Raw genomic sequence first — 71900 nt, 5'->3', positions numbered from 1 at the left:
ATAATATTCCCAGCACTTTCTCTTATCTCTTTCGCTCTCCTACCAACACCCCCTCCGTCCCTATCAGTCCATTTCCCAGATTCATGACTTTTGGGTTAGCTTTACCAACTCCTTTAGCTTAAACAGGGTCGTTTAGTACATACTGGATTAGAACTGTCTATTGGGCCTGATGAAATCACCAATATTTACACAACCAAAAGCATTTGCTGAATCCATTGGTACAGTGGCATTTTTGCTCAACTACGTCATGAATTTCAACCATCCTCACTTCCCATTTCTCTCTCCTGTTCTCCCACCCTGCCTCTTACTCCCTTCCCTTCCTCTTCTCCAATAATCTTCCTTCTCTTTTCATGTCATTCTGTGGGCACATGTGTGTAGATAGATGATAGATGGATAAATAGGTAAGTAGGTAGATGATACATAGATATAGTTGGATTATAAATAGATAATAATTGGATATATTGATAGATTGTGTTAGATGAATGACAGAAAGGTAGGCACACTGGCTTTGAGGCCTTTCTCTGTGCTTACTAGCTTTAAGTTTCACGGGAACTAGTTAATCCAACTCCTTCTTAATGTGCTCATATGATGGAGGTGGGTCATTTGTCTATCTGTTGCTTTCATTGGTTAATAAAGAGACTGCCTTGGCCCTTTGATAGGACAGAAAATTAGGTGGGTGGAGTAGACAGAACAGAATGCTGGGAAGAAGGGAAGTGAGGCAGAGTCGCCATAGCTCTCCTCTCCAAGATGGATGCAGGTTAAGATCTTACCGGTAAGCTACCACCTCGTGGTGGTACAGAGATTATTAGAAATTGGTTAATCAAGATGTGAGAGTTGGCCAGTGAGAGGCTAGAGATAATGGGCCAAGCAATGTTTAAAAGAATACGGTTTCCATGTAATTATTTCGGGGCATAAGCTAGCCATGCGGGAGCCGGGGTGGCCAGAATGCAGCCTGCCGCTCCTCACTACACTCATATATAAATAAGAACACCCTGCTCACAGAATGAGTTGAGATTAAAGCAGATAATGCATGTGTGCTGACTTCCGCAAGGGTGCTGGCCTGCACTGGAAGTGGGTACAGTTCCCTTCCCTGGACTACTCAGCGCTTAAGACTTCCAGAACAAGCACAGCTGTCCCTTCCATCTGCAGTGTGTGTGTGTGGGGGGGGGGTTATAATCTGTGCATCATTTAAATCATATCTAGATGAATTCAAATATATAACTCAGTTGTCATAGGGAATGGCAAAGAGAAATGTCTAAATGTTCAGTTCAGACACAGAAGTTTTCACCTTGAATATTTCCTAACTGCATTTGGCAGAAGTCAAGGATACAGACACACAAACACAGGTTCTGCCTTCATTAAGCTACACACTTGTGTGTGTATGTGTGTCTTTTCAGTTTATTTTTAGAAATTAGGCACTCCTGCAGCCTTCCTTCAGCAACTCAGCACTAGCCAGCTACATCATCACCAAGGCAAAAGTCCTTTAAACGGTCCCCTCCATCACCCACTACTCTCTTGTTGTTTCTCTGTCGAATTCCTACAAGGATACAATACTCAGTGCTAGCAGGAAACAGGCCATCATCCTTACTTGCACCAGAAAATGTTGGGAGCACAAACATCCTTGCATTCACAGATAAGCACTAGGGAAACCAGGAATGCTAGACATGCAGGGTTGTCTCTTCAGTGCAAGAGATGTGTAACCTATTTTCTGCCCAGAAGGTTGGGAATTGGAGGTGGCTAATAGCGTAGGTGATCTCTATGTTATCTATAGGACCAGACCACACTTGACTCCCCTGCAAAGCTCCCATAAATAGGACTTGAGATAGATAATAGTCTAGGTGAGCTCTATGCTATATGACCTGCATGTACGACCAAGACCACACTAGATCCTCCCGTAGGCCCTTAAGATGACACATGTAGTCATTCTGCAGAGCCCATCTTTACGGAAGAAGTGCTGTGTGCTTTGAGAAGAGTTTCATTGTAATCACGCCTTAAGCTTTATTGTGCACACGGGATTGTGCCACACAAGGAAATTGTACTGCACTTAAATATGCCTAAGATAAACTGTCCAGGGTCAGACTCTAGAAGTTTGAACCAACAACAAGGTACTGAGTCCCGTTGAACCAGATTTCCTTCTTTCTTCATGCAAATTGTCACTCTGCTGGCCGTGGCATTTGCAGAGAGCCTCCACAAGCGAAGTGGTCCAAAGAGCGGACATGCTGGTGTGGCGTCACACACCTTTAATTCCAGCACTTGGGAGGCAGAGAAAGGTGGATCTCTGTGAATCAGAGTCCAGCATAGTCTACAGAGTATGGTTCAGGCCAGTCAGAGCTATTCTGTCTCAAAACAAAACAAAACAAACAAAAAACAACAACAACAACAAAAAAAAAAACAAAAAAAGAGGGCAGTGTTGTGGGATATTTATACACATTGTGAAGGTGTATTGCCATAATAAAAAGCTGAACAGCCAGTAGCTAGACAGGATGTACAGACAGGATTTCTAGGGAGAAAAAGAAAGAGGAAGAGGGATCTAGGTGTGCAGGGAAAGCCAGGAGAAAACAGGAGGTGCAGATGAAAGAACATGATAGAACATAATTAATTTAAATGGGTCAATTTAAGTTACAAGAACTAGTTAAGAACAAACCTAAGCTATGGGTCCAGTTTTCATAATTAATAAGAAGTCTCTAGGTTGTTTTGTTTTTGTGTGTGTGTGTGTGTGTGTATGTGTGAGCTAGTGGCCCAAAGAAAAGTCTGACTACATATGGTACCCAATGTGGGGCACATATTTCCACATAGGGCCTGAGAAAGTGGTCTCTTGGGTAGGCTCAGGGTACAGATGTGCAGCTCTTTTAAGAGGTCCTGCTACCAAGCACTTAGATGGGTTTATGAATGGTGGGCACCATGGTACTCAGAGCTGGGGCGGATAGACTGGCCCCAGGCCAGGCCACAGCTATGAGTCTCAGCTCTCACCTATTTAAAGGGGGTGTAACCAGCCCCCAGGCCATATTCTAGTGGTAGAGGGCCCAGCTACCACTTGGCAGCTTAAGGTTTGGCTCATGTGTCAATGCTGTAAGTGAATAGCTGCAGGCACTTAGTAAAGCAGTCCAGACCAAGAAAACCTTTAAACAGATACAGTAAAAAAAAAAGGGGGGGGTATAGATAGTCATAAAAATAGTTTAAAAATAAAGTCTTTAAGGAGAAAATAAAGTAATATAAAAAATAAACTGTGTAAACATGGAAAATACACAGGGAATCTGGAGCCTATATAATACTTTGTTGACTTTGAATTTTTAAGTATTATTGTGAAAAAAACAAGAGCTGCTGAGATACATTGAATTATGGAAACTGCTAAATTAAACCAACCCTTATTTAAAAAAAAGTCTTTACTTTAAAATAGAAGTCAGAGCATACGTTGCATTGGGGGAGAGATTATGCCTTTGTTTTCACAGGAAACAAAAAGTTATGGTTCTCTTCGAAGTTAATGAAGATCAGATGATGGAGACCTCCTAAAAATCTTGACTACAGACATAGAAAAACAAGAAAGACTACAAGACAGGTGGTGCATATGTTGATCCCTCTACATGGGAATAGCTCTGAGATTGGACGAGACATGATAAATCTTGTTGGCTATAGAGTCCTCATGACTTATTATTACATGCCATTTTCATATGGCATGGATAAAGTTTTGTTTTATAGTCCAAATGGACTTATAAAGTTGACAAATGCCTTTTACCTGCTCAAATACAGAACAAAAAAAATCATCTCTATCTGACTTGTGTACACCACACATTAACTTGTGTTAATACAGATGTATATGTTACCTTTAAAAGTTTATGTGTTTTCAGAAGAAAGAACCAGACACCAATAAAGACATGTAGCCCAGGTGATCCAGGCTCGCAGAATGCCTCAGTTACAGTTTCCTCAAAATTCTGCATTCAGAACAACTTCAAAGCTGCTAGCTGAGATGGCCCAGCCTCACAGACTATTTCAGCTAGACTTCAGATAATCTCTACAGTTTCCCTCAAACAGAGACTAAACAACAAAAAATAATAATAATACAGCTAGTTCTCCCAGGACTTGACCATTATCCCAATTTTCTCGGGTTCCTTGAAAGACACCATTGCACCTAGACAACAGAAAGCAGTCTAGAAAACAAGATGTTCACATTCCTAAGAGATGGGGAGGTGGTTTTTGGTCATTTGGTGGGTTATGAATGTTTGTCACCATTTAGGGAGATTGATTATAGGTTGTTACTGGTCATGGTAAGGGAGAAAACTAAGCAATGGAGGCTAGATTCGAGGATCTTTTTCTGAAAATAAAAAGGGGACTATAGGAATGAAAGGATAAAAGGGTAGATTATTGAATCTACTTTTAACTAAAAAAGCAACTATTAATTTTAAATATTTTACATTGGTATGGATTTTTGTATATTGACACAATTTAAGGTTATTTTTGCTAGAACATACTCTAAATATGTTTCTCCTCTTGTTTAGGATATTTCTGTATATTGACACAAATTTAAGGTTATTTTTGTTATAATGTACATATGTTTCTATTCTTGTTTAAGGTATTGTACCTATGTAGCCCACTTAAAAGTGTAACGTAAAGTTCTAGTCCTTGAATATTATTATTATTATTTATTAATATGAATATTATAAACTATTTCAGATAATTAAGAAGCACAGGTTAGTAGTTAGTCATCTGTAACAAACTTGTAGTCAAGTTAGGTATGTTTTCAAGGTCATACTGAGATATATTTTAGATAGATAGGTTTCTTCCAATACTTCAGAGACCGACAGAATATGACATTTAAGATGTTTTCATAACAGAAGACTTTTCATGACAGTGAGACATGTCTGTTCCTGGCAGCACCAATCAACTCAAATTTGGAGTTTGCTTTGGTTGTGGCAAAGTTAACCATTGGGCAAGAAACTGCCCTTGCCTGGTGCCTGGCAGGTGTGATGGATGGGAACTCTTCTTCCTTGACTACCTTTCTAGTAGATTGTCTGGGGGCGGGGCTGAAGGTAGGTATTTTTAGAAGCCTCCAGGTAACTCTTATGCAGGGCCAGATGGCCCTGCTTCCTATCACTCAGGGTACCTGACATCTGGGATTGTACCCAGAGAGTGCCCTCATTCACTGGGAAGGGTTGACTAGGGTTGTCAGGTAAGACTCTACAGTGAGAAAGGGAGGGACTCTGCTGATGGCTGGAGGGAGTTGGGGTCCAAGCCTTAGGAACTGATGGGAGACAGAATCCCATGCTAGAAGCCAACTGTGCCTTCTCCACTGAAGCTTGGCTATTGGTTCTTAGGAAGGGAAGCCTCTGAGGGCGGAGTCAGTTTCAGATCAGCAGTTTGAGGTGCTCGTCTAGGAAAGTAAATACTGGAGATAGCGGGGAGTGAAGGCAATTTTAAGAAAGGATATTGTGAGCCAGTGCTCTGGGATCACTAGTGTTTAATTCAGCAAGGGACATTTCTAAGGGTTGAATTTTTATTTGGGGGTACTTTTGTTTGCTTGTTTGTTTTAGTTGGGTTTTGATACTGTATAAAAACATGCAACATATAGAAAATGCAAAACTAAACATGTATGACTAGCCAAATACAAAACGTGCCGCTTCCTCAGTTCAGCCACCACCAAAGACTCAGCTGCCCTGCCCCATGAGCTTCCTAACTTCCAGAAGCTCTGACCTCCCCCCTTGCCTTCTGCAGACAGCAGGCCATTACTACTAGGAAGAGGAGTCCAATCATGAGTCCACTGTCCAGAACCTCCATGTAGCCGAACTTTTGCTGGATCGCCAGCTCACAAATAATGACACGGAGACTTCTTATTAATTATGACAGCTCAGCCTATAGCTTAGGTTTGTTCCTAACTAGCTCTTATAACTTAAATTAACCTATTTATATTAAGTTATGTTCCATCATGTGGTGTTACCTCTCTTTCATCTTGCACCTCCTGTTTTCTCTCTGTGTTCCTGGCATTTCCTGTGTGCCTACATTCTTCCGTCCCCCTTTTGGTGTCCCTGAGATTTTGGGGGGACTTTTAGGAGCTGAGGCTTATGGGAGAAAGTCAGGTCCCTAGGGGTGTGTCTTTGAAGGGGATGTGAGGACTCTGGAGGTTGCTTCCTAGACACTGTGATGTGAGCATCCTTTCTCGACCACTTATCTCCTGTGCCTGACTCATTACAGTCCTCAGAGCAATGGAGCCAAGCAACTGTGGACCAAAGCCTCTGAAACCATAAGACAAGTAGTCTCCACCCCTTTCAGTTTGGTTATCTCTAGTGTTTTGTCACAGTGGTGGAAAACTGACTGACGTCATCACCACATAAAATCAGCCTGCAAAAGTGCTGTTCACCCTGTCTTTTGTTCACCTCGGCAGAGGAGCCCATCACAGCCCGGGATAGTCATCCAAGGCTCCCGCCCACCCAGGAGCCGACTCTGCATTCTTGCACAGTGGTTTCCAGAAGCACAGGGTCTCTGTTGATCAAAGACAGTTTTTTTTTTTTTTTTTTTTTTTTTTTTTTTTTTTTTTGGTTTTTCGAGACAGGGTTTCTCTGTGGTTTTGGAGCCTGTCCTGGAACTAGCTCTTGTAGACCAGGCTGGTCAAATATTTATTTAGTTATTATGTATACAATATTCTGTCTGTGTGTATGCCTGCAGGCCAGAAGGGGGCACCAGACCTCTTTACAGATGGTTGTGAGCCACCATGTGGTTGCTGGGAATTGAACTCAGGACCTTTGGAAGAGCAGGCAATGCTCTTAACCTCTGAGCCATCTCTCCAGCCCCCATTCAAAGACAGTTTTCAAGGGACTAAAACTGAAGACATCTATGTCAGAGATTCTGAGGCAGAAAAAAGAGGCCTTAACCTACTGAGAGTCCCTTAAGGGCAAAAAGATGGTTGGGAGCCAACTGGACCTGTCAAGACCTGAACACACCTGCTCACCAGGTGCCAACATTGCTCTCTACTCCCCTCCCTTACAGGGAAGGCTGCCAGCTTCACAGGCACATAGTCCTGTTGACTCTAGCAGGGGGGAGGGAGGATGCTATCAGCTTCCAAGGCCTGGGCTCACAAGATTAAGGCCTGAGTAGAGCAGCTGATAAGTTAGTAGGGTGGAAATTCTGGAAGTACATGAGTGGCCTTGGAGTCCTCTGGCACAGCCCTGCTGGGCTCTGGAGGATTTCCCAGCCATACCTGCTGCCTGGGCAGAGGAAGAACCAAGGCAGCAAGCTTATGCCTCTATACTAGAATTGGATATGCTGGATCCCACTCATGCCATGGCTCATGCTGTGAGCTGAGGGGACTTTTTGATAACCTGATGAAAAGCTATCATGTGGTGTGGGGGTCATTGTGTGGTCAGACTTTGGGTCCCTCGGAGACAGAGACCTCTCTTCTCCGTGAGCATACCACTGTCCCCAAATCTCAGCAGCCACACCAGTGGCTGATGCCTGAAGCCCTCCCCTGCCTAACTGCTCTTTGAGGGTTGTATCCCAGGATTCTGAGGACAGGGCTAGAGGACTGACTTCATCTGAGCACCCTCTCCTCTTCCTCTACGTTCTCTTCCCTTCTGATGCTCTCTCTGTCAACTGTTCCCATCACCAAGCCACCCTGAGAAGTGAATGAATCTTCAACCCATCTTTCCCTGCATATCTGATCTCTGTGAATATCTGCAAGCCAGGCTTTCAAGCACTGTCTGGCTGACTAGCAAAAGAGGTGGGCACAGTTTCTCCTGTCTCAGTGGAGCCTGGAAGCTTGACTCCTACAGAGTGAAGCCGTATCAGCTGTTCCCAAAAGGTGGAGGTCAATACTTCTGAAAAAGCCCAAGGAAAACCCAAAGCTTCCACGTCATGGCGGAAGACTCTTCCAAAAAGTTTAGAAATCAGTGTGTTTGGGGGTTGGGGGGGATGCTCTATCGCAGAAAACCCAAGCCTCAAGCACAATTTTACTGGTGCCACTATTGACCCTTGTAGAGGTTCAACCACTCTGTTAACTTTTAGAACTCTTCTGAGACATGAAGAAAGGGCTAAAGTGTGAGCCACAGTGCAGCATCATTTTAGCAGAGGTGCAAAGCTCATGCCCACACGTGACTCTGCATGCTACATCACCATCCAGTGCCTTCTAAAATAGTCATCCAGCCACAGGATTCGGTCCTTCTGTAGCACACAAGCCAGGTGCAAAATTATGTTTAGAAATCAATCCCATGTAAACATGTGTGTGTGTGTGTGTGTGCGCGCACACACACACACACACACAATGTCAAGATGTCTCTATTAAGAAGCCAAACTAGATTGGTAAAGGGACCAATTTTGTCTCCATCAAACCAAATTCATTCATACTTCTAGAGAGGAGAGTCCTTTATATTGCTCTTAGTCAACTCAGAGCTGTGAAATGGCCCATGATTCTTTAAGATTTTAAGTGGGCAGCGCAGACAATCCAAAGGAGTGTCTGGTAATCTTTGTTCCCATTTTAAATTCACTCGCATGCTTTCTGTTCCCAAGAGATCTGCATTAGACAAGTCAGGCTTGAAGTGCAGAAACAGTCTCGCATGTAGAGGGGTTTCTTCCTTTTATTTAGAACGTTCCATGGTGTATCTTAATTGTTTTTGTTTTCTATTTCCCCCCGACAGAGTCTTAGACACTGAGAACTATTTATTTTGTAGTCAAAGTTCCCCAGCACCCAGAAGAGACACACACAAGTTTCCACTCACAAATGGTTGCTCATTTAGACTGTAGACGTAGATGATGACCCATTGAGGCAGAGTCAGTGATAACAAACATTTCTCTCCCATGTGTAGTGATGGAACTGGGTGAGGCTCTGCATATGTAACAGCAGAGATGCCTTGAACAAAAACTTGCTTTTAAAAAATAGTCTGCTTAGGGCTGGAGCGCTAGCTCAGCAATCAAGGGCACTGGCTGCTCTTCTAGAGGATCTGGGGTTCGATTCCCAATACCCAGATGGCTCACAACCATCTGTAATTCTGGTTCCAGAGGATCAGATGACCTTTGCCAGCTTCTTTGGGAACCATATGTGCATGATGCATAGACATACATGCAGGTAAAACACCTCTGAACACAAAAATTAATTAATTAGCCAGGCGGTGGTGGCGCATGCCTCTAATCCCAGCACTCGGGAGGCAGAGGCAGGCGAATCTCTGTGAGTTCGAGGCCAGCGTGGTCTGCAAGAAAGAGCTAGTTCCAGGACAGGTTCCAAAGCTACATAAAAACCCTGTCTCAAAAAAAAAAAAAAAAGAAAGAAAAAGAAAAAAGAAAAAAAAATCAAAATTTAATTAATTAAATTAAAATAGTCCTCTTAGGCTAAAGAGATGCAGCAATAGGTAAAGGTGACTACTTCAAAGGCTAGCAGTCTGGGTCTGGTACCAGAACCTACAGTGAATAGAGCCAGTTCTAGCCTCCATGTGCAAGCTGTTGTGAACTTACTTGCAGGCAAACACACTCACATATATGCATGCACATACACATGCACATAATTAACAATGTCACTTAATGCAAACACACTCTCACACACATGCACATCCATAAACACACATACAAGTAGATAGTAAATGAATTTTAATATTTTAAGAAACTGCCTATTTAGGGGCTGGAGAGATGGCTCAGTAGGTTAAGAGCACTGACTGCTCCTCTGGAGGACCTGGGTTCAATCCCCAGCACCGGCATAACAGCTCACAACTTTCGGTAGCTCCAAAACCTGACATCCTCACACAGACATACATGCTGGCAAAACACTAATGCATATTTAAAAATAAACAATAAAAATGGCCTATTTAGGTAATAAAAAATTATCAAGTACCCCTCAAATTTTTTAAAAGCCAGCTCTTAAAATTTGTACATTTTATGCAGTGTACATAGAAATCAGGGGCTGAGTGTAGCTCAGCATGTACAAAGCACTGATCTCGGTCTCAGACACAAGAGGAATGCAACCACAAAAAAAAAAAAAGAAAGAAAGAAAGAAAGAAAGAAAGAAAGAAAGAAAGAAAGAAAGAAAAGAAAAGACACAGCACACTGAAATCCTATATAACCCACTCACCAGGAGGCTCAAACTAAAAACCCCAACAAAATCAAATGTTGGCAGGGACATGGAGCAGGTGAGCACAGCTTGTGAGGAACAGGCAACAGGTGTGGAGCTAAACCCAGTCTGCTACACAGTAGATCAACAGACCTAGGAGATGCCAAAGAGAAACCAGACTCACTCACCACAGACCCAAGAAAGAAGGCACGCTGCATCCCTATGCCTACCACTCCTAAGCAGTAACAATCTAAATGGCCATCCGGCTGAAAAGGAGACCTGTAGGAGGCTGCTTCATCACGCGCACACCGGGATGCACTACAGCATTGAAAACGCTGTGGCAGGCTGTGGCAGGCTGTGGCAGGCTGTGGCAGGCTGTGGCAGGCTGTGGCAGGCTGTGGCAGGCTGTGGCTCTGCAGCTGCGCAGCTGGATCTTGCAAACACGACGGAGGGAAGGGAAGCCGGCCGCAGCAACACAAGTACGGTTGATCTTGTGTGATCTTTATTCCAGAGCAATAAAGAAAACCTACTTCACGGGGGTAAGAGTGACTTTGGCACAAGATGAATGAGGTCGTTCTAGATTCCTTCTTGCTTTTCTGGGGAAAGTGACAGTAAAACAGAGCTGGTTTATTTCTGAATGCATTAACATACAAACAAAGGCATAGTGCTTCTGCTGGTCAGGATGCTCCCCAGGGAGGTGAGAATTGTTACTGAACAGACACGTTTGAAACATTTTCTCCACAACTATGGGGACTGTCACATGACCACAATTCAGCATTAAAGGGGCAGTTTCTGAGAGATTCAGCTTCTCAGAAAGGATTCATTTCTTCCTAGCAGCCGCTGCCCATCTGTTTCAAGACTGAATAAATACTCCAGCATGTGGTTCATTTCTGGAAGTTTGTAAACATGGAGAAGTCAGTTTCAAAGCGTATGGCCAATATTTAGTAAATGTTTGAGCTTTTTTCCCTCCCCAAATAACTATACGACTTAACAGAAAACTAGGTACCAGGTGTGATGGTTCACATCTTTTAACTTTAGCACATGGGAAGCTGATTCAGGAGGACAACTTTAACTAGTTCAAGGCCAGCTTGAGCTACAGAATAAGACACTGTTTTACACACACACACACACACACACACACACACACACACACACACACAAGTTCCTGGAATAAAGCCAGATGTTCCAATACAACATTTTACCAAGCTAACAGAATGAACATCCGTACTGTAGATTCTATTTCTTGACAAGACTGAATGAAAAGTTTCTGCACCTTTATGAGCCTCTCCACTGACACAGCAATCCAAATCAGACCAAATTAAATCAAATTAGAAAAAGCCCAGGTTTAATGGATAAAATGTTCCCGGGTGATTTTCCAACACCCCAGAGAGATGGAAAAGAGAGAACCGAAAAAGCATGTGTCTGTTTTCTGGGGGACAGTTTATAAATACCTTGTGGGAGTGGTCTTGAGCATGCCTGGGGAGGGGTCATCATTTGGCGGGCTTTCTGATGTGTCAGGGTTTGGAGAGGGATGGGGGCTTGGGATGGAGCTTCCACCAGGACATTCTAGAGACTCTTTGGGTATATGGATGCTGGTTCACGTCTGGCTGCTTCCTGCGGGTATTGGATGATAAAGCAGGGCGGGGAAGGGATTCAGGAGTTGGTGGGCTTACACTTAGCAAGAGGTGTGGATGGAGAAACATCCAATTAACCGCCATCCTGGAGACTTCAGGCATATGTTTCTTGAGAAAGCAGAAAAGGCAACCACGTAATTTTTGCTTAATGTGAATATATTGAATAATTCTAAAGAAATATTTTTAAGGTAAGTTATTTTGACAATAGTTTAAAGGGCAAAAGAAAATGGAAGTGAAGATGGCAGCAAACCTCACTTTACCATACAAACTCCAAAACAAAAAAGTGGCCAAGGAGAAGGCCGTGGTATGTAAACAAGCAATTCCTAAGCACAGCTGGAAGTATTGGGCCATTTCATTTGTTTTTATGTTTTATAATTTGCACATTTTACAGATATATTTTTAATGTATCCAGCTTTTCACTTTGGGACTGGGAAAATGAAGTGTGGGTGTATTCTGAACTCGAGGATTAAATCGCAGCTTCAGGGGCTGGGGAAGAGGTTCACCCTGCAGAGTCAAACTCAAAGCATTGCCTGCAGTTGGGTGTCAGGACAGAAAGTGACTTGGTTAAGATTGGTCAATGGAGAGATGACTACTCTTGCAGAGGACCTAGGTTCCATTCATAGCATGGAACAGACATGCTGGCACACAACCATCTAACTAACTCCAGAGAATACAACACTCAGAGGGCACTATGTTCATGAACACACACACAGACATGCATACACAAAATAAAAAATAATTTAAAAGTTATTTTTTTCCATATGCACAAATCCAGCCTCTAAAACCAGACTTCCACAGTTGCATGTTTAAGGGTGTGAGTGGGAAGCAAAGAAAGAACAGGGCATTCGGTCGCCCAGCACTTACAAAGCCACCAACCTACTGTGGGTTCCTTACACTGTGATGCCGAAGACCTGACACGGACCCCAGCCCCCAGCTTCTTACCCTGTGGGCCAAAACCTGAATGGGGAAGTTTCAAAATTTTTCTTACTGGCAAAAGGTTTCCGTACAGGATAAAAATCAAAAATTAATTCGAAATCAGACCCAGAGTGAACCCATGGTGTTCCTGGCAGAGTTCACCACACTGTGTCACAGAGCTTCACCATGGCTGTGGTTCTGATGGGCACATGCACTTTGCATTCTGTGACCATCACTCCATGCAGGGTCTTGCAGGAAACAGGGCTCAGACTGAGACCGCCCAACCTCAGGAGTTGCAGTTAAGGTTCAGCCCACGCAATGGTTTTCTGCTGCTGCAGAAACAAAATGACTTAATTACAGGAAACAGAATCTCTTGGTGTCCTCCTATTATCAGGCCTAGGCACGTTTAGTATCAGAGTAGAGTATCTTTGAATTGCATTGTGTTAGGACATTTTCTTTTAAAAGTTGCTGTTTGAATTTCATTTTTTTTTTTTAAATATGGTTTGCTGAATTGTGGCTTGAGATTAAGATAGAATTTCCAACAACTTCTGAAATGGCCCTCTATTCGTTGGTTTTCTATTGCTATGATAAACGACCATGATCAAAGCAACTTAGGAGAGAGGTTTATTTTGGGCTTACAGTTTCAGGGGCATCATGGTGGAGTGGTGTAGCAGCAAACAGGTTGGCTGGAGCAGGGCTTAAGAGTTAATTGGATGCAAAAGCTGTGTACTTCAAAGTGCCAGAAAGAGATTTTGGCTCCTTTAAGACAATGAAAGTGGGATGTATTTGCAACAATCTTTCTTACAGCACCGTTTATGATGGTTAAGGTCTGTAAGTCCACATGTCCTTAATAATGCAACCTGTTCAAGTCTGTTCAAGCAGCCAATGAAGAGCTATAGAGCCGCTAAACAAGCAGATGGGGCTGGAGATATGGCTGAGTGGGAGAACACTTACCTGATGTGCATGAGCACTGAGTTCCAGCATCACACACACACACACACACACAAAACCATGCCATGGTTTGCTGTGCAGAGGGTGAGGGGCTTCCTTTTCATTGTATTTATTCACTCATGTTACTTGAATTTCACCATGCACGTGGATTTTTAAGATTACTCGTGAACCTCAGACTTACACTTTCCTACACAACCAAAATCATACGCTGTTAAGCAACTGAAAATATACTTTAATATCAGGAGTGAACTTGAAATTTGTGTAACAGTCTGACAGGATGACAGATGCCTAACAGGTTAACAAATCTGAGGGTCTTCGCTAATGACTACACCCCAGTTGCATGAGATATTCAGAATTCCCCATCCAGACTCAGAAAGATAGTTGCTGTTTCACATAAAGGGGAATTACACATAGTTTCTCTTTTATTACCAAATCTGTAACTATAATAGGCTGACAAATAATATAAATTTTAAGTTTTATTTATTTTTACATGTATGAGTATTTTGCCTATATGTAAGACTGTGTACTATTTGCATACAAGCGTGCACTGGTGCTTACAAGTCAGAAAAGGGTGTCACATCCCTCGGGACTGGAGTTACAGAAAGTTGCAAGTGACCATGTTGATGCTGGGAACTGAACTAGGTCCTCTACAAGAGCAGCCAGTGCTCTTAACTGCTAAGACTTTTCTCCAGATCCCAAATTATAAATTTTATGGCATTTGAACTCAATAAATCTGTAAAGAAGATTTTCAGAAACAAAAATCCCCAAATGTGAAGCTTAATTATACTAAGTGTGTGAGAGATAGCCTATGCTATTGTAGCTATTGTAGCAATTATCTAAAAGTTCTCTAGTTAAAGATTCAAATCCAGTTAAGACTCCAAAAAAAAAAATCAGGTCATAACCTAGGACTTTAAAATCTAAATGCATAACAATTTACCATCACCAACCTATGGCAGAAGCGCAGCTATTATTGACTACAGCTGTGGGACTGGAAGTTCCTCTTGCTGGCGATTTTTGCAGGTAGCCAGGTGTGCCAGCAGGAACTGACCAGCCTCCCTGTTGGTGGGATTCACTACCATCACAGGATGGCAGTCTTTAGAAGCTGTGTTTGGAGCCTGTCTTAAAGGGTTGGGTCAAAGCCAGCTTCCTCCACGTTGCTGGGTCGGTCTGAGGGGGTGAAGCCCAGAAACATTCATTTCAACAGTCTCTTTGGGGTTGCTGATGTCACCAGGTCAGGGAATTAAAAGTCCCAAAGACATCACCGAGCTTTCTTGCAGCCCCTAAATGGAACCAAATCCCATACAACTCATGCCTTTTATGAACTGCGACATTTTTCATACTCTTAATCTCAAGTAAAAAGATAAATCTTAAATAAAAGTTAGCTGCGAGTGATCATTTCGGATGAAGTCTGAAAGTTCTGAACATGGAAAGCATCTTTGAAAATCCTTAAAATGTAATCTTTGGTTTCTGGTCAAGAGAGGGTCTCGGGAGTGATCCTTAAACTGAATTTAATTAAACACAAACGTTGTAAATTCCAAGACACAGCCACTACCACTTAGGTCTTCATTTCTGTGGTATGTGTGCTTAGACCAATTTAGCCACACAACAAAGGCCACGTGTGAAGGAACGCCAACCCCACCCAGCAGTTCTGAGTGAGCAGCCCGAATTCCATCCAATTAGTTCTCCAACTAAGAGAATGCCGTGCCTCTTGCACTGTGGGGGCGCGGGAGTTGCTCCTCCTCCTTCAGTTAGCTTGGGCGCATCTGGTGCTGGCTCCATAGAAGGTGAGCATTGTAGCCACCAGCTGCGGAAGATCAAAGTCGTGCTTCCAGCCCCAGTCCATTCGGGCATTGCTGTCATCTAGTTTCATGGGCCAGCTCTCAGCTACGGCAAGACACAGGAAAGAACAATGGGTTATCCAGGCTCTGTATTTGGGTTTTATATGAAGTCACAAAAAAGAAAATCTCATCTCTGAGAGAACTGGGGCGGGGGAGGGGGAGGCAGACCAGACTTTCCTAAAGAGTGACAGCAACCTAAGCCTTAGTTCTGGGTCACTAAAATGGGACAGAGCTAAACAGACGGTCGTCGGAAAAACCACAGCCTTCTGCTAGTTCAGCAGGCTCCCCAATTTCCCGTCTGCTGGCTCAACAGGCGCCCCCCCCCCAGTCCTCTTTCCCTACCCTGCTGTTGGGAGGTCCCTAACCATCAGGACCTCCCACCAATCAGCCCCCAGTCTAATCTTTCCTCCACCAATCAGCCCCAGATTAATCCCTCCTCTCTGGAATTCCCCTAACTCTGCTTAAAAAGAGCCTGTGACCGTCTTTGGGGGTCGCCAAGTGTTACCCCAATGTTGGAATTAATAAGGCACTCTTGTTATTGCATGCATGGGCTGTTGGTCTTCTTTGGGGGCTTCTCTCCGACCCTAACAGTCTCTGACCGGAATAGACCTAGTACATGCAGGGCCACCTCTTCAGAAGACATTGGGTACCTGCACTGGGGTTTTCATACTATTAAAACCTCACATGGCTTTGTAACGGAACATTCTTATATCCAGAAGGGTGTTTCAGGCCATGGATAACAATAACACCATACGAAGGCCCAAGCCTGTTTGCACACTGCCTTGATTTCATCTGTTCCTCCCGGCTTCATTAAATTGTGCAAAGGTGACATGGTGCCGGACTATTTTCTGAGCTGGAACCTTTCTCCCGAAGATCCGTTTCCCCACACGGAAGCATCTGTGACAGACCACCGCGATCCTCAGTCTTAAAGCCTCCTCACTTGAGTGGCGTGGGTATTTTCAATACATTTGCGAACCAGCGCGGGCTGGCGTGGGGGCCTACCTATGGCCTGCCGGAGGGGATCCACAGAGTAGGTGATCTGGAAGTCGGGTATGTGCTTAACGATGGCCCGTGCCAGCTCCTCGGGGGTGAAGCTCATGGCGCTGATGTTGTAGGTCCTCATGGAAAGGCGCTCTGCAGGGGCCTCCATGACTTCCAGGGTGGCCCTGAGGCAGTCGCTGATGTACATCATGGGGAGCCTGGTACTGGCCTTGAGGTTGCACTCAAATGTGCCTTTCTTTGCTGCATCATGGAAAATCTGGACTGCGTAGTCTGAAAGAGAACCCCATCCGTGGCAGCCGGAGTGAGGAGGCTCAGGTCTGAGTTACCAGTGCTCTTAATCCAGAAACTCTTTAGACTATTAAAAATGGAAGACTCCCCCAAAAGATATGAATAGTATGGGCTATATCAATATTTACTGTTATACACAGGTAACAAAAGAATTTTTTTTTTTTGGTAACTACATTTTGGGAGCCAGCAAGATAAAAAACACTCTCTACTTTCCAATTTCTCTTAAATACAGGGAAACTAAGGCAGCCAGTTTACTGACGAAGCAGGGTCTCCCCAAAACAAGAATTTAAGGGTGAAGGAGGCTGGAGACTGCACTTACCAGTTGTTCCTCCTCCAGGCTGGGATTCTGCAGAAATGATTCCAGGATATCTCAGGCACCGGAAATCTAACCCATACCGGTAATAATAGTACTAAGAAAAAAAAAAAGAGCTTGCTAAAAAAACATAATAACAATCCTGTAGTTCAGTTAAAACAAAGAAATTGCTTTTTCCCTAGACTACCACATGCCGTTCAATTAAATGTTCTTCAGAAGAATAAACATTTAGGACCTGCAGGATGACTCAGTGGGGAAAGGCACTTGTCACACAGCCTGGTGACTTGAGCTGGCTCCTCAGAGCCAACATAAAGGTGGAAAGAGAGACTCCAGAGTTGTCCTCCAACTCCCTCCACACACACATGCTGTGGTAATTTGTGCGGGCATATACACATGCAACATGCACACACAGAATATTTACAAGACCAGGTTTTTCATTTTAATAACACTCAATGATTATCTTCTGAGAATCACCATCTTGATGCTACGTCAAGGTGATATCAAATGATAGAGCAGCCTGCAGGTGGCACTCCTGCTCCCTGCCTATCCTGAGTGCTGCAAACTTGTTTCCCTGCAGAAATTTGACATCCAGTAGCTGAAGGGCCGGACACTGACCACAGTTTTCTATAAAACAGAGTAAAAGCGTGGTTGAAGTTTTCCACAGTAGGAAGTTTCAGGGTTGGGGAGATGACTCAGTGCTTCTGGCACAGTCACGAGGAGCTGAGCTAGAGTCTGTAGAACCCGTATAAGAAAACAGGACACAGCATGTGCCTGTAATCTAGCACTGGGGAAACCGAGAAGACTCAATGCCCACATGCCTGGCCTGCGCGTTCCAGGTTCTAGTAAGAGACCTTGTCTCAAAATTTAAGATGGAGAGGAACTGAAGGAGACGCCTAACCTCTGGCCTCCACACACAGGAATACACACACTTGGTCCCCACATACTCTCTCCTTCCCCATGCCCTCCCCTCCATCGCTCTCTCTTGCAGAAAAGATTTTGACACTCCCACAGTAATTACAGTTGAGAGCTTTGCAAACAAGTCGGGCAACAAGCAAGGTGAGAGGGGTTTCAAGGCCAGGAATGTCGTGGCTGTGGGCAAGCAGAAACCCATAGCTAAATTGTTCAGTGCCTACAAGGGAAGGGGCCTACCACTTGACCAATAATACACCAGCTAAGTAATCGTCTCCAGGGCGTAATTGTTCCCCCCAAAATAAAGCAGGAAGTGTCTGAGGCAGAAAAAAAATGGGGCCAGACACATAGACTCATCTAGCCCTGAGCATTTAGCAATCTTTCCGAGAAATGCTTACTTCTCCCATGAGCTCTGCGTGGACCTTGGATACCCCATAGATGGTCCTGGGCCTTTGAATGCAGAGATCAGGTGCAGGGTTCCGAGGAGAGGTAGCTCCAAAAGCTCCAATCGTGCTGGGCACAAACAATCTTATATTGAATTCGGCTGCAACATCTAGAATGTTATGCAGTCCTAAAATGAAGAGACACTATGACAGTCTGCAATGGAGACGCATTGCCAAGAGCAAGGAAAACTGGCCCCTTTTGGCTAGAGCCAGCTGCTCACCAGTTATATTTACATCTTTGGCCAAGGCCACGTTTGCTTCTCCTACAGCACTGAGCAGCGCACTGTAGTGAAAGATCCAGCTAATCCGGTGGTTCACCACGATCTCACGGAGTTTCTTGTAATCCAGGATATCAGCATAAATGAACGGGCCTGTAAACACAGAGCAAGAAAGACTGCAGTGAAGCTAAGTGGATTCTCTGGCCCCTGCCACTGACTTGAGAAAATCTCCTCATCCTCTCTCGCCCTCCCTCCCCAAGCTTCCTTATGGAAAGTACAACCTGGCTCTGTAGCCTAAGTTGGACTGGAACCATGTGATTCTTCTGCCGTAGCCTCTTGAGCATTGGCTTAACAGCCATGCTCCAGCTTCTGTGTCTGGTTATTTATGTATATCTCGTGTGTGTGTGTGTGTAAATCTAGGTACTCAGCATCCAGGCCAGAAGAGGGTGCTGAAATTTTGGGGGTGGTGCTTGTGAGTGCAGGTCCCTGTGGAGCACAGAAGATGGTCTTGGATCCCCTAGAGCTAGAGTTACAGGTGCTTGGGAGCCACCTGATGTGGGTGCTGGGAACCAAACTTGGATGCTCTAAAAGCGCTCTTAACACTAAGCCATCTCCCTTCTCCATATTCGTCAAGCTCTTTTTCCTCATCAAACTTTTTGTTTGAGGGCTCTTTAAGTCGGTCAGGTAACCAAAAACTCAAAAGATAGGAATCAAAGCTTTTAGTGCAAAGACATTATTGAAAGTAATATTTAGATATCTTATTCCAGAACTTCAGGCTCCACGGAGCACTTCTGTTCCTTGTCATTTGAACGGAGCAGCACTGCAAACACACTTTTAAGCCAGGACCATGTCCAAATCCCTCTTTGAGTCGACTACACATGGACTCCACTGAGCTGCCTCTGGGGCTGCATTTTGAAAAGGGAAACATCAAGGACTATCCATATCTTACCACTGTGGAAGACATGAGCAGGGGGCTTCTTTATGTCTGATAAGATCACGTTGTCCTTCCCAAATCGTCTCCTGTAGGGAAAGAAAGTCCCCCCCCACCCCCCACAATGAGTCAGGAATACAAGTCTTAGGTAACTGGTTATTTCTAATAGGCACTGCAGTTGTGGGGCCGTCTCCAGTCACCTTCTTTCTTGTCAGCATTGTCATATACCCCTCAGCTTTGCCTCCCTAAGCTCAGTCCTCATTTTCTCTCCCCAGCCTGGTTCTCTCCTTCCACCCTTCCCCCACTGCACTGGTCACCAGTGCTATCTCCAGATCCTTGGCACTTCCTCTTCTCCCTCATTCTTTTACCCTACTAACTTCAACCCCCGACAATACCCTTCCAGCTCCTATCAGCACTGGCCCCGCCCTCTGCTCCCAAACAGCTGAAAGGTAAGTGATTCATTTGGGGTGATGAGTCTCACTGCATCCAAGTAGGACTGAGAGCAAAGAGCTGAATAAGAGGCAGAATAAATTGTATTTTAAGTAGATATCTTAGAAGTGACATCTTAGAAGCAGAAAGAGGCCAGAGGCAAGAGAACAAATGGATAATGCTGACAGAGACCACTGTGCACCCTTAAGAACTTGATTTTGAAGCTCTTACCTCAAAAGGCTAGCAAGTCCTATTCCCAGCTGGCCAAGACCCCCTAGGTGAAGAAGAAAACAAGATGAGACCTGAGTGCAAATTTATTCTCCGAGCTTAATTGTGGACTAAAAGCCCCCCAGTTGTAGTGGGCTAAAGCCCAGGACCGAGCTGATGCAATCACTGAAGGCTACTCTCCGCAGCACAGCAGTGCTCTCAGAACATAGGATAGCCACTGTCCAGCACGGACAGGCATCAATGCACGTGAGGGTTTGAGGCAGCCCTTTGTGGCAAGGGGTGCCCAAGAGGAGAAAAGCAAGGACACAAGCAGAAAAATAACACTTATGCTGAGCCCAGCTCCAAAGAGGGGAGAGCAAGAAACCATTTGACAAAAGGATGGGACAAGCTGGAATGGTAATACACACCTTTAAACCCAGCACTTGGGAGGCAGAGGTAGGTGGATCTTTTGAGTTTGAGGCCAGCCTGGGACACAGCCAGAGCTACGTAGTAGTAGAGAGACCCTACCTCAAATCAGAGCAGACAAACAATAGAACAGAACCAAAGAGGAGCCACTAGAAAGAAATGATACTAGCTTCCTAACCTGGAGTCTTAAAGACAGTACGGATAGGAAGCCGGAGCCAAGGGGCTAGGAACACATTTGGAGGAGGACCACTATAAATTTCATGTGAGACACTCATGTGGCAGAAAGATAGATCAGTAGGACTTCCTGCCAGTTAACACAGGACTAAAACCCTAGAGATGATTTTTTTAGTGGAGAGAGAGAATGAAGCAAACACACAGAGAGCAAGACAGGAAAGAAGCGAAAACATGACAAGGGGGGGAAATAGAACGTGCCGTCAAGTGAGAGGTTATCTTGGGCTGTTTGGAAGCACTCTGTCAGCAATGATGTGGAATGCACAGTTAAGGGGGTGGGGCCAGGCACTGCACATTCTGGAGAAGGCAGATCAGGGAGTGGAGCTGCTGGTGATAAGCTCAACAGCGACAAGAAGCTCGGGCAGTACTCACATCCCATCTTATTTCCAGTATACCGAGCTCAGTAACAGTGTGTGATGGGCGATTCTGGTCTTAGGCTGGGGAACCCGGTCAAGGAAAGACCGAGGAGAAAGATGGGTTTTAGAACTCCCACCCTTCCTATCCACTCAGTTTTGTTGCCATGACCTATTATCTATAATGTGGAAGGAATCAAGTTCCAGGATAGCTATTTGGCCCCGTGCTGGGGACTGTTATGTTAAGGTGTGCTGCTTTTGTTTATGCTTCATTTGTTTAACCCTGTGAAGCTGTGATTCTTTGCCTGTCTAAAACACCTGATGGTCTAATAAAGAGCTGAACAGCCAAAAGTGAGGCAGGAGCAAGGATAGGTGGGGCTGGGAGGTAGAAAGGATAAATAGAAGGAAAAACAAGGAAAAGAAGGAGCTTGAGAACAAGGAGAGGAGGACATCAGGGACAGCCACCCAGTTATACAGCAAGCCACAGAGAAAGCAGTGAAGAAAGGTATACAAGAATAGAGAAAGATAAAAGCCCAGAGACAAAAGGGAGTTAAGATAATTTAAGAGAAGCTGGCAAGAAACAAGTCAAGCTAAGGCCAGGCATTCATAACTAAGAATAAGCGTCTGTGTACGATTTATTTGGGAGCTGTGTGGTGGGCCCCTCAAAAGGCCAAAAGAGTAAACCATCATACAACAGCTCTGCATCCCTAGGTCCCTTCAGAAAACAAGGTTTTGTTAGAGAAAGGAAACATAGGCAATGGTTATGAATAAGACGGAAGATGTCAGCCAGAACCACGCTATCTTGTAATGGTCCTCCATTTTACTAGAACTGCTAATTTCTGAAACTAGGAGACTAGGCATTTGATAGACTCCCGGGTCAGCAGGCAGACAGGGAGAGAGGCCATTGCTAGGTAACAAAGATGGGGAAGTTCCAAGAAGGCTGGCTTCTTCCTTGCCCTCATAACCTCAGACAAAAGCCTGACAGCTTAAAACAAAGGCCTTGTGGGTTTCTTCTTCCACCAACAGGGCCCCTAAGATGGACAGACTCAACAAATTCAAGGCTGGATCAGAACATGTCACACAGTGGTTGTGGGCCCATCAGCCTGTCTTTCTTCAAACTGACAAATCCTAAATTAGAGAAGGAAAACTCAGAGCCTTTAAAATCCCCAGCCCTCCAGAAGAGACCAGATGTTCAGCTTCCTCAGTTCCTCTTCTGTCCACATCGCTCCTCACCCTGACTTTGCAGATGGGTCTTTTCCTCTGTGTGCCCGCTGTATGTGTGTTTCCTCACCCCCAAGAAAAAGCCTTTGCAATTGCCGGTTCTGTCCGCTAACTTCAGTCTGCTGTTTAAGATGTCTCCGCGGCTATCTGGCAAGCTTGAGCATTTCCCTGCCTTTTAATTCTTTAATGGCAGAGAAAACAAACCCCATCCAGACCCTTACACAGTAACAAGACTACAGTAATTTGGTTTCCAGAATTAAAGTCACTTGTTTTTCTGGATTCCTGCTCCCCTAACCCTCATGCTAATTAAGAGACCTGGACTGCAGGTGTGTATGCCAGGCTGCTTAACCACGTGACATAGACCCGGTCCATCCTCTGAAACCACTCTGCCATTTGTGCCAGAACTTTCCTTAGAGCCCCAGCTATGCCTTCGTCTCTTTGTCAACAGCGCGAATGATTCTTCTAATACTTTACCCCCAAAGAACAATTTCTTTGAATCCAGACCCAGAACTTCTCAAAAAAGGCTGTGTCTAATCAGAAAAGGGTTGCCAATGCAATAAAAAGCTATTTGTGATGGCATGCCTCACTCAGAGACCCCTTTTTACAGGGCAACCACTAGACCCCGTTCTGATGGTCCCCTGGAAGCCTGTTCTGATGGTACAGTACATTGCAAGAAGCAGCTCAGAGACAACGAGGCTCATGTCACTAATGAGGAGGGGACAAACCAACCTGTGATGAAGACCCGCGGAGGCTCTGTTTCCGAGAACGAGGTGGAGTGGAAGCTGTCATCTGCTGGGATTCGACAAGGGGAGCTGCCTAGAAACCGCAAGGGCAAGACAAGCTTCCAGTGGCCAGAGGCTTTGCTCTGTGCTGTCCCACTGACCACCCGTTTCAGCATCCCGAGGACCAGCATCTGCCCTGCAGATAGCCTGGGAGAAAGGAAGGACAAGAGTCCATTACCAACTTTACATCCATCAGCCCCTGGAAAAAGGTGCTCTCCTGAAATCACATCCCGGCTGCCAGTTGGCGAGCAATTCAGGAATGCGGAATGCGCAAGACTGAACCCCTGACTTGTCCACAGGAAGCCAGTAAGTGCCTACTTGGAGTCAGGCCCAGGGACAGAGGGATAAATGTTCACACAAAGCCTAACCTGGGGTAACGCTGAAGTTAAACCAGATGCCAAGCTACAATGGGGGTTAATGGGTTAATGCACAACCAACAAGCACCAAACAGCAAAAAAAAAAAAAAAAAAAAAAAAAAAAAAAAACCCAAACCAAAAACTGGCCACCAGATGGTGGGAGCTTACTACATGCTATCAACCTGTGCAAAAACCATCTGAGGGGACAAGCAGGTCCCAGACTAAATAGCCAAGCATTGGCCACCTGTGCTAACACTTCAGATATTATCTCTGGAATAACCCCAGGCTGGGAAAGCAGATAGAGGGGGAGGCCTGGCAGTATTTGGTAAGCTGTGAGCAGCCTCTGTTTGACTCCCACATCTTTTGAATGGCTCATTTAGAGAAAAATCTGTTCTCAGTGCTTCCACGACCCCAAATGTGCACTAACCTCCTCCTCCTTGTCCTTGCCTCCACTACCAGCTGACAGTGGATGCTTGCCTTGTCTAGGAAGGTAAGAGGTTGGGACACACACCTGTGTCTGCACTGTGCCCTGAAGATCACCCCCCCCCCCAGAAAAATGGAGTCACACCTATACAAACAACTGAACTTGGAATCGTGGAGAGTTGGGGTGTTACAGAACCAAAGGCCAATTTAAATCTATCTTAAATCATAAGTGTAGCACAATTAATAAAAACCCGGAGACAGATATTGGGGTTCAACTTGAAGGTCAGAAAAGCAAAGCAGCCAGCCACTGATTCTTACCTCTGCCTCAGTCTGAAATGGCGATCCTGTTTCCAGGAATCTCAGAATAAGACTGAGACTGAGAGCTGTCTCTTCCCGTTTTATAATCCTCTCTAGGACTGGGATTAAAGGCGTGCATCACTACCGGCCTGGTTTCTTTGGCAAACTAGTGTGGCTACTGGGATTATAGGGATGTGTCATCATTGCCTGGTCTATAAGGCTGACCAGGGGGTCTGTTTTACTCTCTGATCTTGAGGCAAGCTTTATTAATTAAAATACAAATGAAATATCAGTACACATAAGTCTCTGTAATAGTCACCTTTTAACCTCCACTGTGTCTAACCTAACATGACTTATCAGGTAAATCCTTTCAGAATCTATTAGTTTAGCAGACTTTCACAATCCTAAAGCTAAGGCTGTCATCAGTATCCGAAACATAGTAAAGATGTCTCTGCTTTATGGTAAACCACCTACCTGATGTTGCCACCAGTGGGTTAAAAAAAATGCCTTGAGCCAGGAGATGGTGGCACACACCTTTAATCCCAGCACTCGGGAGCAGAGGCAGGCAGATCTCAGTGAGTTCAAGGCCAGCCTGGTCTAAAAGAGCTAGTTCCAGGACAGGCTTCAAAGCTGCAGAGAAACCCTGTCTTGAAAAACAAAACAAAACCAAAAAAGTGCCTTAATTTAGGACATTTTGTTCTGTAATGAGTGAAATTGCTTTCCTCCAAGTGTGAGTGCCTTTGACCCAAGAACACAGGTTGAGATACGACAAATTACGTTTCATGAGTGTGTGCAGTAAAAGGATACTATTTTGAGAAAGCATTTCATACCCTTATAAATCATGGGGGGCAGGATAGTATGAAAAGTTAAGGCAATTAGAATTCCGGTGGCTACTGGTGGGGCAGAAGGGATCTTTCATTCCAGGCCTGGAAGGAGCCTGGAAGACAGCCTTCCTGTCATGGGCACACTGCTCCAGGTTATCAAGAGGTAACCAGTGTTGGCCATATTATAGGGAATGTCTGAGACTTCCTCAACCACCCCCAGAGGAATGTTGTTGAAAACAAAATCCTCCCCTGCAGCCAAGACCAGGTAAGAACTCACTTCTTTTGAGTCGCTTCATCAAAAGGAGACAGAAGTAGGCCTGAGTCCACTGGATTCCCCAGGTTACTAAAACTCAAGGACAAATTGCAGTTCTCAGAAGCAAAAGAATGAATTGCCACAGTTAAAAGGGTCAAGAAAGAGCAAACTCTGGGACACCGAAGGTCCCATCATTCCCTACCAGGAAGACATCAGAAGGCACCCTGTGGGTTCTTCGCTAAAAGACCAAATGTTTTGCCCTGGCACTGTGGGCAGCATGGACCTGTGTTGGCTCTTCCTAATCCACTAAAAGCCCACATTGGTCCTCCCTTCATGCCACAGGCTGGCAGGACTGTCCTGCTCTGGGATGTTTGTGCCTGCTGCCCTGCCCTCCAGCTGGAGGATCCATTAGGGGATAGCTTTAACACACCAGTCAGACATCAGTCAGAGTAACAGAAACTTCTACCCACACAGTCGCTTTTCCAAGGAAAGACTACTGCCTTATTCTACTGTCTTATTACTGTCCAGTCCATCTTGACAGAGCCACGTGCTGTATAAAGCCATTTGGCTCCACAGTAGGCCACACAGGCAACGGCAACTCTGTAAGAGAATACAGCAAAGGGATGTTGTAACCAGCTAGGTGAGTGATAAAACTACCTGCGGATGCATGCCTCACGTGTCTCTGCTGTTGTGTGAGCATGACTAGACTCAAGGCAGCAGCCCTCGAAATGCCCAGTTTCAAGATTCCTTTATTTTATTTTATTTTGAGACAGGATCTCACTGTGCAGCCCTGTCTGGCCTGGCAGTCACAGAGATCTGTCAGCCTCCCAAGTGTTGGGATTAAAGGTGTGTGCAACCACACCCGACCTCCCTTACGTTCTTAAAAACCGTGGACAGAAAGCTGGGTGTGGTGGCCTATGCCATTAATCCCAGCACTCTTAGAGGCAGAGGCAAGCAGACCTATTTGTTTGTTCAAGGCCAGCCTGGTCTACAAAGCAAGTTTCAGGACAAGTTTCTGAATGGCCGGAAAAGATTCCATTTCTGTGCTGGGCCCTTTTGGGACTTTGAACTACACTCCCAGCCACCAAGATAAGCTGAAGGTTGCAGGACCCCTCTTTAGGGGAAATATTAACTAATGGGGAAACCTAAGTTACACAAAGTTACTGACTGCAGCCCATTCCCCCACCCGTAGTCAGACAGAGAATGTTGACCACCCAACTTCCCCTATCAGCTGAGTAATATTTCAGGCAGCCCCTGCAGTTAGCAAAGGGTCAGCAGATGTCTGGAGGAAGTAACCAGGGGGGCTGTTGCTCTCCCCCCTTAGATAATAATAGCCTATCAGGTACTAACAGCTGAGATTTACCTACCCTTTAGCCAACTGTGATATAAGATAAGTAATTCTGTATTTTGAGATGGTAATCTTGTGACTGTCTTGTAATTTTTTGTCTTTATAAACCACTTACAATAGACAGGGTCCTTCTCCCTCTATCTGCTGTATCAGACTGTGAGGCAGAGGGCCCGCGCTAGCCCATACTTAAATGAAACTTTGCTTTGGCATTCGGAAGTGTGGCTCTGTACTGGTCTTCTTGGGGGTCCTAGGACTCAGGCATAACATTTCTGTCTTGAAAAACACACACCAAAAAACTGTGGACTGAAACGTATATGTGAATAATATCATCCATCAATATCTACACTATTAAATATTGCTAAAATTATTAAAGAGATGTTAATTCTTTTTTTTTTTTTGAATTTTCAAGACAGGGTTTCTCTGTAGCTTTTGGTTCCTGTCCTGGAACTAGCTCTTGTAGACCAGGCTGGCCTCGAACTCACAGAGATCCGCCTGCCTCTGCCTCCCGAGTGCTGGGATTAAAGGCGTGCGCCACCACCGCCCGGCCCAGAGATGTTTATTTAATTCATTTAATGATGTTAGCATACACACATTTATGAAAGAAACTGTGTTTTTCAAAGCAAAAACAGAAATCACGTAGTGAGAAGAGTCCATTGTCAGACATCAGCTGATTCTCATACTTGCTTCCACACTCAGTCTGTCTTGAGATTTCACTGAAGTAGCTGCAGAAAAGGCAAACTCCCACAGCAGAGTGGTGGGACAAGTGGGTGTTTCCAGACATGTATCTTAGTTCTCTAAAGTTCAAAGTTTAACTGACCTTTAACGTGTGTGGGTGTGTGGGCGTGCGTTCGCGATGCCTGGACTTGTTAGTACCAGGATGCCCACATGTGTGAATGCACATGTGTGTGGAGGCCAGATGTTGAGGTTGGGTATCTTTCCTCCAGTTCTCTCTACTTTTCATTTTTGAGAGGGAATCTCTCACGTAGCCTGAAGCTCATCAATCCTGCTAGGCTGGCTGGCCAGTGAATTTCAGGGATCCCCTTGTGTCCTTCCAGCCCCACCTCCCCGAAACACACAAACCCAGCCTCCTCCCCAGCACAGAACTTTGCACACAGACAGTCAGCTGCACGCTTGGTTGTTTCTGGAGATCTGAACTCGAGTGGTCCTCATGTATGCATGCAAGTACTTTGTAGTAAAACAGAGCCATCTCCCAGCCCCTTTAGTCCTTGTCAAAGGCCAGCTCCGTGGAGGATCTAACGTCATCACTGCACACCTTGCCACACTCCTGCCTGCTGGCCTACCTAACACATGGGAGGGTATTTCAAGACAGGGTCTCACTATGTAGCTCAGGCTGCTCTGGAACTCACGATGTAGACCAGGATAGCCTTGAACACAAAATGATCCACCTCCCAAGCACTGGAATCTAAAGGCATGAGCCAATACACCCAGCTCTCTTAGGCTGCTTCTAGCTCCAAGCACTGGACTTTGGAGAAATGTTGGTTTGTTTGGTGAGTCAGGAACTTCTTCCAAGTCAATGATAGCATACTTCACTCTGCGGTGTCAAAGTCACATGTACAAACGCCATGAGCCCCTTTCCTTGTTCCTTCGCAGGAACAGACAACTTTGCTTATTTTTAGAATCCATCTGCTGAATCCCCAAGCATGCATAACCATGTTCAGTCCTTCCATGAAGCAGTAATGTTCTATCGACAAGAACTAATGGTCCAGCTCGCGCTTCAGTCCCACAAATGCTTTACCACAAGACACCATCACAATTGATAATACAAGGGGAGCTTCATAGGTCACCATCCAGCATCCTGCAAAGACCTGCATTCAGAAGCCAAGGCTTCAGAAAATTAAAGGTTCCTAAGGAGGCCATGAAAGTGATTAGAACCAGCAATTGTTTTACTTTTGTTTGAAAGTGAGGCAGGTGCAGTCCTTCAATTCTTTATTTTAACTTACTAATTTTTACTTTATATGTATGTGTGCATATGCCTAACCATATGTATGTGCACCATGTGAGTGCAAGCACCTGCAGGACCCAAAGAGGACATCAGATCCCCCTGGAACTGAGTTAGAGACAGTTGTGAGCTGCCAGGTGGGTGCTAGAAGCAAAACCCTGGAAGCAAAAATCTCTGCATGAGAAGCAAGTGCTCTTAACCGCTGAGCTATCTCTCCAACTCCCCAGTTCTGTCTTTTCATTGGCAGCATATAGCCACCAGGAATACAATGACCCCCAGCAGTGTGCTGCGAAGCCTTGACTGACACAGACACACCAGTAGCCCCCGATTCCTCGGAACCATCATCACAGGTTCACCCCAGTTCCACCAAACATGAAAAGGCAATTCAACACTTGGACTGTTTTGTTTCCGACCCTCTACCAAGAGTTTCTCCTGTGGCTGGTATGGCATGGACTCATAAGCACACAAGCAACACAGTGAATCCAGACACCACTGCAAATTAGTCACTCAGTCTTTTTGTACGAAGCTAAGCCTCCCCCAGTCAACACGCCACTGGAGAGCAGAGGTGCTGTGATTTCCTTCGGAGTCCTTTCCCCTCAACAAGACATTATTCTGTCTCTCAATGGTGCAGTGTGATTATCTATGTTGTTTGATGCTCTGTCTGGTGACCTGTCCAGCTTGATGTCTCAACAGCTTATTCTAGTCTGAAGATCTAAAATAATTTGGGATTTTTTTTAATGAGTTTGAACTATCTACTTAAGACATTCAAGTCCACACTTCTCAGAGGGCTCCAGCTGGCTTGTCTTGAAATTATGCTCCGGGCATCATTATATTGTTCAGAACGACGGTCTGACTGAAGATCCACAGGGATGCAGGAAGCCGAGGGACACTTTCAGCCCCTCTTAGTTTTGCCCATTTCTCTGGATAAATTCCCCTTCACAAGTCAGAGAACTGGCTCAACATGGATACTCACATCACCCTTCTCTACCCTCAAGAGCACAGATGGCACCGCCAGTTATGGGCTGACAGCTCAAGTTTTCTGTTATCCGCTGGCAAGCCAATAATTCATTCTTTAGCATTAAAATACATAAAACGATATCCTTATACTGCAATATTATTAAATTTAAAGACAACTGGACATTTAAACATTCAGCACAGTTTTCCAATCACGATGAAGTACATGCTTGCCTTTTGATGCCATGCCCTGTAGATGCAGGGAAACTTGAACCCAAAGCCACAGAAAGAAGAACGGGCTTGGGAACGTACAGTAGAGCAAATCACTTTCATTCCTGAAAACACATAGTTATCCCCCGAGCCTAGAACCCAGAAATAGAAGACTAATCACACACACCCCTCATTAGCTACCAGAAGCCAAATTCAGCCATAGATCCTGAATGCACTGGGGAGAAAAAGCAAATACCTGCATTCTCCCCTCCTCCCCACCCCCCGTGGTGTTACCTTGTGGACTCCATGAAAAGTCTCAGGGATCTCCAAGGTTTCCCAGATCATACTCTGAGAACAGCTTGTTGGGCCAGAAAGTAAATTTGCAAAGAGCAAACAAAGATCCTTAGTCCCTCTCTGTTAAAATCAAATAGGCTGAGGACTCTCTCCCAAGCGCCTAACAGGCTTAACTAACTGTAAAGGATGAAAAAGAAGGGACAGCGCCCTCTCCCCTCAAGCAACAGGATGACAGCCAGCACATGGAGGGACCCTCCAGGACACTGTTGAGAGGGGACTGGCACCAGGGACCTGGGTGATGGAGATGGGCTCGGCACTCAGCTGGTTTTGTTTGTATTTGCGTGGGTGCAAAGGTCTCACGTGCTCTGCCATAAGCAAAGACAGCCTTGAGAAAAGGCTCAGGTGACGGGAGTGTAGTAGCTTGGGCTTCAGGAGACAGCGTTTGCATCCCTAGAGGGCACTCCCAGCAGCCCTGCACAGGGAGCAGAGGCAGCCAGGACTTTCCCTGTGCTCTCTTCTCAGACAAAAGTGACTTAGCTTTACCTCTGGGAAGCGGGATTCCGTCACAACTGTCTTGAGGAGAAACAGTTCTGTCTTTAGAAATAGCCATTTCCACAAGGTCGAGACATCGGTTTTCCTGAGTGCTCAAGGCCACCTTGCATTTCTAACTGCAATCATTCTTAGCCACAGAAACTAACCGGAGACCTGGAAAATCTTAAGCCCAGCACATGAAGCATAAAATAAAAAGTACCCACCTCGAATGACTGACTAGGTAAAGAAGGAGTGGTCTCCATACACAGCAGAATTTACTTAGCCTCTAAACAACAACAACAAAAAAACCCAAAAGCAACAAAAAAACAACAAAACCAAAACAACAAAAAACTAGGAAATCTGACACGTGCTACAATATGGATGGGTGGCCCTTGAGGATGCACTGTGAGTAAAATAAGGACGTGTTCGCCTGGTCCCACCCGTGTCCGTTATCGTCAGAATTCACAGGAACAAAGAAGAACCTTGGCTTGCGGAGAGAAGGGCATTCCTGAGACCCACTACACATAGGGCACACTTGACTTTTTTTTAAAAATGATTTATTTAACTTTATTTTATGTGCATTGGTGTGAAGGTAACCAGATCCCCTAGAACTGAAGTCACAGACAGTTTGGAGTTGTCATGTGGGTGCTGGGAACTGAACTCGGGTCCTCTAGGAAGAGGAGTCAGTGCTCTTAATCACTGAGCCATCTCTCCCAGCCCCACACTACTGACTTTTAAAGGTTTACTTATTTGTGTATGTCATGAATAGGGTGCTTTGTCTGCATATACGCCTGCACACCAGAAGAGGGAATCAGATCCTGTTAGAGAAAGTTGTGAGCTGGCAATTGAACTCAGGACCTCTGGAAGAGCAGCCAGTGCTCTAAACCTCTGAGCCATCTCTTCAGCTCCCCACATTACTGACTTCAAAAGTGCTTAATGTGATAAGTCTGTTGCTAGCTGCCTGAAGCCACAGTTAAACAGAAAAGAGTTTGAGGAGCTCTCAGACTGAGGAGCCAGAACACCAGGCAGTCCCCAACCCTACGGTATCCCTCCCCAAAGGGCACAGCTCCCTGCTTCTCAAATCTGCCTAAGCCCTTTCTTTGCTGTCTCTACAGGAAAGTTACTTCTCTGTGTTCTCATGGCTAATCTAACAAAGTAGAGGATTAGTCCTTTGCCCAGAAACCTGTCTAGAAAAGGCCAGCATTGCCTGGGTGGCAGCACCCTGACTCCAGTGTCCTCTCCCCATCCTAGTGGATACTGTCAGCCACATCCACCTTCATTCTCCCCCGCCACAACCAGCAAGCAACAGTCAAGGCAGTCTGGACTTTAAGATGGAAGGGTACCATTTTAACAGTAAGGGCCCATGGACAAGTCAAGCACTGCCTAACCACCGGGCCTTACGAACCACCTGCTTTCCTGAAGTCATATTTAGCCCTATAGTTTTCTTTGAAGCTGGATCCCATTTTGCAGGATTAAGTGTCCAGGATAAGGTGGACATTAATGACCAAAGGAGGTGAAAGGTCTTCTGAGTCCCAAATCTCCTTGCTACCACTGACTACAGCCCAGCTTCAACTTCCAGAACCCACATGGTGGAAGGGAAGAAGTAACTCCCACAAATTGTCCTCTGATCTACACATTCACCATGGCAGGCGACCCACACACATGAAGAAGAGAGAGGGATAAAGATTTTAAAAAAAAAAAAGAAAGAAAGAAAGAAAGAAAGAAAGAAAGAAAGAAAGAAAGAAAGAAAAGTTCTCAGTTTCAAAGGCACCTTCCGGCCCGCCCAGAACTCTGATCAGCATTTCAGAGACCTCCTGGGGATCAGGACCGGGTCTTGCCCGGCTCTCGCAGAGCCTGGGTGGTCTCCTGCATCCTTATTCTCCGAAATCGAACAGTCACCATATTGAGAGGTTTTATTATAAGCAGATAACCTAGCAAGGCACCTGGCAAAAGGCTCTGTCCATGTTAACCCCTTCTGCGTCATTAAAAAAAAATCTGGAATTTACGTGAGCTACAAAGGGTCTTAGAGGAAGGTCCGACTCACCTCTGTCCGACCTTCACCTGCTGGGATTGGGAAACCACCTCGGGAACCTGGGACAGTCAGCCTCAGTCTGCTTCCCGGCGAAAAGCGTGTGGGGGCCCTCCCAACCCATCCTTCCCTGAAATCGCATCCCAAATTACTAGACAAACCAGTTTTCTGGGAACCGCGTGCCCATTCTATTGCTGGGAGGTTGAGCAGGAGGGAGCGGGCCCCACCTTGTCACCCCGGGCTGCATGGACGCCCACCTCTCGCCTCTCGGACCAGCGTAGCAGTGGCCGGGGGCCCCCAACCCAGCCAGGGGACTTCGCGGGTCGACCTGAGCCTCGAAGGCTCAATCCCCGAGGACAGGCGCGGAGGGGACACGTCGAACCATCTCCCGCACTGACCTGTAGACGCAAAAGACTGGGTGCTATGAACGCCACAAGGGAGCCGTAGCAGCACGTGCGGAATCAGGAGGTTGGTTCGGCCCTTTATCCTCTCTTCGTCCTGGACCCGCCTAGCCCCGTAGGATTCCCTCCCTCCCACCCACGGCTCCGCCCAGGCCGCCAGGAGCTTTGCCCCAGCCACCTCATCGCCCCGGGCCGCCTGTGGCGAGCCTACACCTGTACCTGGAACAGAGCTGCCCTCGCGGCTGCACCAGGGCAATTCCACTCCCATCCACAATTGACAGGGGTTAGAATTTGGGACCTGCAAGCTGCTGCTGGAAAGATCTGCTCTGGACCTGTGTCTGGAAATGTGTAACAGACGCCAAGAGCCAGGCACTTAGTCATTGTAGTTCCCTGCTGGGAACACCGAAGTCAAATACGTGGCTTCCAAGGCAAGCACCAAGCAAGCATCATTGGGTAAGGAAGGGGCTTAGAGTGGCAGCCTCCATCAGACCCCAGCAAGAACGCACGACCAAGGGGCTTCCATCTGGAATTGAAGGAGCCTTGGGTGTATCTCCTTTGGTGGTCCAATATTGTAGCCATCCAGCCTGAGCAAAAATATTTTACATTTGACTACAGGATGTGGGGTAGGCATGAGCCCCCGCGTGCATGTGGAGGTCGATGGACAACTTGCAGGTGATTGAACTCAGGTTGTCCTGTCAAGCGATCTCTCGGGCTAATACCTGGAAGTTGGACTTGGGGGATGTGAATTTCCCAGGAAGGGGCAGAAGGACAGTGGGAGCGAGGTGGGGAGGGCAGCATCAATGTTAAACATTCCTCAAGGTTGACTGACATATTAACTGTGTGGAAAACCAGGCTGTTACAGGTTGGGAATCAAGATTATCTCTGGACATCTTAGTCCCTGGATATCCATTTACTGCCCACCCCTTGTGTGACCAACATCCTTGTGACCATTAGGTAAATCCTTTTGGAATGTACAAACAATACTCCTAGCTTCCGCCAACCCTGTGCCCCTTAGGTTTTTGTCAACTCGACATAAGCTGGACAGATCTGGGAAGAGGGAACCTCGTTTGAGAAATCGCCTCATCAGATTGGTCTGTAGTTACATCTGTGGGGCATTTTCTTGATTAATGACAGACGGTGCAAGGCCCAGCCCATTGTGTACGTGACACCCCTGGGCAGGTAGGCCTGGGTTGTGTAAGCAAACAGGCTAAGCGAGCCAGTAAGCGGTGTTCCATTATGATCTCTGCTTAAATTACTACAGGACAGACTATAACAGGCTGTGAGATGATTCTCAACCTGTGGGTCGTGACCCCTCTGGGAGGTCGCATGTCAGATACCCTGCATATCAGATGTTTACCTCATGATTCCTAACAGTAGCGAAATTACAGCTGTGAAGTAGAACAAAATAATTTTGTGGTTGGGGGTCACCACAACATGAGGAACTGTATTAAATGGTCGCAAGCGTTAGGAAGGCCGAGAGCCACTGGGCTATGAACTCCTTGTCGCCCGAGTTGCTTTTGGTCATAGGACACATCCGAAGAAGATGGTCTTCTGAGAGTGTCTGAGAGCTACGGCAGCTACTTCAGGTCTCCGCTGCTTTAAAATGTTTTAATTCAAGCCAGAGAAATGGCTCAATGATGAAAAGTACCAGGAACTGTCCCAGAAGACCTGGCTGTGATGCCCAGCACAGATATGGTGGCTAACAACCATCTGTAATTCCAGCTCCAGGGCCACCTGGTGCACCCTAGCGCACAGACATATATGCTGCCAAAACATCCATATGCATAAGATGAAATAAAATATTTTGAAAAAGTATAAAATTTATAATTTTGTTTTGTTGTTATAAGAACTATTCGGAGGTGTAGCCTTACTGGAGGAAGTGTGTCACTGTGGGGGTGGGCTTTGGTGTCTCACAAGCTCAAGCCAGTGTGTCACACTTTGTTCCTGCTGCCTGTGGATCAAGACGTAGAACCCTCAGCTTCTTCTCCAGCACCATGTCTGCCTACATGCTACCATGCTTCCTATCATGATGATAATGGACTAAACCTCTAAAAACTGTAAGCCAGCCCCAATTAAATGTTTCTCCTTATAAGAGTTGCTGTGGTCATGACGTCTCTTCACAGTAATAGAACCCTTAAGACAGGGCCCAAACATGTAATTGAGGAATCTGTCTTGTAACAAGACCTCTAAGTGATCTATGGGTCCCGTGGCATGGGCGACACAGCTGTAAGGTCCCTTCTAACATCCCTGAAGTGCTAAGGGTTGGTCTCCCCTACACGAAGGCCTACTAGATTTGAATACTGATTGGGTGACTAAAAGGCTCCAAGAGAGCCAGTCCCATGTTGGGAGCACCCAGCAGCTGGCAGCTTCCTGGCTTTAGAATCATGGGCTCTTGTGCCAACCTGGCTCTCCAAGCCTGTGCATGCCTTGTATCCAGTGACTTTCGTCAGCAAAGCAAGCTTCTGTGAGGCCAGCTTAGACACTGAGGGTAGAGTTTCCCTCACATCCCTTGTGGAGGCTTTGGATCTCAGCATAAACCCAAACAATTAAAAAGTAGATAAGCATCCACTAGTCCCTACCTAAAGGACCAAAGGGACAGGAGCACTACAGAGTGCTCCCCTCTGGACCCTGGAGTAGGTACAGACCACACCCAAACACCAGTTTCCAACACAAAGAGAGCCTTTATTAAGCAAAGCAAAGAGACAATATGACTGAATCTGAGTCTAAGAGAAACAGCAGGAAATAGCTTTGCAAGTGTTAATTTTAAGGGAAAAAGGAGAGGTCTGTGTTAGAATGAGCTAGGATAGGTTGGTAAATTCTGATTGGGTATGTTAAGTGGGTAGCCAAAAGGAGATTTTTTTTTTTTTTATTCCTGGACCTTGATAGCTATACCCTGGTGATCAACCTCAGGAATGAGTAAGGCATAGGTAAGTGGCCAAATAAGGGAGTAGATCGTGGTCGCTAGCTCTAGGAATGTAACTAACAGTTTAGCAAGGCGGAGGGCAAGATCCATCAGTGCCATGTTTGTCATGCTCAGGCCTGCTAGAGATCTTCACATACTGATTCAAAGATGTGAGTGTGGACTGGGGGTGTGCCTCAGCTGGCCCAGAACTCTGAGTGGTGGCACATGCCTGTAAAGAGGAGCAGAAGTTTAAGGTCATTTCAAGTGAGGTAGCAAGGTCAAGGCCAGCCTGAGCTGAGACCCTGTGTCTCAGTGATTGTTCTATTGCTGTAAAGAGACACCAAGACCAAAGTGTGCAACTCTTAGAAAATGAAACATTAATGGGGGCTTGCTTGCAGTTTCAGAGGTTAGTCCATTCTTATTATAGTGGGGAGCATGGTGGCTGCCGACAGACACAGTGCAAACAAGTAGCTGTGAATTCTACTTCCTGATGGGGGAATTGGGAGGGGGTGTGGAGAGGGAGGGGGAGGGAGACAGAGGGAGGGAGGGGGGAGGGAGGGAGGGAGGGAGGGAGGGGGAGGGAGGGAGAAGGAGAGAGAAGAGAGAAGAGGCCTGGCTGGGCTTCTAAAACCTCAAAGCCCGCCCACAGTGACACACTTCCTGCAACAGGACACCCCTCCTAATCCTTCTGATCCCACTCCCAGATGACTAAGTATTTAAATATGCGAGCTTGGATGCTAAAATCCTTGGCTGCTCAGTTCTTTATATGAAATGGCATGTTTGCATTACGTCCTCCTGTTTTGTATATGTTAGATTTTCTCTAGATTTGTAATGCCTAATACAATATAAATGGTGGAGCCGGGCGGTGGTGGCGCACGCCTTTAATCCCAGCACTCGGGAGGCAGAGGCAGGTGGATCTCTGTGAGTTCGAGGCCAGCCTGGTCTACAAGAGCTAGTTCCAGGACAGGAACCAAAAGCTATGGAGAAACCCTGTCTCGAAAAGCCAATATATATATATATATATATATATATATATGGTGGTTACATTATTTAGAGATTTAGAGATTGTCGCATTCAGCATTCAGTACAGACACAATGCATTGTTAAATATTTTCAATTCATGGTTAGCTTGGTCTCCCTATGTGAAACCCTCAAACAAGAGGATGCACAGGGATCTGGTCTCTGCCAGGAGTAGTCCCCCTAGGACACAGAGGGATGGGTGTAGTTAAGTAAGTTGGCTTGGTGTGGGACTTAACATAGTAAGAATGAGAAGGGGCGGCTATATGGACATAGAAACACACAGGGCTTTCTCCCACAGCGCTGGTTTAAGCCAAGATCAGGAAATGTGTCTATAAGCCAGGGAAGGTCAATGATTGGCTGCCAGAAAGCTATATTTAAATTGCTAATAAGGAAAGAATTCTACCCAAAATTTGTTTCTAGAGTATTTTTTGACTTTTTTTCCCCCTACCATTTCCTCTCTTACTGCTGTTTTCCATGTTGAGAAGTTGGGTGTTTTGTTTTTCATAGTGATAAATTTTTATTTCCATCTCATTTACTATTGTTTTTTGCATTTTCTGATTATAACGAGAATTAATATTGTGATGATCAAAGTGTCAACAGAATCTGAAGTCAGCTAAGAGACAAGCCTCTGGACATCCTGTGAGCTTCACCTAGGTGAGAACAGCCTCTGAGTCTGTCTGTGGAGGCTATTTGGTTATGTTAATTAATGTCAGGAGACCCATCTTAATTATGGACAGGGCCGTTCCCAGAGCGTGTGTGTGTGTGTGTGTGTGTGTGTGTGTGTGTGCGCGCGCGCGTGTGTGTGTGTTCTGGCCTAAACAGATGGAGAAGACAGCCAATCAGCAGTTGGCATTTCCTCCATGTTTCCTGGATGTGGATGCAATGTGACCAGTTGCTCTGGCTTCTGAGGCCCTGACCTCCTGCCATGATCGACTGTGGACTGTTCCCTTGAACTGTGAGACAAACTTTCTCTCCTAGGTTTGCTCTTGTTGGGGTACTTTATCACAGCAACAGGAAACAAGAAACACAGGATTCTAGTGTAGGGCTATATTACTTGTGTTTTGATAAATAAATGTTGCCTGAAAACCAGAGGCAAAGCTAAAATCACTAGAGGTCAGGCAATGGTGACACACCCCTTTAATCCCAGGATTTGGGAGACGGAGGTAGATGGATCTCTGTGAGTTCAAGGCTACCCTGGGCTATACAATACTGATGCAGAAACAAATTCAGGTGGTGGTGGTTCACACCTTTAATCCCAGCTCTAGAGGGAATATAAAATGGGAAGAGAGAGGGGCATAGTCTATTTAGTTTCTGGTTGCCCAGCCTTGGTAGAGGTAAGACTTTTCTAGTGGCTTGGTTGCTTTGTTTTTCTGGTTTTTGGATTGAACCCCAATATCTGTCTCTGGGTTTTTATTACTCATGCTACATCCTGGAGCCATAAAAAATATGTAACTTCAATGAATGTTCCAATAGTTTAGAAAAAACTAACCTCAACAACATAGAAGCTCTGTTCCTAGGTTGCTCTGTTCTTTACCCTTCCTCACCGATGCCCCAAATCTTTATACATCATGCAAATTAAATGTTATGCATTTCCTTTTTCTTGTAAACATGTGAAGTTACAATCCAAACTGCAATCATTCTGATTTCTCTATTTACCTTCTCATTTACTCTTATCAAAGATAAATATTTGCTCACCCACAGTCAAGCTATTTTCTAGCACCCTTTTTATTTCACCCTGAAAGTCTCCTGTGAGCATTCTTCAAAGCTCACATCTAGTGCTAATCAGCTCCTTGAAAATCACAGTGGCAGTGAATTTTATACTTGCCTTTGAAATCGCATATACAGGAGACATGTTCCCATTCTCCATATGGGTTCAAATCATTATTCCCTGGCACGCCTTGACACCTGCTGGATGACTCCCTTTAGTGTTTTTGTAGGGCATGTCCACTGGTAACAAGTGTCCCGAGTTTTCCTTTATCTAGGAATATCTGGATTTCTCCCTCATTTTTGACAGATTCTTAATATCATGTCTTGATCTGTGGGCTCTGTGGCTTTTGGTGAGAAGCTAGTGATAATTTCTCACCGAATACCAGTAGTAAGTTTTTTGTTTACTGCTTTCTGCACGCATATGTGTGTGTGGGGGGGGACTTTACGGTTTCAGTATAAAGGTCTTAGCACAGGTTTGGAGGTCATCCTGTCGGAGGCTGCTCAGTTTCTTGAATCTGCATACTTATGCCTTTCATCAAATATGTGGAGAGCTCAGCCCTTCCTTCCAATTCTGCTGCTCCTTGCTGGAACTCCCATTATCCATATTCTTTTTTTTTTTTTTTTTGTTTTTTTTTTGTTTTTTGAGACAGGGTTACTCTGTGGTTTTGGAGCCTGTCCTGGAACTAGCTCTTGTAGACCAGGCTGGTCTCGAACTCACAGAGATCTGCCTGCCTCTGCCTCCCAAGTGCTAGGATTAAAGGCGTGCGCCACCACCGCCCGGCTTATCCATATTCTTGATGGATCCCCATAGGTTCATTCGCATTCTCTTTTTTTCTGTTCCACACACTGGATAATTTGTTCTTCAGCTCTGTCAATCCTTTTTTCTGTTAGGTCAAACATTGTTCAACGTTTCTATTAAGTCTTTCATTTCAGGTTCATTTCTCAGCTCTGAGATTTCCATTTTCTATAATTTCCATATTTTAATTTTCATTTTGTTGAAACATTATTTTATTTAGTACCTTGTCAATGTTTTCCTTTAACCCTCAGAACACATTTAAGAAAGCTGTTTGTTTTATGAGTCTAATGTCCATACTCCCTGCTGTAATTTTCAACGTATTTTGCTCTTTTGAATAAACTCTAATTTATGTCTTCGTATGTATTTTTTGCTGAACATGGGATATTTGGTTATAATGGAAACCAGATTCTCAGTCTTCTTGGTGTTTATTGTTACTGAAGGCTGTGAAAGATTATTTATTTACTTTAAAATAATAACCATTCTTATGCCAGTGGCTGCGATAGTCCATGTTACTTCTTCCGAACTACCTTTTCAATGGCTATATTTCTTTTTTTAATTTTTATTTATTTTTATTTTATATGCATTGGTGTCAGGTCCCCTGGAACTGGAGTTATAGACAGCAGCAAGCTGCCATGTGAGTGCTGGGAATTGAACCCGGGTCCTCTGGAAGCAGTCAGTGCTCTTAACTGCTGAGTCATCTTTCCAGCTCCAAGACTGTGTTTCTTATGTGTGGTCATTGAACTCTGCGCCTTCATCTTTTCTGTAAATAATATTATGAAAAGGATTCCCTTGAATACCAAGAGCCTTAAACATAACTTTAAACAACATACAAAGACACTTCTTCTCCTGTACATCAATTTCATACTGGCATTCTCCAACACTTAGTCAGGTGCGCACCAAGCTGAAAGAGATTAATCCCGTGTGAAAGCTGCAGAAGTCTTGGGACCTTTTTAAGCACACGTTTTCCCACTTGGCATGCACATGGCCCTCTGGACAACCCCAGACACACAGATTGCTCTGAGTATCTTACTTTGTCAAGGATTTGCCCCAGCTTTCACTTGACTATGTCTCTACAGTCTACAAGGGAATTGTTCTTTCTTATGGCAGTTCTGTTTCAGCTCTGATGGTCAGTAGAGTCAGATATGAGAACCTGAGATCAGTTTTTCAGATAGTTCTTTGATTAAAGTGAGACACCGGCAAAAAGTTGTGGATGGAAAAGTCTGTTACAGTCTGGGGAGATGGATCAGTTGGCTAACTGGGTGCTGTGCAATCCTGAGGACCAGAGTTCAGATCTCCAGCACCTGCATGATGAGCCAAGCATAGCAGCACACACCCATATTCACACACACAGGGTGGATGTGGCAGAGATGGGAGGAATCCTGGGGCTTGCTGGTCAGATGGTATCGTCAAGTGGGTTAGTCAGGTTCTATGAGAGACTGTCCCCAAAATAGGGTGGAGAGTGATGGAGAAGGCACTGGGTGGAACTCGGCGTCCTCCCTATGTGCCCCCCAACACCACATCCAAATGCAGACATACACACAATATCCTGTGTTCACAAACAAACTTTACTTGTTAGTTTTATCATGATGCCACCTAAAGCAATTATGGTTATGATTTTCTCATTTCATGTCTTTTATATTCAATAGCTGGCATTTTACTTCCCTCCCTTGACTTTAATTACATATTAAGATACATACTCAGTAATTAGTATTTACAGCATACAATCTAAATGGGAAATTCCTGCTAGTAGGGAAACCATATCTAAGACTTACTTGTACATTAGCAAAATAACAGTAGTAACAATGCGCACGCGCGCACACACACACAGATAGAAACTGCGGGAATGTTCTCAATTCACTCCTGAAGGACAGCATGGAAGAGATCGTTGTACTTTTTTGCAGATCTTAATTTTTTAACAATGTATGGAGAAATGGTTCTACATGGTACCCAGCTCTATTACCAGCACCTACTTGGCAGCTCACAACTGTTGGCACCTCAAGCCTCAGGGGCTCTCGTGCTCTCTTCCAGCTTCCTTGGGGACTGCATGTATGTAGTGCACAGACACAGATGAAGGCAAAATACCCATACCACCACTACTACTGCTAACAACAATAACAGAAATATAGCCATTTCAACTGAAACACAAACAAAAGCCCTCACAAATATTTCAGACATTGTAAAATCAGATTCCATATAGCAGCATTTGAATATACTCAAATTTTATTACTACTGTCTAGAAATTCACACCAGCATCTATGTAACAGTCCTCTGAGGCAGAGGAGAACCTGACACAGAAATATCATATACCGACCAGTGCCATACTCAACAGACTGCTTCCTAACATGCTATACCAGTGACAAACTAATTCGGGGACTGGCTCCAGCTACATGACGTAAATCAACTCATTGCTAGGTGAACACTACAGGCAGTAGTAAAATGTTGTGCAGACTTACAAACACTCAGAATTTCCCCTAAGAGTCTATGTACATTGCACACTCAGGTGCGCAGACAAACGTACAATAAGAAACTGTTCCACACAGCAGTCTCAAGTTTCAGGAAAGCATACATTGTAAACATGATTGCCATACAGTGCAAGTTTATTGTGTAAGACAGGAATGACAGTGTGTCTCAATACAGAGTCACATTCAGTACACAGAGTACAGGCCTAATGCTTAGCTACAGAAGAAATACACAGTGTTTTTCTAAATTAAGCTACGTGTGCAAGTACAATTATTTCTAATGTAAACCTAGCAAACCTCTAAGGACTAAGCAACAGGGTTCTAGACACACGTGTGGGAATACCCCACCTTTCCCAAGATGTGCAATTTAAAAGTGGAGCCAATATCTCTGCCCAACCAATGCAGGCAGTGCTGCAGGATGTCATCTTATTACAGTTCACAGTCAATGCAGGGACTTGCAGGAGGCTAGAGAAAGGCTCTGAACATTGGCTCCATCAGGGCAGTGCGGTGCCTACTGTGAGCTTCTTGACTGCTCGCCACAAGCACAATTGGCATCTCTGCAGGACTGACTGTCCAGACAAGTTCAGAAGTCTACAGCTGAGTTCTACAATCTCTAGTTTCCTCTGGGATGGTGGGTCAAAGGAAGAAACTCTTGTGGGCAGTAGGTTATGAGACAAAGTGAAAGCAGAACCAAATTTATTAGAAGAAATAAAAATGTGGAAACTTACAGCAAAAAGGCAATTTTGCTCATCATACCATCTGCCAATAAGTACAAAAGGAGAATTCAGTCTCTTTGGGTTTCCTGTTAAGATGGTGAAGAACACAGAAACACTCTCTGATAGTGACTTCCAAATCCTAGCTCTGAAGGAGCGCTTTCTTCGTGTTGACATTGCAAGGAAGCCATCTTGAGACACATTGAGGACCTATGCTATAATCCGTACCAGACGTGTCCAATGACATCATCTGTCCATAAAGGCCAAGGCTTCCAGGAACAGGTGGGGTGGGGATTAGTTCCCGCCCATTTCCTGCTCAAGAATAGCTTTTCTAAAGCTAAATGTCCACACCCTCATGCAGCAGTCACTAGCATGAGCGGACAGGCCTTAAAGCCTCAGCTTCAGATGGATGGCTGGTAAGCAAGCCTAGCAGTGACAACATCTCCACCCCAAACCAGACACCTCCCGGGGCCAGGATCTCTAGAGCTGAGATGGGGACAAAGGCTCTACTCCAGTTTTCACATTGGGAGATTAAATTCTGGTCAAACCTTTCCTGTGATATAGACTTAACACAAACCCAAATCCTGACCAAATCAAAGACTAAAATCCCACTAAACCTCATTTTTCAAAATGAAATACAGTAGTAAGACCCAACTCCATGTCAGGCCTCAACATCAAAGTTTTCAGACCCTGGCTATGGAGTTTTCAATAACTGTCTGCTACCATCTTCTCAGACTTGGTGAAAAGATCACTCTAAATTTTCGCCTTTTGAAAGTCTAATTTTTCCTTAAAATATGTACGCTAAATCTATTGAATTTCATTATTTTTGCTTTTCTCCTCACAATATATAATAAAAAAAATTACTGACATCACTGTAAAGTCTTGCCAACAATGTTGTTTCAGGTTTCTTAGATGATCAAGTAACTCTGGTTTTCTGATTTTTAAAAAATTACTGATTTAAACCAAAGCATCCTTGCATTGCTGACAAAGGAGGGTAATGACCTCTGACACTTTCAGTCTGGCCTACACTGTGAAATCCCCGCACAGATGTAAGCAGAGACCATGGGTGCACGGGAGCCTGAGGTCTCACTTGATTATTACTGGACCCTACGCAGCCGCACTTGCTTGTGAACTGTGCCTCCATCCTCTTCACTGGAGGTTTTAGGGCCATGATCATTCAAACAACTCAGCAAAACACGGAATCAGTTTCCCGAGTGTAGCTGCTGTATTTATTCATTGCACCCAAGGGAAGGGTGTGGATGGCGTGACTCCTCAAAACCCTCAACTCACGGTGATAACACACCTGTGTTTGAGCGAGCTCTCAAGGTTAGGGAAACTGTAGCATTTGCATTATTAAATAATCCTTGGAAAGTGGACTGATACCAAGATTTGCTTTCAAAGCTGATATTTGGATAATCTCTATTTATAAATCCATACTAAAATGCAAGCTTGTCAAAAACAGTGGTGAGTGCTATTTCATGGGAAAAGGAAACAGGCAAAGGTACTGGATACCATTGTTATGACTCTGGATGCACATCAAGTGTTCATCAGGGAGACAGGCACGCAGGGGAGGATGGGGGGCAGCAGATCTCTCCTTAGCTAAGCATAATAAAATCCCCAAGTTTCTGTGCACAGACGCTTGGTCCACAGCAGTGGGAATCACTTCAAGAAATCACAGAGGAAAAACCCTCCAGATGCTTTCCTTCATGGGTCCATCAGCTGAGAAGTAGAGGACTCCTTCACAGGTAGCTGAGCAAAAAATAGGACATGTAGGGTGGTGGCAGAGTGACAGACAGGGCTGGTGACGGAACAGCCCCAAGAAATCAGGCAATTTCTTCAAAACTAAGAAGGACAGTTGGCATAAAACAGGCCTAGAGCAAGGAGCCTCGCTTGTGCTCTGCGCATCAGTGAGACAAAGAGCAGGTAAAGAACAGAGCTGAACTCAGAGGTGGCAGTGGACAAAGCCATCAGCAGAACCGGGGCTGCTGAGTGGTTCCTGACCTGCCACAGGTGGAAGGAAGGAGAAAGGGAGAGGAGGCAGGACAACTGGAGATGGAAAGCAGCGGCCACAGATCCTGTTAGAATCTCTTAAACAGTCTCACCCGGTAGGGCAGGCTAGCCAGGAACCCACAATACAGCTCAGCTGGCCTCAAACTTAAAAAGTCCTCCTGCCTCCGCCTTCCAAGTGCTGGGATTAGAGAGGTGCGGCCTCCAGCCACACCCTGAGCTGAAGGCAGTCAGTCGCTGAGCCACTTTTTCTGATACAGCAAGGCTTCAGCCAGCTGTGCCACTTTTCCAGCTTCCCAGCCCAGTGCAATCCTATTTGCCTAACAGAAAGAACAAGTCGGCAGACAGATTTACAAGTGGCTGAAGCTGACTTGAAAGTCTAGCTGTGCCACAAGTCGACTCAGAATACTTAAAAGTAAAATGAGTCACACAGATACCGAGCAGCGCAGTAAGAACTCAGACCTCTGACTTACAGATTCTGTACGTGGTTGTATAGTTCTAAAAAGTGAGCTCTATTCAAGCTACGGTCTCATTCACACCCATCACTGAAAGCACATTTTGTATGTACGGTCAGAAACCTGAAAAGCCAATGCAACAGTAGCAGATGGCTACCAGTGAGGAATTCCTACTTCAGTTCTCTATGGCAAGACTTTTAGTGTCTACTTGTAAATTTACCCTTTCCTAATGAAATTATCAGAGGACCATACCTGTTGCCCTTATAGAAAGATTTATCGCAAATAACTATTCTGAATTTTTCCTTCTTGACAAAATAGGCTTCGTTAGTCCAAAACTGTTTTTAAAGGAGAATGGTCGTTTTATAACTGGGGGTGGGGAGTAGGGGCAGGATGACACGTTAAACACAAAATTCTGGCTTCTCAACCAGTTCTGTTTTAAAAAACACTTCTATATTTGAATGCATATAAGCCTGGCCCACATTTTCGATGGACTGTTAGCTAGACTGAATCACTGTTTAGAACGTGATGATAGAGGACAGCATAGGGCACAGGTGTCATACAATTAGTGATGTGACAGCATCTCCTGCTCCCATGGCGAAGGGCCTAACAGGCCACAATGGTGTGTGTTAGAAGACCTCCATCTTGCAGTGTTGAGAAAGCCGTAACATTATAGGATCCCACATCTACAGCCAAGTTCAAAGCTACTGTGTACAGTGAACTGAAGGGCAAACGGAGGGAGAGACAGACTCAGGCCTAGATAGGTCCTCAGGACAGATGGGGACATCCTTCAAGGACTCTCTCGTAGACCATCATCTGTTTCCAATTCAGCCAACTGCCTCCTCAGGATATTGACCTTGGCTTGTAACTCCTTGTTATATTCAATGATGTTAACCATTTCTTCATATGCTTCATCCAGATACTTGGAGGATCTGCTCCAACGTAGGAAAATTCCTGTAGAATACGGGAATGAAAACAGATGGAGTAGAATGTTCAGAGGAACAATATTTATCACTGGTAACTCCATGCACTACTGTTCATTTTTTGTGTAGATTTTGGTTTTGCAGCACTAGAGACTGAACTCAGGACCTTGCACGTGCCAGGCAAATATGCTACTATGGAGCTATAGCCCTTCCTGATTTTGAGAAAAAGTTCCTGCTAAATGGCCCAAGCTACCTGAAGCTCATGATCCTCCACAATCCTGTCTCAGCCTCCAAGCAGATAGGATTCCTGGCATGCACCATCACACTTGGCTCACTCTGTGCTTCATGATGCTCTCAAGTACACAGATTCTTCAGTTACTGAAAGAATCCACACAGAGCTAAGAACTGCTGTTGCCATGGCCATGCTCACTGGTTATCAAACAAAAACACTGTTGTCATTTGCTCATGAAAATAAGCTGGTAAATTACAGCGCCATGATCTCCACTTTCATAAAATAAATCACCTGTTTTCCAATCACAGATTCCTATTTGGTCTGTGAGACTGCCTGCAGGAGTGGAACCATCCTCATTGGGAAAGTGGTGACACAATGTCAGAGGCACAGGCTGCTATGTAAGCCTCAGCTTGAACTATCCATGACTCACATCACTCCACCACTGTTATTCAATCTTTCAACGCCACAGGCAACTTGTTCCTCTCCTCAGACAACAGTCCCTGGCTTATTATGGACTGAAAGAGCAGACATCATCTCAGGTGATTGGTTCCAGAATCACCCCTTGGTATCATACTCTTAGATACTGAATCCTTTACATCAAATGATAGTATTTGCTTCTAACCTCTGCATACAAGCATGTCTGTTCCTAATTCAGTGTGAACACTGTAAATACTCATGACACTGTGCTGTTTAAGGAATAAGAACAAGAAACCAATCTGCCACAAGGCAAACTTTTTGAAATTTCCAGAGAGAACATCTGGTTCTGTCTGCACATGTGGAATCCACAGACACGGAGCCAGCTTTAGAGAAAGCTGGCTCATGCAGCCGTGCCAATACAACTACTTGGTCTACTATTCAGTTAGAAGCCACTATTAATGCCTCCTATGATATAAACAAACAGCAATTGTGTTTGCTCCACTACTTCATCTCTAAATTCCCACTGTGTGTTGGTAAAATCATAATTATATTTCAGGCCACCCAACTCCAGGCATTTGGCCTCACATTTCAGTGATTAAGTATGGCAGTGTCTTTTAAGTAAGTTGCCTCAGAGACAGCAAAAATTTGTATTACATTTTAGTTAGATGATATCTGCATGTGTATGTTCATATGTGTATTGTGTATGCATGTGTGCATGTGTACGTGTGTGTGCATGTGTGTGTAAATCAGAGGACAAGCTGTCAGAGCAGGTAGATTCTCTGTTTCCACCACATGATTCCTGGGAACAGAACTCAGGTTGTCACTGAGCTACTTTACCATCCCCAGATCTTTAAAAAGGAAGCAGAGTGGCAATCCTTCATTAAGAAATTACTGATTCTGGGACCTGTGGTTGTCTACAACAATCCAGAGAGTAGGCAGAGAGGTTCTTCTCAGGGTACCCAAACTCCTTCACAAATTCAAATGACAGGGCCCCTGCTCAGGGAACCTAGGCATTGCTGGAAGCATTTAGTTTCCTGAATTCTACAAAGGGAGGCACCTAGCCCGAGGAGGAGGATGCACTCGGGCAGACATGCCAAGAGGAACAAGATGCAAACCAGACAGAGAAAGCATCACACAATGTGCAAATCATTTTCCATACATGAACTACCAAGGGCACAACACATTAGAAGGAGTTAACAATGGGCATTCATAGTAACCTAGGTGAATGTACCAATCAATGGCTTTCCTCTATCTACGCTGCTTAGTGCAACCATGCATGAAGATGCATGTCTTCAAAATGCTTACGAAGTTGAATGGTACTTCTACTGTCCCAGTGGAATGAACACCTAATATACTTTACATGAGTTCAGATCATTATTTTCTTTAAACAAGCTTTGGTATTTAAGGAGATTAGCTTCAGCGGTCTGAGAAATTGCACACATAAGAACCTGTTTTAGAAAACACTCAGAAATGCATTAGGAACTGCTATTCCACAGGAACAGCAGGACCTGCAGTTCTCACTGGTGGCATTTTGTGTCTACTTACAGAGGCTACTGGAATGACTGTGTGTCATCATTTAACACTCGTTTAACTGTGTTAACAGCTTAAGAAAGGAAACACACAGAAACCTTCCCTGAGGAACTTACAATTCATTCATGTCCCAGCTACCTACTAACTCCTACAAAAGCATCCCTGTTAATCTCTCTGTTACTCAGCTGCCATGGAAGAGAGACCACGCCCACACCGAGGAAACAGTAACCCTACCCCCCCCACCCCCCCACCCCTGCCCCACAAGCTGGTGGGTCACCAGCTAGCCATCTTCAAATACCAACTACTGGGGTATGTGACATTAGACAAGCTTGGGGCACAGCCTGGAGTGGATGAATCTCTGCACAGAATGGGGGAGTTACCTTCCCACAGATGGAGACTTTGTGGAGCTACAGAAGGCCAGATGACTAGGTTGTTGGCTTCAAAGAGTGGATTGGTGAATTTACTAAGCTCACTGGGCCGATTGACCCACGACCACAAAGACATTGTTTTCTGCTGTAGCTTCAACTTACATCTGTTCAAGAAAGAAAATCATCATTAAAGTCATTAATGGCTAACAACCACCCTTCAGTGCTCCTCTTAGCAGGACTACTCCCTGTGTGACAGAAACAAGACTCTTGGTAGAGAAACAACATGCTTTAGAATGCAAGTATTTGTCAGGAGCATCTGCTGTAAAACTCCCACACCCTTCTGTAACCCAGCAGTAGCTAGGCTGTGAACAGCACCATCACTCAGGACCTGGGGACAGTTTCCGGTAAAATACGAACCAGAAAAACTGCGTTGAGGTTATACTTGTATAAAGATTCATTCGTCAAGTTTTTAATTTTGGGTATACATCTGTTGATATATATATATATATATATATATATATATATATATATATATATATGTATATAGTTGTACATAATACATACATAGATTCACATGAGTGCAATTGCTCCCAGAAGGCATTAGATGGATCCCTTGGAGTTGGAGTTCCAGACAGTTGTGAGTCATTCAATGAGAGTGCTAGGAACACAATTTGGGTCTTTTGCAAGAGCTGTATGTGATCTAACTGCTGAGCCCTCTCCAGCCCGAGGCCATACTTTTGGTGGCTTACTAGCTGTGTGTCTCTGGATGGTCCTCATGCTCCTGGACTACAGAAGTGGATGGAGGGCATGCCTGGTTAGATGATAGCATGTCCTCCCGGACTACAGAAGTGGATGGAGGGCATGCCTGGTTAGACGATAGCATGTCCTCCAAATATATGCAACTGCAATGTTACCATGGAAATGTCCGAGCTAATCTGCTCGAAGCTCTTAAGCATTGCATCAACTACTTTTAATCCAGTAGCAGAAAGGTGCGGGGTCCCTCTCACTTCGTACATACTTGGCTCATAGGACATCTGTACTTCATGCAATTTAATTTGTACTTAACTGCACATTCACCTTCTTATACACAGACATTCATGTCCACCCAAATCCCAGTCTCTTTGAGGAAGTGACGTGGTGTGAGCTCACCCACCTTTCACTTTCATTATTGCCCAGGAACGTTCCGAACTGTGAGGCATAAGCATGCTCAAAGAGCATGATGAGAAAATGCTCGTTAAACTCAAAGGAGCAAGGGAACTGCCGGAGGATCTGCCACACACAGTCCAAGAAGAGAAGAAACACAGGCGCCTCCCACTTCTGCTTGCTGTTGCAATAAGCTGACTGTGCACAGCGCTGTTGGAATGGGTGACCGGCCTAGTGGAGAAGATGGAAATGTGAGGGTCCTGGCCTGATCACACCTGGGAAAACGAGCTCACACACTCACAGTGGCATTTCTATCTGCTGGAATATCACAAAACCAAGGTAGCTCCTGTCTAGATGAGATTTTGGTTTCAAATGACTAGCTTCTGCAACTAAGGAAAAAAATTACAATTTCTAAACCCTTAGTGAAGCTGTGTAGTGAATTTATGAACATGGGCACTGCAAATGTCCTTCAGACATTAAATGCAAGGTGGAGCTTAATGACAAACTGATAAAATTCATTGACTGGACTCCAAACCACAATCCAAGCCTGTTTGTTAACACTTATTACGTAGCGTTATGCTGAAATTATACGGAGAAATACATGAACAGGGTAAGAGTCTCTAACCACAAAGACAGGACATGAAGGGAATGGATCAACTGTGTGTGAAAGGAAATTCAGGCCTCAAACCTCATTAAAGTATGATTATTACTCTGGACCTTAGAGGAAGTGTGTAGGCTGGAGCAGGATGGACAAAAGGCAGAATATGCTCAAGTCTTGTCTTGTGGTCACAGTCTCCTCCCCCTGCCTCCCCCCTCAAGTTTATCTGTATCCAGACCCAGCTTCTGGGAGACCTTCTATGCTTTACATTCTTTCTATTTCCCTTGTTGGTAACAAAGCACATGCTGAGGATCCCTTGTCTAAAACACTAGGGACCAGAGGTGCACTGGGCTCCAGTTTTCACGAATGTGCACATGAGCTATTTTGGGGTTGGAACCCAAGTCTCACAGCACACGCTCATCCACAGAGCCCAAGGGTGATTTGTGCAGTTTCCTTCTGCACCTACATTTCCACTGCAGCAATCACAGGAGGCCAGGAGTCAGCATTTGGGGCATTTGTGATTTTCATACTAGGGATGCTCAACCTGCACAGCTATGGCAGTGAATGAAGTGTCAAGTGAGCCATATAAGCAAAGAGAGGTGCAGAGGTGGTGTTGCAGCTCAGGGGTGAATCACCTGCTTATACGCACACAGGCCAAGTCCAACCAAAACATGGAGGATTGAGAAACTCAAAGATATTGATGATTCTAAACACTTATTTGTTTGAAGGTGGATTAACTGACTCACAGAAAATTAAACATACAATTTAAAATTTTTAAGTACTCAAAACTTCATTCATAATGTTAGCACCACAAACTGAGACCTAATCTCAATAATGGCATTCCTCTTATCCAGCAGCTTTCTCACCTGCAGCCACTCTCTCTCTATCAGGGCCTCAAAGCCACGGATGGTCCTGCTTCTTGGTTCCAGGATGATCTGGGCCAGGGAAGTCACCTGCAGCGTGGAATCAGTCCCTTCTGTCCCATGAATCAATACCGACGCTCCCTCCCTGAGAGGAAAACCCAGAGCACAGAGGGGAAACTCCTTAATAACGAACATCCCATGGATAAAGTGATTCAGTCTTATGCCCTGCATGGTCAGTAGGATGCGGAGTCTAAACGAGACACTGGACAGATGGAGTCTCTAAACAGGAGACCACAGTGAACCCCAAACTTCACACAGTAAGAGTCCTTCTAAGTCAACACACCCCAGCCCTTCCAGCTGGCCTTCCAACCCTGGACAAACACAAAAGCCCTGTCACAGCCGGTACTTGTCTTTCCTGCTTTAGTGGCTGAGAAAAACCTTTCCCATCAAACCTATAAACACATTAAAATGACCTTTCCAACCCTGAACTCAGCCTTCTCCTGTCACCCTTTGCCAATTGCGATGGATCCAAGAAACAAGTCCTAAACCATACTCTCAGATACAAAGACATGGGAGAAAAAGCAAAAACATACAACTGTCAGCCCATAAGTTTGGCAATGACACCACTGCCTATTAGAGTTACTGGGTGCTTGGGACCCCTTTATCCTAAAGAGATACCCAAATGAGCCACACACTCTGCCTTCTTTCACCTTTGTTTTTGTTTGGTTTTTCGAGATAGGGTTTCTCTGTAGCTTTGGAGCCTGTCCTGAAACTTGCTCTGTAGATCAGGCTGGCCTCAAACTCACAGAAACTCACCTGTCTTTGCCTTCTGTATGTAACAGGAAGGCTGCTTGTTTGTTCCCAGCCGCTTAGCCCCAAAATAACAACACAGAAACTATATTAGTTAAAACACTGCTTGACCCATTAGCTCCAACTTCTTATCGGCTAACTCTTACATATTAATTTAACCCATTTCTATTAATCTATATATCGCCACGTGGTAGTGGCTTACTGGCAAAGATTCAGCATTTCTGACTCTGGTGGCTCCATGGCGGCTCTCTGTCTCTGCCCTTCTTTCTCCCCGCATTCAGTTCTGTCTCCCCGCCTACCTAAGTTCTGCCCTATCAACAGGCCAAGGCAGTTTCTTCATTCATTAACCAAGAAAAGCAACACACAGATGGACATCCTACACCACCTGAGTGCTGGGATTAAAGGTGTGCCCCACCCCCAGTTCTTCCATCCTTTTTATTGAGACCACAGTAAAGAAAATTTGGGAAGAAGGATATTTCATGTTTCTGTCTAATGCCAATTATTTTCCTATGTACATACATATTATACAGCAATAATGAAAGACAATGTCCCACTATTTTTACTTTTATTATAATCATTAACTATATATTATGCCATGTTTAGAACTACTTAGTAATGCCTATATAATATTCCATTAAGTGATTAAATTATAATCTATTTAGTTCTATACAGTTTATAATACCATATCTGTGGGATTATGCTGAGTTCTTATTGTGCAAACAACAGCCTCTATCAATGGTTGGTTATATAACCCCATTCCTAGAATAATATCTAATAATTATGCTAAAGAGTATGAGCAGATAGATACGTTGTGCCTTTCATACATATTGAATGTATCTCTGAATTATGAGTCCTATTTATTCTAAACTTAAGGTTTATTTCTGCATTTTGAGCAATTAATTATAAAGTCAATTTCTATTGAGGTATAAATCCCAACATATCAGAAAAAGGAACCCAGGCCGGGCGGTGGTGGCGCACGCCTTTAATCCCAGCACTTGGGAGGCAGAGGCAGGCGGATCTCTGTGAGTTCGAGACCAGCCTGGTCTACAAGAGCTAGTTCCAGGACAGGCTCCAAAGCCACAGAGAAACCCTGTCTCGAAAAACCAAAAAAAAAAAAAAAAAAAAAAAAAAAGAAAGAAAGAAAAAGGAACCCAAACATAGTAAAAACCCAGCCCGTTGGAGAAATAAAGATGGCTGCTCCTGGAGTCCCCTCCACTCACTGATCTGTTACTATTGCTGGGAAGGTAGATGTGGAGGTGAAGCCAGGCAGGGGCGTGGCTCAGCTTGCCTAGCACATCAAAGGCCCTGGTTCTATACTCAGCACCACATAAATTGGCTGTGGTGGTATACTCCTGTAGTCCCAGGACTTGATAGGTGGGAGCAAAGAGGATCAGAAATGTAAGGTCATCTTCAGCTCCAAAAGAAGTTCTAGGCTAGCCTGGGATACATGACACTGTACTCATGATATAAGGAGTAACTCGGTAGACTTGAGCTAAAAGAAACAGAAATGCCCATGTCAGCCTCTCAGCCTTCTGAGCTGTTGTATTCTTGTCACAAAACCTTGGTCTTTAATTTCCTATTTAATTGGCTAAGTCATAACCTAAGCCCAAGCAAAGTCTCTGTCTGTTTACTAACAAAGCACAGGATCTTAGGCAACTCACTACAGCTTCTCTCTAGCCTTGAACAAATGAAAAAGGTACTCACCTAATTTGGGAGCAAGAAACAAGTTAACATTTCCAAGTGCCACCCAGGGAGGTGACAATGCTGACACCTACCTATGGTTTCAGTGGGAATCCCCTTCTTTAAAAGGCTCTATGCTTCTGCAACAGTTTCTACAATCCTCCTGCCTCTGCTCATTTTTCTGCCTCTGGTCTCAAGAGTTAGGAGCCTTTAATAGAGTGAATACTGAAATCATTTGGCAAACTGCATAACCACCAGCAGGATTCCTAGCTGAGACTAGCGTAACTCTCCAGACCAAGCAGTTTAGAATAAGAAATCCAGCACAAGAGAAAGGACAATGACACTATGCGACAGGATTATTCCACTGAGTCTGCCAAGAAAACTTCTTTTCCTTCTTTTTCACAGAAAATTTAGAATTGAAGGATTTCACAGAAAAACTAGACCTGTGATACATCTGTGTCATCACAGGCAGACACATGGGCACTAATCACGTTCACTTAACAGACATGGTCATTCCAAATCAGACTCACACACCCTCACCAGTAACTGTAAGCACACACGGTATTGACAGAGCCACCAGGAGGCTATGAAGTGGGAATGGACTTTAATGCACTCTATGCACAGTCTGAATAAGAACGATGTCATCAATGTGAGTCCCACCCAGGTAGGCAGAACACACACTACCTGTCAATGCACTGGGCCGCCAGGCAGGCAGTGGTCAGAATCTCCTTGATGTGTGTCAGCCAGTTGGAGGCTTCCAGCTTGCCGAGCCATCGATCCATGTTGTGGGTTTGTTCGTTACACGCTTCCACGAGCTTGATTAAGCTCTCCTGAAGAACATGATATCTTTTAAAAAACAAGAAAGAGAAAGTTACAGAAAGAAAAATGGACAGATAAGACAGAATGACAAAGAAAGCAAACCCAAATCTGTCCCCAATACGTTCAATGGCAAGACAGTTCAGAACACTTGCATGGCTGTGCAGCAACCTGAGGATTAAGGACTGAAAAAGACTTAGCTCTACTGCAAAGATGCTTCAGTGTCTTGTGAAAAACCATTCCTGCTCAACAAAGGAGACCCGGTTCACACGCTGAGTTACCTGGAGGGCAGAGGCCAGGACACTGCACTCTGGACTGCCTGATCCGAAGATGTAAGGCAACTTATACCTGACACTATAGCTGCTGGATGGTCTAGATCACACATCTAGGTCTCAGCAATGACACCCAAGACCAGACCCAAATCCTAGAGCCACCCCCTGCAGAACCTATAAAGCCCTCCTTTGAGGAGAAGCAAGCAGGTGGAGGGAACACAAGGAGGGAACAGGTGGCTACGGGAGAGACTAAACCCCTAAACCTTCTAATGTAGGAACATGTAATTATATGTAGCAAATCTGCTCTGCCAGTCTGGCAGCAGTTGACGCTGTAAAAGCTCAGGGATGAATGAAAAAAGATAGCTATCTAGTGAGGCTCATCTGTGCTTACCCAGCATAAAATTTTTTTTTTCTTATCTTACAAAATTCAATGAAGGCTGGGGTGGAGCTCATTGCTTAATATACCTAAATCTTGTATTCAATTGCTCTACACACACACACACACACACACACATTGGATGAAACTGAAAACTCTAGCTAAACTAAATAAAAAAGAGAGAACTTAAGCAAATCTAATGAGCAATGCAAGAAGGAACAGTGCAACTGATACCACAGGAGTAGGAAGGATCATAGGGTACGCATGGTGATACCACAGGAGTAGGAAGGATCATAGGGGTACGCATGGTGATACCACAGGAGTAGGAAGGATCATAGGGTACGCATGGTGATACCACAGGAGTAGGAAGGATCATAGGGTACGCATGGTGATACCACAGGAGTAGGAAGGATCATAGGGTACGCATGGTGATACCACAGGAGTAGGAAGGATCATAGGGTACGCATGGTGATACCACAGGAGTAGGAAGGATCATAGGGTACGCATGGTGATACCACAGGAGTAGGAAGGATCATAGGGGTATGCATGGTGGCATGGCCTTTAATCCAGGTACCCCAGAGGCAGAGACAGATGGAGCTCTGTGAGTTTGAGGCTAGTCTGGTTTACATAATGAGTTCCAAGCCAGTCAGGGCTACATAATGAGATTCTATCTCAAGAGGAAAAAGTAAAAAGAAGGGTTGTGAACTTCTATGAGCAATTATACACCAACAAACTGGATACCCTAAAAATACCTGCCAAAACTGAGTCATGAAGAAACAGAAAATGTGAACAGAACAATGAGTAAACAAACAAAAAAACCAAAAAAAAAAAAAAACCAACCAATAAAACCCCCCAAAAACAAAAAACAAACAAACAAACCAGTAACGAAAAAACAAAAATATACCATCAAAGAAAAGCTCAGGTCCTGAAGGTCTCCCAAGCTACAAACAGTTAAAAGAACTAAATACTAGTCCTGCCCAGTCTTCCAAAAGCCTGAAGAGAGCACTGTGTTACCTACTAGCCCAACTCTAATATCAAAGCTATTTAGTGATAGTATTTGGGAGGCAGAGGCAAGTGGATCTCTGTGAGTTCGAGGCCAGCCTGGTCTACAGAAGCTCCAGACAGACAGAAAGAAAAATTTCATTCATGGAAACAACATAAAGAATAAAATACTTTAGTGAATTTATTCAAGACTGTAAAATATTTGTACACTAAAAGCTATAAAATGCTCAAGAAATTAATGTGGACACAAATCAATGGAAAGAGATCTCATGCTCATGGCTGGGAAAATGGTTAGAGTATCCTCCTATCCAAATCAATCTGCAGACTCCATATCTCCCTTACAAAATCTACTGGCACACCGCCGCCAGCAATAGAAGAAAAGACAGTACTAAAACTCATGTGCCAAGAATGGAGGCAGCCCAGCCACCCTCCTCCCAGGAAAGCACGTAACAAACTGAGAACTAAATACATGGACCTTTGGCTTTTGTCTTGCGATTTCCCGAAAGTCCCAATACTGCCGCAGCAGTGCTACAGTCCATTAGGAACCTTCCTTTCTTTCTCTCCTGGTTTAAAAAAACATTTTTATTCAGCAATATTTGGCCTCCTGGCTTATTCTTTCAGGATTCCAAGTCATGAAACCAGGAGGCTAGTTCCACAGTCCACAGGTGCAACAGCTACAGGACCACTGAAAACTGCTGACAAGAGGAGACACGAGTATTTCTGCCACAGACAAGAAGGCGAGATGACGGATATGTGGCCTCATCGTTTCTTAATCTGCAGCTGAATCAAAATCACATATCATACAAAACAGTGTGAACTAGTCTGCAGAAAGTAGCCACACCTATGTTGAAGAACACAAGGCTGACTGATATGAACTTCGAGATTGTGGAGTTGAAATGTTGCAGATTCAGTCTGCACGTTCAACTATCTCTGTTCCTTTAGTAGCTGTCCAGCTGTCTGACCTAGTCTTTCAACCACTGGTAAAACTTTGGAGCGCAGGACCATCCATTAGCAGCAAGCTAAGAATGTTATGTTGTCAGACAGCACCTAAGACCTGCTAGCAGAGAGCCCCAGCTTGCTGTACCCCATCTATCTGATGTTCCTACCACTGTACCTGGAAAATGCCTTACTTTATGTCTTTCATCCTCTGACTATGAAAACTTCCTGAAGCTGCTTCCACACCAGAACAAGTTGTTTGGGGCAACCCGAATCTATGTTTCTGGGTCAGGGTCACTACATTTGGCTCAATAATAAACTCACTCTTCTTCCCTTTGAGATGAGAGCTGTTCTGCATTGACAAACACATACATTTTCATTCACTAAACTTTAGTAAAGCAGATGGGGCAGGGAAGCCCAGAGCAGGTTGTCCAGCCTATTCCAGACCCTCGATTATGTGGAGTAGCCCTGATCTCTGTTTTGAACAAGTACAGCATCCCCCTCTGCAATCAGCACAGAGACTCTCCACCACGCTGGCCTCTTTACCTCTCAATGGACTTGTGAATCCGCCTCCACTGGGGATAGTGGGCTTCCTGTTCAAAGCCCCCTCCTTTGGCTCTAGCTTGCTGGGCCACATTTAGTGATCTTGTGTCAATGATGTAACCACGCTTTCCTGCCCTGAGGGTGGCATTTATCAGCTTCTCATCTTCCTTGCACCTTCGCCCATTTGTGCCAGTCAGAGGCTGACCACTTCGCATAATCACCTGGAAGCATACATGGTAACAACTCAATAGTGGTTACTGAAGTTTCCGAGAAGGAGCTGGATCAGGGTTCTCTGGCAAACAATCTGTGGTACTCTGCCAAGAACGCTGATGAGCAAGACATACTCAAATGCACTGCATGCCTTAACAGCGGTAAAACACAGACAGGCCTTGCATTTTAATATAATTATTTTCCTCTTATCGCAAACATAATGAACTCATCACCTCTAATGAAGTACGTGCTGTACTTCATTTAGTCCATGAACTGACTTGCAGTAGATGTGGTCCCATAACAAAGATGATAACAGCCTAAGCCAGTAAACTGAGTCTTTGTTAGAGAATAAAATATCCCACATCTCAAATAAACTGCAGACCCAGGAATGGCTCTGAAAAGCCTCCCTACAAAAAGAAGCATCCATATGTTATTAGCAACAGAGGAAGCAGGCAGAGATTTTCTGTCTGATGTTCCCTCTGCCCGTTCAGTCTGGAGGAAAACACTGGGGTCTGACACATGCAGAGGACCACACAGGCTGTCAGCAGGGAGACTTCATCTGTGTGACAACCAGCCTGGCTGACTGTATGCATGTTCTTCTTTACCCAACCAACTGCCCACTTCCTTCTCTACACGCAACCCAAAAGCTCACACCTCTCTTTCTGATTTTCTGATTCTGCCTTTCAGTTCTTCGTCTCATGTTTTCACACAGGATAAAATCCATGTGCTCCTCCCCCTTTGTATCTCTATCAGCTTATCTTATAGACTACCACTACTGAGTCTTGGAGGAAAGAGTAGACGTCAACTCCATATACCCGGGGCTGGCTCTGGCAAGAATTACAGAGAAACACAAAATAGAAAGTTTATATACACCCTTGTTAGGGGAACCATTTCCAATGTTCTGAAAGCTGCCTAATTATTTATCCTCTGTTGCCCCTCTGCCATTCTTTTCAGTATTCTGAGGCTGCCTGTCTCTAAAGACTACCATCCATCTACACATTTAGAAAGGTTTGCTTTCGAAACTTTTCTCAAGAAACCAGTACCTATTAAACCAATCTCTTCCTGGGCAATAGTTTGGTGCTGTTTCAGGAAACCATCATTACACACTCTTATTACTCTGAAATAGCTCAACATGACCTGGGCATGAGCTTTCTGAATTATTTTCTGCTCTCCTCTCCCCTTTACTTTTTTGAGACAGGGTCTCACTAGTCTCTCATCTAGTTCTGGCTGTCTGTGGTTAAGTTTTGGGAAGTGAAGGAAATTCTCAGACGTGAGACCTGTCTGGAGTGCACAGGTCACTGAGGATGTGTTTAGGGGACATTCCTTGCCCCTGGCCCCTCCTTCCTGTCTCTCTCTGCTGAGGTCAATAGTCCCTTTTCCCCACGTTCCCACCACCACAGGTTCTACCTCATCTCAAGCCCAAAGCAGTGGGGCCAACAAAATGAGGACTAAAACACAGAACTCTGCGAGCCAGAACACATTCTTCCTTCTTTCTAAGTTGTTTCTCATAACTGTCCATTTCTCTATCTGAGCCAAATTCCTGGTGACTACTAAAAAACCTTGCAGAATGCTCCATTAGGCTTAGCCAGTCTCTGATCTATAAGCCCTAAAGCTGAAGCTGTAACATCTGGAACCACAAAAGCGCTTTTCCTGCTTTGTTGCACCTATGTACCTGAGACTCCCACAGATGCATTACATTCATTACTTGAGCCTTTTCTTTTGTTTAGAACTGTAGGAGTTCGTGAATCCTGTCACCCTGGGCAGACACTACTGTTTGGCTTAGAATAAACAGTAATTATTTTATAGTGATGCCACCAGGGGACTCAACACTACATTTGTACCAGTTGTTAAAACACTGTACTACAAATACTGAAAGAGCAATCCCACTGCTGGCAGGACAGGTGGCCTGCTGACAACATTGCAGAATTTTAAAACTCTGTCATACTGATGCCCTCTTTATTCCTGTAAAGGACAATGGAAGATAGCTCTAACTGTCTAGTTTAATATGGGCTGCATATGAGAAGCAAAGTTTACTGAAAAGCAAGAGGAGAGAAAGTGCCAGACATGGTGTCACATGCCTTTAATCCAGCACTTGGGAGGCAGATGCAGGTGGATCTCTGTGAGTTTGAGGTCAGCCTGGCCTACAGAGAGTTCCAGGACAGCCAGAACTACATGAGAGACTAGTGAGACCCTGTCTCAAAAAAGTAAAGGGGTGGAGGAGAGCAGAAAGTAATTCAGAAAGCTCATGCCCAGCAAGCTCTAGACTGCTACATCCCCTGTGAGGAAGCCCTGACCGAACTGTCTTGTTAATGTGAGCAGGCATGTGTCAAAGACCAATGCCACAGACCCATGGGGAAGTGACAAAGCCATGCCTCCAGGTCAGGTCAGAGAGATGCACAACTGTCCTCTAGTCCAAGTGTAAATGTTGCCAGTGTATACAAAACTTCAAGTGCAGCTTCCTTCTCCTGGACACGTACAGCCTGAGACTGCTGGTTGACGGAGACCTCTCACTCGACCTAGCTGCCCCACATGCTGTACACAATACACAAGCTGAGGCTCCAGCTGTTCACAGGCGGTGACACTCCATCAGACTACACACAGCCTACCCAATCCAGATTTTCTACATGTGCATCTATTCTTTTTTCACCTTGGCTGTTCCAGTCAGAGCTCAGGGACCCAAGATCTCACTGGTCTCTGCAATCCCCAATTTCCCAGTTGCTAGGGCCTGAGTAAATGGCATGCATCATTCTTCTTTCTCTTGTGAGTTAATGTCTGCTCAACTCACCGTTCACATGGAAATTTGGTAGGAATAATTGTAATAAGCACCAAAACAAAACAGAATTCTAGGAAATATCACTCTTGTGCCTTATGAACATTGCAGAAACATTAAATAAACATCGTTTCCTCCACACTGTGCTCTGAAGATAAAGCCGGCCTTCCTGGAGCTGAGTAGTACTGAAAGAATTCAGCCTTCTCAGGAAAGCACCCCACTCCCGGAGGCCTGCAGTTCACATGAGGGATGCACTAGTGGGGATGATCTGGCCAATGGTTTTAGCCAAAAGGCGCACAGAAAAGGGAGTACTCCCAAGGAAAGGACCCGCCCACCCAGGCCACGCCTGTCAGCAGAGCAGTGCTCCCTGTACTCACCATGCCGTTCTTCTTATGGTAATAGCTCAGTACTGGGAAGCGCCCCCCATGTCGAAAGGCTGCCACCTTCCGAAGAGCTTCATCATCGACGGACTTGGGCACAATGACAATTGGCGGGTAGGAAGGACAGACAGCAAATTCCTTATTGACATAACTCAGTCTCCAGTCACTGGTCTGGAAAACACACAGCACTTCAAACCTAAGCAAGCAGCTCAGTGTCATAACGCATCTAAGTTTTAAAGGCTTTGGAGATGATTTCCAGGGAAGCCATTCAGCAGGAAATTTGGACATCTGACTCACACTCCTCCAGTCTTTAGGTGGGCTCCATTAGCTTCTGGCGTGGCTAGTGATCAGCATTCCTAGAAACGGCTTCCCTGTGGCAGGCTAACACCTATTGTACCTGAAGCTCCTCTATCAGTTTCACTGTGATTCAGAGGGCACAGCTTACACTCTCAACTCACAAGACAGTTACATATGCCAAGTACGTCTGTGGTTACGGTGGCCAACATCAGCCCATTCAACTCGTTTTGGATACTGCTCAAGTAACAGTCATCTTAATACAGTAAAAACAGACTCTGACATTCTAGAACATTCTACTGGAGTAGATATGTTAGTCATAGCAAATCCTTTGTTCCTTCTGCGATTTAGAAAAGGAAGAATATAGTGAGATAGGCCTATCTTTCTTAAGACAACAAGGACACACTCCTGGAGAGCTCTTACATGTTCTGAATCATTTCTAAGCCCTGGAAGCACACGACAGGAAACATTCAAACATCAGAACCAAAAACTCACAGAAAATATAAAACTACATTTTACAGCTAAAAAACCAAAATGATATGTGCAAATTTTAATATGTGCCTATAAATTCAAGTTGGTCCAACATATCAACCATGGCTTAAAATTAACAGAAAATTAAGTTAAAATGTGAAACTTAACAGAAACTTTTTATTTAAAGATCAAATGCATACAAATTTTAGTTACTTTCTTCAATTTTCAAACTTTTTGTTAGAATTTTTATTTTATTTGGTGTTTGTGTGTGTGTGCACCTGTGTGCATAGTGGAGGCTGGAAGTGGCCATGGATTTCCTAGTGTTTGAGTTACTGGTGTTTGGGAGCTGCTCCATGTGGATGCTAGGCCCGCACTCAGGTCCTCTGGGAGAGCAGCAAGCACTCTAAATCACTGAGCTGTCTCTCAGCTCCCACTGGGTTACTGTATCGCTGTTTCCACTTTGTGGTCACTTTCTCTTATGTCCTTAAGCAGTTTTAGCCACTGCTTTAAAACCCTTGTACAAGCGTTCAAACATCTGGGTCATCTCATGGTGAGTGCCTGTTGACTCTTTCCTCTAGCCGAAGGGGTGACATTTCTGACTCAATTTTGGTTGCCCTGTGAATGCAGACATGCTTTGTTTCTAGCAGGCACTTAGACTTCGGCTAGCTTTGTGAACTCAAACACCTGTGTTGCATGCTGGCTCAGCTCCACGTTCACTTTGTTTCCAGCTTGCATGCAACTCAGCCAGAGATTTGGGTTACACACACGTCAAGGTTCCTCTTCTCAGGCCTGTACCTACTCATTGCTTTCCTCTCTCTGGCCACCTTAGGATCCTTCCTCGGCTTTTCCCCCTACAGAAACATGGTCTCTGTCGCAGTGTGAGCTATGATCCAATGCCACACTCATGCTGACCTCTAGATAAAGCCACCAGGTAAGACTAATGGGGTGTCTTTATAGCTATTTTAAATACTCTATTCTTTTAATATCACAGGGATGGGGCATAACTGGAAAATCAGAAGTGGCTAATACTAATTAGAGAATTTTATGGTTAGCAAACAAAACAAGCTTAAAACAACAAAACAAAACAAAACAAAAATAAACCCCTAGTCTTCCAAAGATTACAGATCAAGACATATACCTGTCCTTCACAATTTTTTTATTTGTTTTTTGAGATGGAGTTGATATGTGTAACAGCTCTGGCTGTCCTGAAACTCACTCTGCAAACCAGGTTGGCCTAGAACTCACAGAGATCCACCTACCTCTGCCTCCCAAGGGATGGGCTTAAAGACATGCGCCACCAACACCCATCCCACAAAGGCTTTCTAATGAGCGATGTCACTCTTTGTCCTGTTCTATAAATATACACATTCTTACATTCTTTTAAGTTTTGTTTTGTTTTTTGAGACAGGGTTTCTCTGTGTAACAGTCCTGGCTATTCTGGAACTTGCTTTGTGGACCAGGCTGGCCTCGACTCACTAAAATCACCCGCCTCTGCCTCCCAAATGCTGGAATCCTTATCACTGGCTGATCATGTGCCAGGAATACATAATGGAAATAAACAGCCCATGGCTCCTTACCTTGCAAAGCATCTACTGAGCTGCTTTCTTCCTATTCCAGGAGGAGCAGTAAGCTAGGAGCACAGACCTAGACTGCTGCTCCTCACACTGGAAGGATGATTCTTATAGACCTCTCTTCCCCCCTCCTCAGCAGACTCAAACTCTGGCTCCCTTCTCCTTTAGACACTCCACCCAGGAGCCTTTGGCTTCCCCTCACCCCATGCTTTTCATAACATGCAGTATAACCCCTGCCAACTTTTCATCTGTCACACAGATCTCTCAGACAAGCTCTAGGCCAAACTCTATTTTCACCATATTCAATGGTACTTATATACAAGACATAAAACTCCTTTTCTACTTCCCTCTGCCACCATGGACACCTTCACTCTTCAAATTCCATGGCACCCTAATCTATTTCTTGATTCCAAGTGACCATTTATAGAAGCACAACAGAAGAATTCAAATGGACAAAAGAGAAAACCCGTTTCTAGCCAGCTGGACTTGGAGACTAGGCCAGACGTTACCCAGCAGCACACAAGCTCGGTGCTTCTCCAGCGCCATCTCAGGCATATGTAGGCTCAATACACTTTTGAGGAGTGGCTCAAAACCTAGTATACATTAAGTTGTTACATCTACCAATTAACTCAAATTAACTCATAGTATGCCAGGACTGGCTTTAAGCAAAACGATGTTTTACTTTTATTTTTAAGCAATATTTATATTTAATAATTTAAAAAATATCTGGCCTATGTTAATCAATTGGAAGGAAAAGTATTGCAGCTATAACAATTATACCAACACATGGGCAAAATGTTCAGCCCAGAATGAAAAAGGCTAAACCAACAGCTAGTGCATACTCTAAAGTTAGGCATGAATAACCCAACCCCACCTCTCTAGCCTTCAAAGGGAAAGAATCCCTTTCTCAAGTAAAATAAGGTGTTGGGTTAACTCTCAGCGCCCACAATGTCCAAATGTTAACTTACAGCAGAGGAATAGAGCTCAAACTCTTGTTCAGGAAGGAAGGAATGCCAGCCATCTTCAATCACCTCAAACATAGGTCGGTAGAAGAAGGGGTACATCAGGGTGACCGAGTCCAGAGTGGACAATGCCTAGAGGACAGAAAATAAAGATTCCACAACTAAAATCATTCTAATGAAGCAGCAGTTAGTAATAGGACCTGGTAATGATGGAACCCAATACAGGTCATCAATGCCACATCTCTATGTGGAGCTACAGTCTGATTGTAGCTAACATCCACACTGCAGCATCTAAGACACCTGACACACAACCACACTCAACAAGTGTTGCCTGAATGAAACAAGCAACAGAACAGTCTGTGTCTAATGAAATCATGCCTGTTGACACAATTTAAGAATGTTCAAAGTTCAATAAAAATGTCCAAGAATTTCTGGACACCAGAGAACAAAAAGCCTTGGGTTAGTTACTAGAGTCTGAGCTAAATATCCAGTAGCTAACTAGACACTGTAAGTCATTTGAAATCTATTCCTGCTTGTCACTATAAAAAGGGAATACTCAACTCTGGCCAGCTGCCAAGTATCAGAAAAGCCTCAAGCTCCAATCCCAGCTATACAGTGGTTAAGTCACATAGCCTCCCTACGCTTTATGCAATGGAGGAAATTTCACAGGCTTATTAGGAGTCTTCATGGAGATAAGGCATTTAACAGGCCAACAACAGTGTGACACATTAAAAAAAAAAAAACCTGAGTTCTTACAAGGCATACATATGCAGAAGCCACATCTACACTCACTTCCTCCTTCCTAAAAGGATCTGCCAGTTGGCTAGTCACTGTCATTTCCTTAGCTACACAGGGCACACTCAACCAATGCAAGCTTAAGACATTCCTTTGTCTAAATGGTAAAACATTATTTCAGTCTGTTTTCTTATTCACGGTGGGGAGTACAGCCAAGTCAAGACCACATTTCTAAGTGACAACTATACATGGCAGACTATTCAATCCACTCTCTTTTTTCCTCAAGTAGAATTTCCAAAAGCAGAAAGGTTTGTGTGCTATTCCCTTAGAAACACACCACCTGATCCTCTACTTCTTGTTAAAAACCAAACAAAATTGTGATCATAGATTTAAGACTTTTCCTCTCCTTTTTAATAGCTAAACCCGCTTTTTAAAAAAGACATAAAGCCAAATAACTCAGTTACACAGAGTAACTGAGGAAGGAAAAAAAGTCAACTAGACTCTGTAATTACCTAGAAATAAAACACAGAGTCAGTTGGTATAATTTAGTGGTGGTGATTTAAAATTGGGGTGTATACCAAAACAGTCACAAGGTGAAAAAGGAGTGTGAAATCTTCAATTGAGAGCTTAAACTATCCAAGCAAATTTTCTCAAGTGTGGCCAGAACCAATGTTCAAAACTTTCTTATAAGCAAAACCAGACATATCTTAAATGAACTGATGAAAGCAAATACATGCCTTCATATATGAGTCACAGATGACAACTGTTGGTGAGAGGTACTTGCTTTAGTCTGTTACACAACACTGTGAATATACTCCTGACACACAGCTGAATGGTAAGCTGAGAAATGGTGAAGACAGTCAACTTCATGTGATGTGGCTATTTCTACCACAACGTCTCAGCATCAAACTTTTCTCACAGAAGGGCCCTCCAATGGCAGCTACCATTTATCAAGTACTAAGAATTTACATATACCCATGGATGTAATCGTATAACATCCCTGAAAGACAGGTAATGATATACTCATCGTATAATAGGAGACGAACTGCGAGAGATAAGCACTTCACCTATGGCCGCACCGCATGCTAACAGAGGAACAATGCTATTACAACAATTGCAGTATTAAGAGTGCTGCTTAGAGTTCAAGGATTTTCTCTATTTCAAAGACACACTACACTCAGGCAGATCACAACCGCTCACTGTACCGTCCACAATCCAACTAACTGTGCTTGTTTCCTTGGCTTAAAACTCCTTATAGTTGTTCCTTCAAGAAATCCACTGAAACAGAACAACAGTTCACAAACTGTCTTCATAACAGAAAGCATCAAGATTTGTATAGTAAATATGATTCCTGGGTTGTTGTTGTTGTTTTAAAGAATTCATACATATTCAGATGAAATAGCTTCTATTTATTATTTGATCAATATGAACTCATGGAAATTCTATCATGAAATTTCACAAACTTCCAAGCAATTGAGGGGATTAGGAATTCTGTAGAAAGTAACACTAAAAGTGCAGGGAACACAAGAGGCTCCATTGTTCTTGTGGGACACCAATCAGGTAGGGCTTTTCCTACATCAGCAGACATGGGATCATGATCAAACACCTGACTGAAGAAACACAAGGCTGCATGAAATCAGAACACAGCCTTTTTTCCATCAGATCTTTGCCTGCAAAATACTTGCCTCAATGGAACTGGCTATATTTAAACATTCCTCCATCCCAGGAATATCCAACTGAATAATTCGGAAATCTTTACATTTTATGATGATGGTACCCAGAGAGCCCACGAACCTGCAAGAATGGTAAGGAAACCAGAGAGGATAACAGGTTAGAACCAGATCACAGAGTGTCAGGAATTTAGCCTTTATCATGCAGCATGAGAGAGTACTGAGTAAGTTTATGCACTAAAGATGAACTGAGGAGTCTAGTAGCCTGCTGCTGGTATGGATGGATAACCCAAACTGCTGGTAATGTTACCACCAGACTACATTAAGGCACAATGCCTGTAGAAATCTTTTTTTTTTTTTTTTTTTTTTTTTTTTTTTTTTTTTTTTTTTTTTTTGGTTTTTTTCGAGACAGGGTTTCTCTGTGGTTTTGGAGCCTGTCCTGGAACTAGCTCTTGTAGACCAGGCTGGTCTCGAACTCACAGAGATCCGCCTACCTCTGCCTCCCGAGTGCTGGGATTAAAGGCGTGCGCCACCACCGCCCGGCGCCTGTAGAAATCTTAACATCCAAAATATGCAGTGGAGCAATACAAAGCATGTTGTCACTCATACATACTTCATAGTGAGCTGATTAATCAGTTTGCCTTCCCCCCGCCTGAAGTACACAGAACTCACAGGGAAACTGAGAAAGCAGAGGGTTTTTTTTTTTTAGTTTTTTGAGGCAAGGTTTCTCTGTAGCTTTGGAGTCTTCCTAGAACTTGCTCTGTAGGTCAGGCTGGCCTTGAACTCACAGAGATCTTTCTGTCTCTACTTCCCCAGTGCTGGGATTAAAGGCGTGCACCACCACTACCCAGCAAAGAGAGAATTTGAGTGCAGGTGAAAATATGTAGATGTTTGACTCTGAGACACTCTCTTGCACAGATGAGAAGTATGGAACGGGGAACTGGAGACAGCTCAGCAGTGAAGAGCGCTTTGCGTTCTTCCAGATCCACGCTCTGTCACCAGAACTCACACAGGGTGGCTCACAACTGCCTGTAACTCCAGTTCCATGCGATTCAACACCTTCTTGCCTCCTGGGGCACCTGTGCTCACGTGTACATACCCAAACACAGATACATATACACATAAGTAAAAAAGTATGAAGTAGGAAAATACACATGAATTACATATTTTCCTTAAGGGACAGCCCTTTTCTTCTCAGAAGTAAAACTGGATAATATTGAGGGCTGATGAATCCCCTCAGTAGCAGATAAGCAACAATCCAGAAAATAAATAAGAAATATGACCAAACTGAACTTTTGTTGTTATTGAGAGGCTCTTCCATACATACCTGAGGTGACTGTCAAGTTTGTCATCCACCTGCCTCGGCCTTCCCGGTGCTATTACTGGTGTGTGCCACCTTACTGAACTTTAAATATTTTTTGAGGTAATAAAATAGAAAATAAAAGACAATGTACTCAGCTGCGGCAAGGTATGGTGGCACACACACACACACACACACACAACTGTAATTCCAGCACTTACTTGGGAGACTAAGGTTGGAGAGTCAGGAGCTCAAGACAGGCCTAGGCTGCAAAAGGGCGGGCCTGTCTACTTTTTTGGGGGAAGGGGGTTTTAAATTGTATTCATGCACAACTTTGTGACGTGAGATTGACAACCAATGTTTCAAGAAATGGCAAGGAAAATTCAAGGTATGTGATGGGGTAAAAATTAAAGAGAACACTGAAAATAGGCCCAAGTGGTGTTCAAAACGCCCACAGAGATAATAACCCTGAGACCTTAACCCGGGTATAGCAAAAGCCAGGTAGCCAGTACAGATGGCTTTCAGATGTAGGCCTCAGAAAGTTCATTTAGCTGGCTGGGCGAGGATGCCAGGAAAAAAAAAAAAAAAAATGGAAGCATCTGTCCCAGCTCCTCATGGACCTGGGTGTGGTGGGCGCTCACCGTTTGTCAATGGCGTCGATATTTGAATGGAGGAGCCAGAGCTCCTCCGTGTTGTCCTGCCGGGAGGACAGGATCAGGTGGTGGCCCGTCAAACACAGGGTCCCTTCCACGGCGGGGTAGAAAGGCCGGTGCAACACCACATTGTCCACCCGTGGGGTCTTAATCAGCTCCGCGAACTCCATGGTCCCCGGGGTGGCCGCAGCCTGGGGGTGGGGGTGGGGATGACGACTCCCGCAGGTGAGAGGCGGCTAACCCGCCCCGAATTAGGCGACCCTAATGGGCGGGTCCGGGAGGTCGAGCCCCGCCCCTGTTGGGCGGATGCGGCAAGGCCTGCGGGGTACGCACCGCCCTGGACCCGCTCACTGGCGTCTCTTCCCCACCACTGGCCGAGGCTCGGCCGCAGGGGAGGCCTCGCGGCAGGCCCTGTAAGAGCCGCTGCCACCGGCCTCTGACGGCCGGGATGCGGAGGAGGACCCGGCGTCGGGCAGCATCCGAACCCGAGTCGCTAGGGACTTCTGGCGGAAATAGCTACTGCCTGCCGCACCGGGCAGTAACTCGGGGCAGAAGTAGAGGAAGATTCAAGACTCGGAAGACATAGGGAACGGACCGGAAGTTGGTCCGTTGTTAAATCCGGTGGAACACAACCAGAAACAATGACTTTATGTTCCTACAAGGGAAAGTCTTCCACCTTCTGCCCACACAGTCTTTGCTCTCAAAAATATTTCTTATCAGAGAAAGCAGGAATAGAAGACGTAGCTGACCTGCTGCCCTCCTGACGGCTCTTCTGGCCGTTTGCTATAACTGGTGGCTATACTCATGGAGGAATCCACGAAGAGATGTCAAGATTGGGATTGAAGCAGTGATTGCGATTTAGAAGAAGACTCGGGGTGTCTGAAAGGGATACGGCCCTAAGCCTCAGACTCTAAGAATGCTATGACGATAAACAAGAAAAGTATATAAACACCTAAAAGGAGAATGCAGAGAGGAACTGATTAACTGTCGTCCTGTGATAAAACTCTAGTGACCTCAGCTAATCTGTAGCAAAGCCTAGACCTCTATGTGAATTCCAAGACATTCATGTATTGATCACGACCTCACAGCGTACCAGCTAAGTACAGTCTATCTGAACTGCTCACAAACGCGGCAAAGACAGTTTTACTCATGCAATTTCCTCCTTCTTGCTCCCCGTCTCTCTTCTTTAAACTGACACTTTATTTCAGAAAAAGAATTACGTTTGAGTTATTAGCTTTGGAAATTCTCACCAGGCAGTATCTAAGAACTGCGAGATAGCCAACTTCAGAGTATGCAAAGTGAGCCTGACCAGGTTGCTTTTCTTCTTGTCTTCCTTAAAACCTTCGTAAAGCACCCCCTGAGATTCCAGTTTATCTGCAAAAGAAAAACAGCCTAAGGGAAGGATGAGGGAAGGATGAAGGCTAAGGGAAGATGAAGGAAAGTATCGTAAAGCCATTTTTCGAACTGAATTTTTATTTTCCTTCCTTGTGTCGCTCATCATGATAACTACCAATTGTGGGACGGAGAATTTGCTTCCAATCTAGACAATAGTGGAAAGTTTTACAAGAGAAATCATGAAAGTAGAACTTTGAAGGGAAAGATGTCCAAGGAAGAACGTAGTGTCCAGTTTAGTGTACATTAAAAGACGGTAATTCCCCAGGGAGTCTATGATCCTCCTGGCTCTCTTGAAAATGAATTATGCAAATGTTGTATCTAGTTATAAAAATGTTTTGTGTTCTATAAAGTCATAAATTGCCCCCCAAGGGGAAAGATCAGCATCTTCTGGGATGTTATAATGAAATACCAGAAACTATTAGAAAATTACATCGACTTTGATTTGAAGCTCAAAGAATAAAAAGTTTATGAGCGCTGAGACAACCAAAATTCAGTAGTTAGGAATAAAGCTTGAGCAAACAGAGAAGAGCACTTCGCTGCATGAGCAGTAGGTGGCAGTAGAATGCAAAGACAATGGGATCTGCTTCTATTAAAGTGGTCCAATGATGTAGTCAATTATTACTACAGTCCAAACAGCCAAGAAATAACGGTCTTGGAGGATTCTGATAAGCCAAGAAGCTGGTGGAATTTATAATGTATACAAAGAATTTACCGAAGGACTATTAAGATAGTTCAATAGGTGTCTTTGTCAGTATGTTATTGCTGTGAAGAGACACCATTATCACAGGAACACTTATAAATAAGAAAACATTTAATTGGTACTTGCTTGCAGTTTCATTGGTTTAGTCCATTATCAACATGGCGGGAAGCATAATGGCACTCAGTCAGACATGATGTTGGAGAAAGAATTGAGAATTCTACATCTGGATCTGCAGGCAGCAGAAAGAAAGAGTCACTAGTCTTGCTTGAGCATTTGAAGCCCCAAAACCCATACCCAGTGACACACTTCCACCAACAAGACCATACCTTCTGATCCTTTCAAATAGTATTGCTTCCTAAGCATTCAAAAATATGAATCTATGGGGCCATTCTTATTCAAATCATCACAATGCACAAAGAGCAAGTGTGAAGACCTGACTTCAGATAACCAGAACACACACAAAAGCAGAGACCTGGGTCTAAAATCTCAGTGCTGGGGTAAGGAGGGCAGAGACAAGAGGTTTCTGAGGTCTCATTGGCTGACCAGTGTAGCGGAAACAGCAAATTCTGGACATTGAGGACTCTGAGGATTGAACTCAAGTCATCAGGCTTTGTCAGCAAGCATCCTTAGCTATTGAACCTATTGGTGATCTTCTTGTTTGCGTTTTGAGGAGTTCCCCCACACTGTTTTTCATTGTGCTTGGGCTAACTTACATCCTCACTAGAAATATGAGAGCTCTTCTTCTCCATCCTCAAAAGCATTTGGTGAGAGAGCGTGTGTGTGTGTGTGTGTGTGTGTGTTCACGAAGGTGCATGTTTGTGCACGTGCATGTGGAGGCCAGAGGTCAACACTGGGTGGCTTCCTCAATCAATCTCCATCTTTTTTTGAGACAGGGTGTCTGGCTCACCTTGGAGATCATTGACTCGGCTCAATTGACTGCTCAACAAGCCCCAAGATTCTCCTGTCTCCACCTTCCCAACAGTGGGATTACAGGTATGTGGTGCTGTACCCAGGGTGGTTTTATTGTGTGGTGTGTGTGTGTGTGTGTGTGTGTGTGTGTGTGTATGGACCATGCATGTAGAGATCAGGGATCAGCTTGTAGAAGTTTGTACTCTTATTTGGATGGGTTCTGGGGTTCTAACTCAGATGGTCAAGCTTGGTGGCAACCACCTTTACTGGCTAAGCTTTCTCACCTCCTCCACACTCAGCTTTCTTATATGTGTTCTAGGGGATCA

The 71900-nt window shown here is 44.6% G+C and overlaps 2 protein-coding genes across 2 annotated transcripts; both read right to left on the bottom strand.

Moving 5' to 3' along the window:
- Positions 1-15262: 15262 nt before the first annotated feature.
- On the bottom strand, positions 15263-23240 carry LOC130885340 (L-threonine 3-dehydrogenase, mitochondrial). The gene is made up of 8 exons (XM_057786840.1): positions 23057-23240; positions 20121-20163; positions 19479-19549; positions 18533-18682; positions 18267-18439; positions 16966-17056; positions 16359-16628; positions 15263-15402 (listed from the first exon to the last, which is right to left on the bottom strand). The coding sequence occupies exons 1-8, from the start codon at positions 23238-23240 to the stop codon at positions 15263-15265; spliced, it is 1122 nt and encodes a 373-aa protein (XP_057642823.1).
- A 17739-nt stretch (positions 23241-40979) lies between these two features.
- Mtmr9 (myotubularin related protein 9) lies at positions 40980-69143 on the bottom strand. The gene is made up of 10 exons (XM_057786292.1): positions 68559-69143; positions 66633-66741; positions 64219-64344; positions 60912-61085; positions 57558-57775; positions 54294-54455; positions 51123-51264; positions 49669-49889; positions 48528-48679; positions 40980-45999 (listed from the first exon to the last, which is right to left on the bottom strand). Exons 1-10 carry the CDS (start codon positions 68738-68740, stop codon positions 45836-45838), a joined length of 1650 nt encoding a protein of 549 aa, XP_057642275.1. The 5' UTR covers positions 68741-69143; the 3' UTR covers positions 40980-45835.
- Positions 69144-71900: the final 2757 nt, after the last annotated feature.

The sequence above is a fragment of the Chionomys nivalis genome, chromosome 12 (genome assembly GCF_950005125.1).
Source record: "Chionomys nivalis chromosome 12, mChiNiv1.1, whole genome shotgun sequence".
NCBI lineage: Eukaryota > Metazoa > Chordata > Mammalia > Rodentia > Cricetidae > Chionomys > Chionomys nivalis.
Note: the sequence above shows the minus strand (reverse complement) of the source record. Positions and strands in the feature narration are given on the sequence as shown.

Coding starts and splice junctions, on each gene's coding strand:
- Mtmr9 (XM_057786292.1), bottom strand. CDS start 68,740: ATGGAGTTCGCGGAGCTGATTAAGACCCCACGGGTGGACAATGTGGTG. Junction 61,086..64,218: donor TTGAGCTCTATTCCTCTGCT/GTAAGTTAACAT, acceptor TGTGTTTTCCAG/ACCAGTGACTGGAGACTGAG. Junction 46,000..48,527: donor AAGTCTCCATCTGTGGGAAG/GTAACTCCCCCA, acceptor CGTATTCTACAG/GAATTTTCCTACGTTGGAGC.
- LOC130885340 (XM_057786840.1), bottom strand. CDS start 23,240: ATGCTGGTCCTCGGGATGCTGAAACGGGTGGTCAGTGGGACAGCACAG. Junction 18,683..19,478: donor TGCTCATGTCTTCCACAGTG/GTAAGATATGGA, acceptor CTGTGTTTACAG/GCCCGTTCATTTATGCTGAT. Junction 15,403..16,358: donor TCCCCTCCGGCAGGCCATAG/GTAGGCCCCCAC, acceptor GTCTTGCCGTAG/CTGAGAGCTGGCCCATGAAA.